Source organism: Triticum aestivum, chromosome 5D, assembly GCF_018294505.1.
Source record: "Triticum aestivum cultivar Chinese Spring chromosome 5D, IWGSC CS RefSeq v2.1, whole genome shotgun sequence".
In the NCBI taxonomy this organism is placed as follows: Eukaryota; Viridiplantae; Streptophyta; class Magnoliopsida; order Poales; family Poaceae; genus Triticum; species Triticum aestivum.
In genome coordinates, this window is record NC_057808.1 from 38,911,410 (window position 1) to 38,983,498 (window position 72,089).

Sequence of the window (72,089 nt, forward strand, 5' to 3'; positions counted from 1 at the left end):
TTGATGAATTGATAAATCTCATCAACATCTGAAACACCTTATTATTAATTTGTGAATTTGATGTGTTTTTCTTTGAATTTCATTATGGCTCAAATCTGAAGAGGGAAACAACAAGGATAACTCCTTTTTAGTACAAGCCAATTGATTCAAGGACGAAGAATTATCAATCTGTTCAACCAGTATGGTGGTCGCATCAATAAATTCATCTCATCGCGGTAATGTTACATTATATCCCTAACAAATATAATAATGGAACTTTAGCTATTTTTACCACTAGATATATTGCCACATGGCTTGACGTCTGAGTGGCATTTTAGCTATTTTTACCGCCAGATATATTGGCATACGTTTGAGTGATACTATATTGAACTTGACATATGAGGATTTTCGGCCCCCCTCATGCTCAAATCCTGGCTCCGCCCCTGTTGGTGGAGGGGTAGTATAAACTTTACCATTGTGTTTGGGAACCGCCTATAATGTGTGTAGCATGGAAGATATCACCATCTCTTGGTTGTTATGTTGACACTGAAAGTATGCCGCTCAAAATGTTATTTATCTCTGCTTTAAAATCGAGCTCTGGCACCTCTACAAATCCCTGCTTCCCTCTATGAAGGGCCTGCCTATTTACTTTTATGTCGAGTCATCACCCTCTTATTAAAAAGCACCAGCTGGAGAGCACCACTGTCATTTGCATTCATTACTATTAATTTATATTGGGTATGACTATGGCTGGATCTCTTTTACCATGAATTACAATGTTTAGTTAGTCCTTGATCTTTAAAGGTGCTCTGCATTTATGTTTTGCAGTCTCAGAAAGGGCTAGCGAGATACCATCTTGTTATATCATATCATGATTGTTTTGAGAAAGTGTTGTCATCCGATATTTATTATTATTGCTCGCTAGTTGATTATGCTATTGATATGAGTAAACATGAGACCTAAGAGTTATTGTGAATGTGGTTAGTCATAATCTTTGCTGAAAAATTGAATGCTGGCTTTACATATTTACAACAACAAGAGCAAACAGAGTTTGTAAAAGTTTTTCTTTATCACTTTCAGTTTATCAACTGAATTGCTTGAGGACAAGCAAAGGTTTAAGCTTGGGGGAGTTGATACGTCTCCGTCGTATCTACTTTTCCAAACACTTTTGCCCTTATTTTGGACTCTAACTTGCATGATTTGAATGGAACTAACCCGGACTTACGCTGTTTTCAGCAGAATTGCCATGGTGTTATTTATGTGCAGAAACAAAAGTTCTCGGAATGACCTGAAACTCCACGGAACTTATTTTTGGAAAATATTAAAAATACTGGAAGAAGAATCCACGTCAGGGGGGCCTCCACCTGTCCACGAGGGTGGGGGGCGCGCCTGCCCCCCTGGGCGCGCCCCCCTGCCTCGTTGGCCCCCTCACGCTCCACCGGCCTCAACTCCATCTCCATATATTCGTGTTCGGGGAGAAAAAAATCAGAGAGAAGGATTCATCGTGTTTTATGATACGGAGCCGCCGCCAAGCCCTAAAACCTCTCGGGAGGGCTGATCTGGAGTCCGTTCGGGGCTCCGGAGAGGGGAATCCGTCGCCGTCGTCATCATCAACCATCCTCCATCACCAATTTCATGATGCTCACCGCTGTGCGTGAGTAATTCCATTGTAGGCTTGCTGGACGGTGATGGGTTGGATCAGATTTATCATGTAATCGAGTTAGTTTTGTTAGGGTTTGATCCCTAGTATCCACTATGTTCTGAGATTGATGTTTCTATGACTTTGCTATGCTTAATGCTTGTCACTAGGGCCCGAGTGCCATGATTTCAGATCTGAACCTATTATGTTTTCATGAATATATGTGAGTTCTTGATCCTATCTTGCAAGTCTATAGTCACCTACTATGTGTTATGATCCGGCAACCCCGAAGTGACAATAATCGGGACCACTCCCGGTGATGACCATAGTTTGAGGAGTTCATGTATTCACTATGTGTTAATGCTTTGGTCCGGCACTCTATTAAAAGGAGGCCTTAATATCCCTTAGTTTCCGCTAGGACCCAGCTCCCACGGGAGGGTAGGACAAAAGATGTCATGCAAGTTCTTTTCCATAAGCACGTATGACTATATTTGGAATACATGCCTACATTACATTGATGAATTGTAGCTAGTTCTACCCTATGTTATGACTGTTACATGATGAACCGCATCCGGCATAATTCTCCATCACCGATCCAATGCCTACGAGCTTTTCACATATTGTTCTTTGCTTATTTACTTTTCCGTTGCTACTGTTACAATCACTACAAAACCCAAAAATATTACTTTTGCTACCGTTACCATTACTTCCATATTACTTTGCTACTAAATACTTTGCTGCAGATACTAAGTTATCCAGGTGTGGTTGAATTGACAACTCAACTGCTAATACTTGAGAATATTCTTTGGCTCCCCTTGTGTCGAATCAATAAATTTCGGTTGAATACTCTACCCTTGAAAACTGTTGCGATCCCCTATACTTGTGGGTTATCTCCAATCATAACGCAACACACAATAGGCTCAGCGCACACTGTTTCAGAAGCGACGGAGATGAACCGTGTGCGATAATGAACGAGCAAAATTGTAAGGGAAGCCAAATTTTCTTTGTCTTCTATTGTTGAGTTTTTAAATACCACCGCACTGTTCGACTGCCCGGCCCCTCCGTCCTAGAGCTCTCTCCAAGCGTTGTTCATGGCAGCGCGACGCACAGTAATTGGTAAGGAAGGGATGGCATCCCGCCGCGCCACGTTCCTCGCCGCTCGCGGCTGCACACATGGAAAGGAAGCGATGGCATCTCGCCGCACCGAGTTCATCGTCGCCGGCGGCCACACAGTTGCGTGGCCAGACTTTGAGGCTGCCATGGCCGAATGGGCGGTGGATCTAGAGGCGGCCAAAGCCGCACAGAAGGAGCAGAAAAGGCAAAAAGCTGTTAAGAGAAGAGAGTCCCACCTCCGCAAGAAAGAAGAGGCCGCACGCCGTGGTGAGGAGATCTTGGCAGAGATCGAAGCACAGTGGGCTGCCGCCTACAAGGCTGGCAAGGAGAACACAAGTGTCTAGCTAGCATGCCCCGATGGCAGCATGTGAGAATTAGTTTAAGTTCGTAGTATTAGAGCAAATTACCAGTAGTACTTTAAGTTTGTAGTATTAACGTACAATGTCGGTAAGAGCATCCTTTGAGGGCTTTGAGCGTTGATTGGCATGTGTGCCCGTGTGAGTTTTTTTGCGTTAATCATTAGAAGATCATAAAACACATTGTTTATATGCTGTACCCGTGTGCGTTTTTTGTGTTAATGATCCATAAGTCAGTTACCTGTGCGATGTTTCCTAATAAACCAAGTGTACCGTTAACCGAAAAAATCAACTACACGTGTACATTTTTTTGGAGGCGGGATCAGCCATTTTTCTGTTTTCTCGGACACGAGTATTTTACGAGCTTCGTCTGTGTTGTGTGTTTCCCCCACCCAAGTTTCAAGTTTCGCAGCGAAATTTTCATTAGCCGCGCGATTTCAGAATTTATTCCTCCAACCACATCCCCACCCATCAAATTTCCTTAGTATCTCCCCCCCCCGCGCCTCCCCCTACCAGCAGCTCAAACCGTCGCCGCTGCAACCACAGCTTCAACCACATCTACGCTCTGCTCGAATCCAGTCAGGTAACCCACCAATCTCTATCATGGCCCCGTCCTGATTGCTTAAATGGCGCCTGCAAAACATCCTTATGCCTCCAAATCCCCACCGCCAGGAGCTGATGGCGGTCCATGGCGTGATGGCAGCTGTGCATGTTGACCCGGAGGAACACCTCGCCTCCGCCGTCGCCGACATGGTGTAGGCTCTGGCCCAGATGAAGTGCCCCAGCGACTACCCCCAGGACTTAACAGGTATGATTTGACCAGCAAAATCTTACCAATACCACTTGCAATGGCTATGTTTTGTACGATTGATGTATTAAGCATGTTCGTGCCTTGTTTATTTCAGTACTGCACGTTGTGTGATGTTCAAGTATTAACTATCCAGCTCAATTTCACCAATACCAGCAACAAACTTACAATACATGACTCAGGATATCACTAGAGATGTTGCCCCTTTGCTATTTTTGGTGGATGCTACCCTGTTGTACTTAACATGCCTGTCCATGTACTTACACAGGGTCATAACGACCGATGCTGTTGTTTGCCGTCGAGGTTAGCTGCATCCCATGTATTACAGCATTTCACATCATTTGTGCAATTGCAGTTTAATTTCTACCATTTACTGGTTGCCTGTAGGTACACATCTCAGTGCACTGATCCACGCTTCGACCCGGAGGAACAGCTCGCCTCTGCCGCCGCTGACTTTGGGCGGGCTCTAGCCAAGATGACGTTCCCCAGCAACTACCTCTCAGGACTTACCAAGTATGTACTGACCAGTTCAATCTTACCAATACCAGCTGCAATTAATGGCTATGTTCTGTATGGTCGATGTATTAAGCATGTTCTAGTAAACATGCCTAACATGTTTAGCTACTTTCCCTACCATTTTATAGACAACTGGGCCATTCTCTGCTCTGGCAGCACCTGCCTTGTGATGTTTAACTCTGCCAATTGCATTTTTATCAGTATCTGTTTCAATGGCTATTAAGCCTATTGCAATTAACAGTTGAATCCATTTTTAAACAGTTGTATTTCAATGGCTACAAACTTACAAAACATGTATGACTTAGGATGTTGTTAAGCCTGTTGCAATTAACAGTTTTATCCATTTTTTAATCTATCCCTTTGCTACCATGCTACTCTACGCAATGAAGATATACTAGAGATGCTGCCCATTTGCTATTTTTGGTGGATGCTAACCCTGTTGTACTTAATATGCCTGTCCATGTACTTACGCAGGGTCATAACGGCCGATGCTGCTGTTTGCCGTCGAAGTTAGGTGCATCCCATGTCTTACAATATTTCACATCATTTGTGCAATTGCAGTTTAACTTCTACAATTTACTGGTTGCCTGTAGGTACACATGTCGGTGGCATTGATCCATGCTTCGACCCAGAGGAACAGCTCGCCTCCACCGCCGCTGACTTTGGGCAGGCTCTGGCCAAGATGAAGTGCCCCAGCAACTATCTCTCGGGACTTACCAAGTATGTACTCACCAGTTCAATCTTACCAATACAAGTTGCAATTAATAGCTATGTTTTGTACGGTCGATGTATTAAGCATGTTGTAGTAAACATGCCTAACATGTTTTAGCTATTTTTCCTACCTTTTTATAGACAACTTGGCCATTATCTGCTCTGTCAGCACCTACCTTGTGATGTTTGACTCTGCCAATTGCATTTTTATTGGTACCGGTTTCAATGGCCTTTAAGCCTGTTGCAATTAACAGTTGTATCCATTTTTAAACAGTTGTATTCCAATGGCTACAAACTTACAAAACATGAATTAGGATGCTGTTAAGCCTGTTGCAATTAATAGTTGTATCCATTTTTTAATCCGTCCCTTTGCTACCGTGCTACTCTTTCGCAATGAAGATATAACTACATATGCTGCCATTTTATTACCATTTGCTATTTTTGGTGGATGTTAACCCTGTTGTAGTTAACGTTGGCTTTCCATGTACTTACACAGGGCTACAATGGGCGATGTTGTTGTTTGCCGTCGAGGTTAGCTGCATCCCATGTCTTATACACCATATATTCCTAAACATAAGTATTTTTTAGAGATTCCAATATAGACTACATAAGGAGCAAAATGAGTGAATATAGATTCTAATCTAAACTATATCTATAATTTTATATACATCCGTATGTAGTTCATATTGAAATCTCTAAAAATACTTGTACTTACGAACGTAGGTAGTTGTATTTTACATCATTTGTGCAATCTCAGTTTAGCTTCTAACATTTACTAGTTGCTTGTAGGTACGTATATGAGCAGTACTGATCCACGCTTCGATCCCTTTTGCGTATGGGGCAATGAGATATTCATGAACAAGCGTCAAGTAAGGAAACTAAGAAAGATTGTTAGGCGAAAGAAACGGGTGATGGGAATTAAGCTCTTCATTTACACTTTGTCCAAGACAAACAGTGAACTTTAGGATGGTAAGTAACGTGTTGCCTTTTTTCCCTGCCCACAACAAGTTACTCTATTAGACCTCAGTATCTGATATTTTTCTCTTTTTGTGATTTCTGAAGCTATTTACTGATGATTACCTTGCAAACTACATGACCAGACTGGAGGCAACTAAGGTTAAAGTATATAATTCATGCTACCATGATAATTCTCTAGAAGTGTTCCTGAAGGCGGTGAAGGATGGGCGGGCGATCGTCACAAGGGTTGGACAAAAGTTGTTCGTGCCTATGGCATGCAGGAAGGCACATTACGGGCATTCCGCTTCTTCAACACCATCGGCAGTCAAAATGATTTACACTTGTCTCTTCACCTTTACCACCTGTAAATATTGTGGTTCATCATAGTTAATTGCTGTCTAATCCTGTAATTATTGAACATATTGTACTGACAATTTTATTTATGGATCCGTTGTTGAACCCTTGTGCTGAGAATTTGAATTGCATGTTTCATATTTCAAAATTTCCAATTCGAATAATAAATTACAGGCAAAAATAAATATATACAGGAGCGAATAAAATAATGTGCACACGGTTAGAAAGAAAACAGCGGGTGCGATGAAAAAAAGAGGACAGATGGTTCTTTGACGTGAAACGTTTGCGATGCCCAACGGACGCACACACGGTTTCATCTCTTATGTGTGTGCGATTCATGGTAATACGGCAAACGTTTCGAACCAGTCTGTGTGTGTGATAGGAATACCAATTGCAGACAGTTATGAAAATGGACACGTTGGCGTTAGTAGAGGCACCGCACACATTTTACATTCTTGAACCATGTGCGATAATGTACCTATCACAAACATATCAACAGATTAAATGTTAATGTCCACCTGTTTCACATGACTATAGCGGCGTAATCATTTGGGATGTCTCTCCGATCAGAAATGTGACGTCGAGATGTAACATGTAGGACTGGGGCAACTTCTCATACGTTTATTCTATGGTGATCGTCAGTAGCCACTCGCCTATCCCCGACTGTTTCTGCGTCGTGTGGGAAGGACCCCCCTATCGCCCACACTCACTTGGCGACAGTTCCAAATGTCGTCGTGGAAAGGGGTTTAAAACCGTTTGTATAGCACCTTACGGTACCAGTGGAATGTCATGAGATATGAGAAAATCCCTGTGCTTCTTGAACCATCGATTTGTTATACCTTTTTCTCCATGTGTTAGTGCCTAAATAGAGATGAATATTGAAAACAGTTAATTTCTAAAAAAGATTATGTTGAAAGAGCGATAGTTGAATGATTAATTATAGTACATTATATATGGGCTTTCAATGTGCGTGAAATCATCACCTTTATATACAAATTCTCTAGACATCGAAAGCATTGCAGCAAGGCAACAATGATGTTGAGATCAAAACACCACATACCGATATATAAGGTCTTGACAGAATCCACCACCACAGATAGGATGGACAAGCTCTTCATTGAGCATAGAACATAATATTAGCACTGAAAGTGTACTCCAAGATGATACTTAACTAATGCGCACAAACGAAAAATGCAAATTACAAAAGTGTACATGAATAAGATACAGTACCTCAATAGGTGTGGAGGCAAACACCATCTCGAACCATTTAAACGGATCATGAATTGCACCCAAGTTCTCCAGTTTAGGCGCAGAGACCACAATTATTTGTGAAGGTTTATAACAACAATCAAGGAGCGACCTTTGAAGTGAAGGGGCATCTTCGATGATGAGCTCCTATCCTTCAAAACGAATTCCAATGCTTACAAGGTGAGGTGACTTTATTTTGAGACAAGGGATATGGATTCCATTCCAAAAAACACGCACCAAACGCTTCAGGGCAGGGCAACTGGAGCGGATGATGCTGTGAGTAAGGCCTCCGACAGATGAACCAACACAAGGGCAAGTTTTTTCAGCAGTGGCAGTCGAAGCATTTGTACCAGATTGTCTGTTAGATGGCACCAGGTCAAGGTGGCGGTGTGGAGAGAGAAGGAAAACAATGAGATGGGCATCGGTGGTGAGGGCACGGATGCAGCTATTGGTGGTAACCTATCGCAGTAGTAATGGTAGAACTCAAGCTGCCGGAGTTTATCGAATTGATGGGATGTCAGCCAGGCGGCCACCGTGCAGGGTATATCCAGCAGGTAGCATGCCGGGATGCAGATGCATTGAACGGAGCCCTGGTGGGAGGAGATGATGGCTCCGGGGAGTTCAGAATCATCATCAACATATAGCTTCGAGATTAAGAGGCACGGCGCGTCACAGAGTGCGCCACCGAGATGCGAGGACTTGTGTGCGGCAACCATCCTTGGTAGGGAGAAGGGAGATGATCTCCCCAAGGATGCTGTCCGGGAGATCTCTGATGCGGTCTGCCGGATATTCGACTGGTTCCTCGGGTCCAGGGGTGTGGCCACTTCTGGCCACACAGCCAGGTCGAAGATCTACATCCGGCGGCAGCGCTGGACGGAGCCTCACCTGTGTACATTCGAATCTGAAAAAAAAATGGCAGAAAGATACATGTAGGAGATTCAAAATCAATTCTCAATATCTGGAAGAAAAAAGGCACAAACATATATGTAGGACATTCAAAATCAATTCTCAAGATTTGGCCACAAATTATTAGCACGCAAGCTAACCCTAGTCAGATTATTAGCAAAAAATCATTTGTACAGAACAAACAATTAATCACTAACTCTATATGGATAACATTCAAACAATCAATACACTACATGCATCTAAGGATCTTAATTACACTGATTTCATGGACTGAGAGAACATAACAATAGGAATGTTATTCCAAAAAGTAATAGAGGGGGGAGTAACCACAGAAAATACATCATATGTTTGCCACACAAATGGGTATATAGATGACTAACCAGTTTTTCATCGGAGTCGCGGTCGTTGCCGGAGTTGCTGTTAACCTCCGGATCCGGCTAGAGGGGCACGACGGCATCGACGAAGTCAAGGTCGTGCTGCCGCCCGCGCGAGACCTCGCCGGCGGCGACGACAACCTCTCTGCCCAGCTTCACGAGTTGCGCGGGTGCTTCACCAGCCCCGGCATCGCCACTCCCTCTGATAGTGTGCTTCTTCCGCATCCTCATACACTCCAGAGTCCAGACGTTGATGACCACTGTGGACCAGGGGTGCGGCCGCCTAGTACGGCCAGCGGCTCGGGTGCGCAATTAATACCGACCAGTGGGAGCGAGGCAGGCGACAGTCAAAGGTTGTCTCGCCTCCCAGTGAGCCTGCATGACGGACTTCTGCCATTCCTACCGTCATTTCACACAGCTACTCGCACGCCTCCCCTCAATATGCACACCTGCACGCACGCCTCCCAGTTTGCATGCGTGACGGACTGCTCGCATGAGTCCCGTCAACTCACGCCTGCTCGCACGGCACACGGGACTTGTGGCAGCACGTATATTTTTTGGTTTATTGATGATTCATTTTGTCACTTTACTACTTAACTGAAGCATGGCACGGTCTAACGCACACAGTCCAAACAAATAATCCGTATGAGATATTGGTTGTCGGTTTTTAATAATCTCCCATTTGTAAGATGATTATGTCAAAACGGGTCTCAAATTTGAAAAAAAAATACAATATCACAGTCTACTGGTGTCCATATATGACACCACGATAAGTTTCATGAATTTCAACTAAGTTTTGGATTTACTGAATTTTAAAAATCTGTATTCTCAATGTTTTGAAATCTCTTGCACGTGGAAACATTCACCCAGGGACACATATGATTTTGCAATCCATTTTGGTGCACATGTATCTCAAATATGATTCTTGCGCATTAAATACCTAGGAAATCAATCAATGTACAAAAAGGTCGAATGATGTCTGTTTTTTTAATTTTAACACGACACTCCGCCTTTGGTCACATGTTCACTGCAGAAAAAGTTTTACATGCCTCGGAGTGGCTGTGGTGGTGCGGGATGTGTGTGTGTCTGTGTGTGGGGGGGTGGGGGAGGGTCCGGCAGTACACTACAAGTCGTGAACCTCCGTGTGGGATTATTGATCATTTTGTGAGTCATATATATATGCCACATCAAAGTCGTGAATTGGTTAGTTGAAGCATTACACAACCCTTTCATACATACATGTTTGGGGCACATGGATGCATTGGTGGTCCTCTCATACACTCTCCCTCGTGCGGTTATCAGCAACGTGCCCATTCGTTAGCCCGCAAAGGTTTCCAGTTTCCACCGACAACGAGAGGCATTTGACCAAAAGGTGGATTTCTCTTGGCATGTGTGTGTGGATCATGGTGAGATTCCATATCAAAGTTCGAGCACGTGCGTACACACCCTCCCACCGGCTTGAAGTGAGGGGGCTACGCATCGTGGTGTAGTGCGTTTCCGGTTTGCAAAGCATGTGCCACGTCAAAGTTGTTCATTGGGTATTCAAACATCACATAACGCACAGGCACATGCACGCGGTGGTTTTGTCCTATGACACTCACTCGCGTGTGCCTCTCTATGTGGGCCCATGAAGTCACCGTCGACCAGTTGAACGTATACAACGAGAGAGAGGTTAATTTGACCAACAAGGATGGTTCATTTTTGGTTTTTGCTACGTATATGCACGGTAGGAGTATGTACATGTCAAAGAGGGGACAACATGAATACTCTATATATATGCGTGTCATAACCTCGCTCCATGTGGGGACTTTTCTGTTCCCGAGGCAGGTGCTACATCAAAGTTGAACATTATATTGGTATTCAAACATCACGCAATACCATGCAGGCGGTGGTTTCCCTATAGGAACACACTCGCGTGTGGCGCTTCCATCCGTGGGCATGCGAGGTTGTCCTCCATCACTTTGACCCAACAAGAGAGAGGTTAATTTGACCATCAAGGAATGATTCTTTTTTGGTTTGTGCTATACAGTAGAAGTACATATATACCACGCGTCAACTGGGGGCGTACATATAGCACATACCACGCATCATGAACCTCGCCCTCTCTGTGGGGACTTCTTGGTTTCCTATATATGGTGCCACGTCAAAGTTATGCATTGAATATTCAAACATCACACAAACACCTCTTTGGGCCACATGCAGACGATGGTACGTAGTCCTACATAGGATGACCACTCACGTGCGAAGTACGCTTCGCTTCTGTGCTGGGCCCGTGAGTTCGCCGTCCATCACTTTGACCCAGCGAGAGAGAGGTACGTTTAATGAACAAGGAGGATTATTTCTTTTAGGGCTGTGTTACTAGGTGTATAGTACGTGTCGAAGGGGGTGACCTCTCCATATATATGTTCTGGCACACGTGCAATCGTGATGGTTGTTGTCCTATATATGGCAGTCACTCATGCGATGCTTCTATCTATCGGCCCGCTTGGTCCATTACTTTCACCGACAGCGCGAGAGAGGTTAACTAATTTGACTTAGGAGGGGATTAATTTTTTGTTTGTCTCATGATATAGATCATGATGTGAGATTACATATATATATATAATAGCGCATGTGTACGCATGAATCCATCCCGCTGGATTGAAGGGGGCCGAGCACACGATATGTCATGAAGGACCTCTTGCTCTGTGTGGGGACCTCTGTGATTTTCAACGCATGCACCACATCAATGGTGTGCATTGGGTCGGGTATTCAACACATATGCATGCATCACTGATGACCCACAAGTATAGGTGATCTATCGTAGTCCTTTCGATAAGTAATAGTGTCGAACCCAATGAGGAGCTTTTATGACAGCTAATAGTGTCGAACCCAATAGGCAGTGGGTCATCAAGAACATTTTCTAACCTAGACCAGTTGTCTGCAACTAGGTTCTCAACTCCCTTTCTATCAATAATATGCAAATCAAATTCTTGTAACAAGAGAACCGACCTAATAAGTCTAGGTTTAGCATCTTTCTTTTCCATAAGATATTTAATAGCAGCAGGATCGGCGTGAACAGTTACTTTGGAATCAACAATATAAGGTCTGAACTTATCACAAGCAAAAACAACTGCTAAAAATTCCTTTTCAGTAGTAGCATAATTTCTCTGGGCACTGTCTAGAGTTTTACTAGCATAATGAATAACATTTAATTTCTTATCAACTCTTTGCCCTAGAACAGCACCAACAGCATAATCACTAGCATCACACATAATTTCAAAGGGTAAATTCCAATCAGGTGGCTGAACAATAGGTGCGGAAATCAAGGCATTCTTAAGTATTTCAAATGCTTCTACACAATCTTCATCAAAAGCAAAAGGAACATCTTTTTGCAAGAGATTAGTGAGAGGCCTAGAAATTTTATAGAAGTCTTTAATAAACCAACTATAGAAACCAGCATGACCAAGTAAACTTCTTATACCTTTGATATCTTTAGGACACGGTATCTTTTCAATAGCATTTACTTTAGCTTTATCAACTTCAATACCTCCTTCAAAAAATTTATGCCCCAAGACAATACCTTCATTAACCATAAAGTGGCACTTCTCCCAATTCAAGACAAGATTAGTTTCTTCACATTTGTGCAAAACTCGATCAAGTATGCTTAAGCAATCATCAAAAGAAGTTCCGTAAACAGAGAAATCATCCATGAAAACCTCAACAATCTTTTCACAAAAATCAGAGAATATAGTAGTCATACATCTTTGAAAGGTAGTAGGTGCATCACATAAACCAAAAGTCATACGTCTATAAGCAAAGGTACTGAAAGGGCAAGTAAAAGTGGTCTTCTCCTGATCATCTTTTGACATAGGTATTTGAGAGAAACCAGAATAACCATCTAGAAAGCAAACATGTGTATGTTTGGATAGTCTTTCTAGCATTTGATCAATAAGAGATAGAGGGTAATGATCTTTCCTAGTAGCTTTATTCAATTTACAAAAATCAATTACCATTCTATAACATGTAATAATTCTTTGTGCAATCAATTCATTCCTATCATTAGGAACAACAGTAATACCTCCCTTATTAGGGACACAATGAACAGAGCTTACCCATTTACTATCGGCAAATGGATAAATTATACCTGCCTTCAGAAGCTTTAGTATTTCATTTCTTACCACTTCTTTCATCTTAGGATTTAACCTTTGTAGGTGATCAACAACTGGTTTAGCATCAGGCACCAATTTAATTTTGTGCATACATAGAGTAGGACTAATGCCCTTAGGATCATCAAGAGTATATCCAATAGCGGCACGGTTCTTCTTCAGAGTTTTCAATAGTTTCTTTTCTTCATGCTCTGAAAGGTTAGCACTAATAATAACAGGATATATTTTCTTTTCATCGAGATAAGCATATTTCAAAGTATCAGGTAATCGTTTAAGCTCAAACACGGGATCACCCTTGGGTGGAGGAGGATCCCAAAGGATTTCAATAGGCAAGTTGTGTTTCAAAATAGGCCCTTTATTAAAGAATATTTCATCTATTTCCCTTGTCTCGTTCATAAACATATCATTTACATGGTCAAATATTGTTCTAAAGGATCAACAGGAGGTACAACAATAGAAGCAAGAACAATTATTTCATCCTTACTAGCCAATTCTTTATCATGGGGTTGTCTACGTAAATTAGAGAAATTAAAATCATGAGACATATCCCCTAAACCAACAGTAACAATATCTTTCTCGCAGTCTATCTTAGCATTAATGGTATTCAAGAAAGGTCTACCAAATATAATGGGACAAAAATTATCTTGTGGGGAAGCAAGAGAAGAAAATAAGTAGGATATTTTATCTTCCCACATAAGACTTCAACATCTCTAACAATCTCAATTGGTGATATAGTATCTCTATTGGCAAGCTTAATAGTAACATCAATATCTTCTATCTCAGTAGGTGCAATATCATTCATAATTTCTTTATATAAGGAATAAGGAATTGCACTCATACTAGCACCCACATCACATAATCCATGATAACAATGATCTCCTATTTTAACGAAAACAACAGGCATGCCAACAACAGGTCTATGTTTATCATTCATATCAGGTTTAGCAATCCTAGCAGCTTCATCACAGAAGTAAATAACATGCCCATCAATATTATGAACCAAGAGATCTTTAACCATAGCAATACTAGGTTCAACTATAATTTGCTCAGGGGGTGTAGGTGTTCTAGTATAACTCTTACAAACCACAGTTGAAGCTTTAGCATGATCCTTATTCTAACAGGAAAAGGTGGTTTCTCCATATAAGCAGTAGGAACAATAGGATCAATATTATAAGTAATAGTTTCTTCTTCAACTTTAATAGGTTCTACTACTTTCACTTCAATGGGAGGATGATATTTAAACCACTTCTCCTTAGGGAGATCAACATGAGTAGCAAAAGATTCATAGAAAGAAGCTACTATCTCAGAGTCAAGTCCATATTTAGTGCTAAAATTACGAAAAGCATCGGTCTCCATAAAAGATTTAACACAATCAAACTTAAGGTTTATACCTAACTCCTTACCTTTGTCGAGTTCCCAATCTTCAGAGTTGCATTTAATTCTTTCCAATAAATCCCATCTGAATTCAATATCCTTCTTCATAAAACAACCAGTACAAGAAGAATCGAGCATAGATCGATAATTATGAGAAAGCCGAGTGTAAAAAATTTGAATAATAATTTCTCTTTAGAGCTCATGATTGGGGCATGAATATAACATTGACTTAAGCCTCCCCCAAGCTTCAGCGAGACTTTCTCCTTCACGAGGCCAAAAATTATATATATAATTCTGATCATGATGAACCAGATGCATAGGATAAAACTTCTGATGAAATTCCAATTTCAATTGGTTGTAGTTCCATGATCCAATATCATCACATAGACTATACCATGTCAATACCTTTCCCTTCAAAGATAAAGGGAATACCTTCTTGTTGACAACATCCTCGGGCATACCTGCAAGCTTAAATAATCCACAAACTTCATCCATTGATTAGGTGCATATCGGGATGTAATGTTCCATCTCCTGCATAAGGATTAGCTATTAGTTTCTCTATCATACCCGAAGGAATTTCATAATAAATATTTTCAGTAGGTGCAGTAGGTTGAGAAGCAACTCTTTGCTCTTCCGGTCGAGGTGAAGATACCCCGAACAAGCCCCTCAAAGGATTATTTTCCATAGTAACAAGTGATAGTAAATTTCAGCACACTATATATATCTTTCCTTACCAAAGGCTCTTCACTCCCCGACAACGGCGCCAGAAAAGATTCTTGATGACCCACAAGTATAGGGGATCTATCGTAGTCCTTTTGATAAGTAACAGTGTCGAACCCAACGAGGAGCAGAAGGAAATGACAAGCGGTTCTCAGCAAGGTATTCTCTGCACGCACTGAAATTATCGGTGACAGATAGTTGTGTGATAAGATAATTCGTAACGGGTAACAAGTAACAAAAGTAAACAAGGTGCAGCAAGGTGGAACAATCCTTTTTGTAGCAAAGGACAAGCCTGGACGAACTCTTTTATAATGCAACGCGCTCCCGAGGACACATAGGAATTGTAGTCAAGTTAGTTTTCATCATGCTCATATGATTCACATTCGTTACTTTGATAATTTGATATGTGGGTGGACCGGTGCTTGGGTGCTGCCCTTCCTTGGACAAGCCTCCCACTTATGACTAACCCCTCTCGCAAGCATCCTCAAGTATGAAAGAAGAATTAAGGTAAACCTAACCATAGCATGAAACATATGGATCCAAATCAACCCCTTAAGAAGCAACACATAAACTAGGGTTTAAGCTTCTGACACTCTAGCAACCCATCTTCTACTTATTACTTCCCAATGCCTTCCCCTAGGCCCAAATAATGGTCAAGTGTCATGTAGTCGACGTTCACATAACACCGCTAGAGGAAAGACAACATACATCTCATCAAAATATCGAACGGATACCAAATTCACATGATTACTTATAACAAGACTTCTCCCATGTCCTCAGGAACAAACGTAACTACTCACAAAGCATATTCATGATCAAGATCAGAGGAGTATTAATTATCATTAAGGATCTAAAAATATAATCTTCCACCGGATAAACTAACTAGCATCAACTACAAGGAGTAATCAACACTACTAGCAACCCACAGGTACCAATCTGAGGTTTTGAGACCAAGATCGAATACAAGAGATGAACTAGGGTTTGAGAGGAGATGGTGCTGGTGAACATGTTGATGGAGATTGACCCCCTCTCGATGAGAGGATCGTTGGTGATGACGATGGCTTTGATTTCCCCCTTCCGAAGGATGTTTCCCCGGCAGAACAGCTCTGCCGGAGCCCTAGATTGATTCTGCCCATGTTCCGCCTCGAGACGGCGGCGCTTCGTCCCGAAAGTTTCACTACAAAAAATATACTTCTGTGATGATACGTGTTTGTCACAGTAGGTCACGTTTTCTGTCATGCATGTACATCCATGATGATTTTATGACAGAATCAAGATAGTCATACCTGTGCTGTCGTAGAAGTGTTCCATGACATTACCAAAATTATCATCACGGAAGTGTCCACTTCCATGACGATAAATCGCGCGTCCTAGAATTGCTTTCATCAAGTATAAACGACACGTGGCATCCACCATAACGGGTCGCCGTTAAGCTATCGGGTTCCGGTTTGGATCCGATAACCCGTTAACAGCCCAGACCAATGGAGATTTTCCACGTGTAAAATCATCATTGGCTGCAGAAACACGTGTCAGCTCACCGTTGGGACAGATGTCATCCACTCATTGGACCAAAGGCGCCTATGATACATCTACATGTGGCATGACCCAACAGAGGCCCATTCTTGTGAAAAGGCCGGCCCATTTGACTTGGTCAAAAGGTAGCGGGTCAGCCCACGGAAAGCTTGTTAATGGCTTGTTCGCATATAGCCCATTTACAGCCCGCTAACTCAGGGCCCGTTACGACCTATCCGAATTAGGCCCGGTAGCATCATCTGGGCCTTCCAATATGATTCCAGCCCGTTGTAACTTCCGGCCCATGTATGGCCCATGATGTCTTTCGGCCCATATGAGGCCCTTTGTAACTCTTGGCCCACTAACGACCCGTGGTGAAACTGGCCCGTAATGAACAGTGTATCGCTTTATACCCATTAATGCCCCATTATTCCATTGGGCTGTTTCCAGCCCACGTTATCTTTCGGCCTCCTCAAGGCCCATTTATTCTTGGGTTCATTTCCAGCATTCGATTACTTACGGCCCGTTACTGGCCTTTGCTGCTTGTGGGCCAAATTCAGCCCGTGGTTACTGTCGGCCCGTTTGTGGCCCGTTAATCTATTGGGCCATTTTCATAACTTCATCAAATACGGTCGATAAACAATGGCCCGTTATGGTCAGCCCATGATGAACGGATGATTCCAACTCTAGCCCGTTTACAGCCCATAATGCGGTCCGTTATTGGCCCATGTTTGGCCAATCGATCATACGGCCCGTACAAGGCCCATTGATGCTATGCCCCGTGGAAGGCCCATTGTTTCGACGGCCCATAGAAGGCCCATTGTTTCTACAGCCCATAGGAGTCCCATGGTTATTGTCGCGGATTTGTCATGGCAGATGTCCTTAGTGTCAGGACTTAGTCGTGAGGCCAACGCATCTATGCGGTAGCTTGAGAGGGGTTGAGCGGAATCGAGATACGTGAGGCGGTTTAACATATAAGACAAGCGTTTAGACAGCTTCGGGCCCCGGGTAACATCATCCGCTAATAGCCCTACATGCTGTTTGTGGCTAGGTCTCATTATGCTCATGAGGGAGTCGCCGCATAAACCGGCTCTCCTCTAGTTGTGTCTAGCCTTCAAGATTATTCTCCCCCCTCTTGGGGTGCCCTGCCCCTCCTTATATAAGTTGGATGGGCGGGTTACATGTGGAGTCCTAGTAGGACTAGGACTATACTATTACAAGTGGAGTCCTGGTCTTGCTTCTTTTGTAAGGGAATATTCCTTATCATTTCCTCTTAAGCCAGCCCACCGGACACACACCTTAAGCCGGTCTTCTCATAAGCCGCCTTATGGGCCACCGGGTCTTGTCGCTCCTCAGTCCCGCATGTCGGGTCACCAATGAGTTACCAGGCCCGGCCGGGTCATCAGTGCGTGAAGAGACCCGGGTAGGTCGTCACTTAGTGAGTCGCCAAGTCAAGGCGGGTCACTAGTGAGTCGCCAAGTCCGGCCGGGTCATACTTCCGGCCGGGTCGTACCGCGGGGTATATCCCCGACATTAGCCCCTAGTTTAATTTGGATTTATCCATGTTAAACTGATCCTGATCATCCTTAAGTCCTTGTCATTTCCTCCTTCATACGTGTCCATGATCTCATAACAAATCTCCTTTAGTAGATATGTTCAAACTTTGCCAATGTAAAAAATCCGGGCACTTCTTCTGAAAAGTCCGGGTCAATAGACCAGTTTCATATTCACTTTGTTGACATTGGCTTCTTGCAAAAAAATATTGTGAAGAATAATTCATTTGATTCAGCTCCCAATGCTTAAAAAAATATTGGTCTTGAAATACTCATCTGATTTTCAGCCGGCTTGAAGATGTAGAACTTGCCGGTTTGTAAATATTGATGGCACGGGGTCATATCAAGCTTGAAAATGTACCTACTTATATGCATGTCACTTGTAGCCCCAAATCTTAAAAAGGGAGCGTAGTAACAGCTTAAGACTTACTTCAATATAAATATCGCAGCTTTGAAGAAATCCGGGTTTGTTCATCTCAGTCACTAGTCAAACTGAATACTCCACATATGTGGTCCCCAAGTGCCGGTTTTCATGCTTGCGGCAACCTGGGACTTGTAACTGCCTTACGCTCATAAAAACTTCAACCAGTATATCCCCCAAGTGTCGGGCAATTATGCAATAATGAGCAGGGACTTTGTAGATATGATCATGTAGACTTGAGCACTAATGTGTAGCCCCCAAGGGCCGGCTCAGTAAGATAATACTGAGCTGGGACTTTATATATACTTCATTGAAAATAACAACATATGATGTAGCCTCCATCGTAAGGTTTGAACCCACGACAACAAGGTTAAGAGCCTTGTGCTCTACCAACTTAGGAATGGACCCTTCAGTATAATGGATTAAGGCTTGTGTACTTTGAATTTTTGACAGGAGCAATTGGTAGCCCCCAAGGGTCGGCTCATTACGATGTGATGAGTCGGGTCTTCAATAAGACGAGCAAAAAATGACTTTGCATTAGCCCCCAAGTGCCATGGTACATGCTGGCAATGACCTGGGACTTGCATATTCGTTGTTATCTCAACTTGAATAATGTAGCCTCCAAGTGCCGGGTCATAAGCCTGCAGCAACTCGGCAAAATTCCTTTCATTATAGAATAAATCATATCATTGATAAGATAATAGCGATTGCGCTGAAGCGACTTTGAAAACCTTGATCATAATACTGGTTATTGATAACCATATTAAAAATCCAGCCATGTTGGCTATTCAAGATTTCAATAATATAATCTGGTATGAAAACCTCAATCACTCGATATCATCATGACCATCCAGCCAAGTGTGGCTATTAAAGATTTGAATACCTTATCGGTTGACAAGTAAATCCGGAGTTCAATACCCGGCGGCTCTTGGCCAATGGCGACTTAATGCACATCCATTGTACTCCGGGATTTTTGTAACTCGGCGGCTTATAGCCTTTGTGAAAATCAATAATTGATAACCCCTTTGAAACATCAATTTATTTTGATGATGGGCTTGAACTTAATCATTTATGTAAGTCATAGCTCTGCAAATCCTACATAGAGTTTAAATAACAAATGCCCTGGTGACTTAACGTCAAAAGCCAGGGCGGGTAACAACCCAAACATAATATAGTCTTATGCAATTATGGAAAAGACTAACATTAAGGCCATTCAAGCATAAACATACTGGTAACTTAAAGTTAAAAGCAAGGGCGGGTTATCAAACCTCGCATATTCATATAACCAGGAAAACATACCTGTAGGATTGATTTATATTACAGGCTTACATTGCCATACCCAGTGAAGGTAACAATCCAATGATTTATAAGCGCATGATTCTAATGGCGCAATCCAAAATATACTGGCGACTTAACGTCCAAAACCAGGGTGGGATCAAACCTCACATATTCATCCAACAATTTAAAAATATACCTGGAAGATTGGCTCAAATTGCCGACTTACAGTGCCACATCCAGTGAGGGTAATAATCCAATGATTTATAAGTGCATAATCCCAATTGCGCAATCCAAATGATACTGGCGACTTAAAGTCCATAACCATGGCGGTTTATCAAACCAAAATATTCATATCATCATTGAAGGACATATCTATAGATTAATACCATGATGATGCCTTGACAATTATAATCAGGGGCCAGTATCAACCGGGAATCATGAAATATCATCATTTTGATTGCTCAAGGCAAAATATCCTGGCGACTCAATAGTCTGCTATCAGGGCGGGTTATAAAACCCAAAGATGCTCAATGATGAGCCATATAATCAAGGCTACATGGCCTGTGAAATCAGTTCATACTGGCGGCTTACAATGCCATATGTAGTAAGGGTAACATCCCAAATACTTAGAGTGAAAAAATCCAAGCACATAATCAAAGCACACTGGCGACTTATCGTCCAAAGCTAGGCCGGGTTATCAAAACTCCGGATATACTCAAATATGAGTCGTGTGGACTAAGGCTACATGGCCTGAATCAATGTTTAAACCATATATCAATATGGCATATAAAGATATGAACCCAAAAAAGTTCAAAAACAAATAGCAAAAAAATCAAGGCTTTCATAGGCGGCCAAGCCTCAATATCAACTGTTTTTCATGGGCTGAACAGCCACTAAGTTAATCATTCATTGAAACCTGTAAGCCGGGCCTCACATGACCAACCGCCGTTTTAACTTTGATAAGTTTAGGGTCTTAATAAGATTGACTGTCAAGAGTTCGGCGGGTCATTCCAGGATTACCTGGGCGGAGTGGGAGACGTACAAGGTAGGATCAACTGGAATTTAGGTGTGTACACCTGGCGTTTCAAGCTAATCAGAAGGGTTATCAAAGCTATGTTCAATGAACAGGGAGCCCCCAAGTGATATATATTGAGCCGTCAAGGCAGGGTACCTATGTTTGAGCTGTGTTCTGCAACAGACTCTCTTTGGTCCCTTTAACCCGGGCAACAAGCCCCCAAGTGGGTTATAGCAACGGCGTTCAAGACGGATCAATAGGGTAGTCACAGCTATGCTCAACGAGCAGGAAGCCCACAAGTATTTTGTAATCAGGGCGTACAAGCCAGATCAAGAGGGTAGTCATAGCTATGCTCAGTGAGGAGGAAGCCCCCAAGTGACCATAATATGATAAGCCCATAAGGCAGGATACCCACGTTTGAACCGCGCGTCATGGCAGCAAGTTCTCTTTGGCAACCTTTAATTTTTTCGGAGAACTCGAACTTGCCAGAGATGAATTCTTCTTGAACCAGGTGTTGAGCCGGATATTGAAAGCTCACAATATTGTGGGAGAGAGATTTCTCTTGAGCTGGATTTTAAACCGGAATCCTTCTTTTTAAGCCGGAAATGCTCTGACGGCCTTTAAATTTTCATCAATATGGCAGTATCCTCCAGGACCGAGGTTATCTTTCCCTCCAATGACTCGAGATTCGTGAATTTGCTGAAACTGGCAAAATTTGCAAAGTCATGTCATTGTAGCCCCCGAGTCTCAAGACGACTCGAGGAGTTGACTTGAGATTCTTCATACTTGGCCGTGATATAAACCGGCATATAGTTGAACAGCGGAATGCAGAAATTTATATAAACCGGAGGTTTGAAGCGAATTGACAATCTTCGCAACACTCATTGCACACTTCCAGTATGAGTTATTCAATAAACCTCTGTGATATGGCGGTCACTTTTGCAGTAGACAATTTGTCCTGCACCCAAAAAACCTCACAAGACAGAGTAACTACCCTTTCAAAGAAAGCAATATGTAATATAAAAATATACTGGATGGATTTCTCCTGATATGTTAGGCCAGTAATTAACTACCGCGGAGTTGATGATCACCACAGTGAAGCTGAAATCAATCACAACCGAGAAGGCTGTAGGAGCAGACAGATGAGCCGGCCACGGCGTTGTAATCCAGCGCGGTCCGGCGAGGCAATTGCAGGCGCGGTAAATCGCGTGGACGGGTGAATCAACCATGTCATGCTGATGTAAATTGGGCCGTAAAAACGGTTGTTTGCACATATGTTCATCGAGCGTCATGGCACAGTCAGATGCTAGCGCATGATAATAGTGGCATGAGCTATACATCCATGACACGATCATCGTTCTCGCAAAGAACAATTGTCATGCATTCCGTCCGTAGATCCCATCCAGTAATTTCAACAGCGAATTAATCGCTCGCCCATGGCCATGGCAGAAATGGTGCGCCACAACAGCGAAAACGGCTCGAGGTGAAACCGCGGATGATGAAGTAGAGGCGGCTTGCAACGGACACGCGGCGACTCAGAACAAAGCCGGTCGTTGAACAACTCTACGGCGGCTTGTGGATGCAGGGCCGTGGTCACAACGATGAGAAAAAACGCACCGGCGGCTTGGAACGGTACGGCGGCTCCACAGAGAGGTGAAGCGGCGGGTCGACGGCCAGGGCTAACTGGGCGGGTCGAGGCATAGCTACAGCTACAACAGAGGCCGAGACAGCGGAGGTGTCCCGGTGGGTGAGTCGCAGCGACAGATGCGACTCATCGATGGAGGCTGTGGTGACTTGGTGGTAGAACTCCAGGCAAAGGCGGGTCAGTGTGGCAGTTGGCGAAGCGTGCTGACACAACCTATAGGCGAGGCACTAGCAGAGGCCAGCTCAAGGACGGAGTGGCCGCTTGCCAACGGACGCCGGCTCAGGAGAAAGCAGGCCAGTGATGTGCAGTCGTGGTAGCAGAGTCCGGGTCGTAGTTGACTTGGCTTACCAACTCTCGTCCGATCAAGTATCCAAATCGGTATAGTAGCTATCCTCTTCCTTTTCTTCCTTTTGATTTCCACGTTGAGTGGATGTACTCGGCTTGTCCTTTTCCCTCTTTGATTTGACTTGCCCTCGAGGACGTGCATGTGTACACTGCTTTGGCTGTACTAGTATGCATGCTTGGGACTTGGGCTTAGTCATGCCCCTGTTAAGAGACTTGCATTGACTTGCTTCACTCCTCTCCTTATACTGCTGTTTGGACGATATGTAGGCATAGTTTTCCAATTAATCTACATGCTTCGGCTTTGGTACTTGGTTTATCATAAGTCGCCGGATTTGTTTTTTAATCTGCGGAAGAAATTCCTATTGCCTCCATGACAGAAAACGATCCGACGGAACACGTGTGACTGCTGCTGCTTAACTCCTATGTCCGTAACAGAGACCCGCTGAACTGATGAATTTCCAAACCGGCTCCTCCTCATCCGAAAACTTGCGAACTTCTCGAAACCTTAGATGAGATCCCTTCAAGAACTCAACACCACCGTGCGCAAGCCCCATAGTGGGCGCCAACTATCGCGGATTTGTCACGGCAGATGTCTTTAGTGTCAAGACTTAGTCGTGAGGCCAACGCATCTACGCGGTAGCTTGAGAGGGGTTGAGTGGAATCGAGATACGCGAGGCGGGTTAACACTTAAGACAAGGGTTTAGACAGCTTCGGGCCCCGGGAAGCATCATCCGGTAATAGCCCTACATGTTGTTTGTGGCAAGGTCTCATTATGCTCATAAGGGAGTCGCCGCATAAATCGGCTCTCCTCTAGTTGTGTCTAGCCTTCAAGATTATTCTCCCCCCTTGGGGTGCCCTGCCCCTCCTTATATAAGTTGGAGGGGCGGGTTACATGTGGACTCCTAGTAGGACTAGGACTATTCTATTACAAGTGGAGTCCTAGTATTGCTTCCTTTGTAAGGGAATATTCCTTACCCTTTCCTCTTAAGCCGGCCCACAGGACACGCATCTTAAGCCAATCTTCTCATAAGCCGCCTTATGGGCCACCGGGTCTTGTCGCTCTACTGTCCCGCCTGTTGGGTCACCAATGAGTCACCAGGACCGTCCGGGTCATCAGTGAGTGAAGAGATCCGGGAAGGTCGTCACTTAGTGAGTCGCCAAGTCAGGGCCGGTCACTAGTTAGTCGCCAAGTTCGGCCGGGTCATACCGCGGGGTATATCCCCGACAGTTATTGTGGCGCAGTTTTAAAAAATAGGTTATTGCAGCCAATAGCAAACCGTGGAAAAAGAATTGCACTGACTACAAGCAAACAAATAAACAAGACAACAAGGAAATAAATAAGCAATCAAATTACGCTAGGTTGTCACGGCTATTACACATATTACATCCACTGGGCATCAAAGTTCGCCACCAGTGCAAATATAGGGAACAAAGGAGCATATCACATACACTGATTGTCAAAGTTGGCGACCAGTGCAAATATCCTGGGTACCTATAATGCTGGCAAGATGCTTAGCAAGCTTATTAACTTTCTCTTGTTTGACGCTTAAATCCTCCAGCACTTGATGTTGCACCAGAAAGTATACATCTGAATTCCGCAGGGACTTCCTTAGTCCTTCGGCTTCCTGTCGTAGAACATCTGATCGATGTCTTTCAACTTGAAGTTGAGACTCAAGAAGCCGAACTGATTCAGGTAGCGAGTTCGAAGAGCTGGTGCCAGCAGTAGTGGCCAGTAACTCGAACACTACATCAAGACATGACTTTGCGGTTGTCCCAGTGTCTTCAATATAGTTTTTATCAGCTTTCTTGGAGACCAACAGGGATGTCTCACTATCTTGAAACTTATCTACATTACTTCCTTTACCATTGCATAACGGGGTACTCTTCTCCAATATTTTAACTGCATTCTAAAAGAGAAACAAACAGACACATCACAGGTTTACCATGTTGTATATGAAACTCATTTCGGTAAACCAGTTCGGTAGTAAAGTGGACAGGATAACATCATGAAACAAATATATATCTATGTAGTATGGTCACTGTATGGTCTATATCATTCTGGTTTATGTTGCCAAATCAAGATAGAGACGGTTCAAATCATATCTATTCAAGACAAAGCAGCATAGACAGAATATAAGTGTGGGAAACTACACAACAATAACAACACTTGTAATGTGCATGGCATGAGAACATAACTGTTTATTCAATTGAAACTGGAATCCACATAGAGCAAGTTACAATAGCAAACACGTTAAAGAAACAAGTTTAAAACATACCTGTTGCGCCATTGGAGTTTCAATTGCATCCTTCAAATTTGAAATTAGTTGGCATGAGTAAATACAGTGATGCAAGAGCAAAGGAGTATGAACCGTAGCTATGCAACCTGGCATGAGAACAATTCTTCTGCTTTAACTGTTGACTTGGGGTTCGAAGTGGTGGTCCTTGTGCTTTGGGCACTGCAGTTGCCTTACACACTACTCGTGTTTTGGTGCTCTGTGGTGGAGACGATGTTGTGTCAACTGTAACTGGGTTACTATCTGCTGGGGTTGGGGTTAGAAGGGGTGTAGATAGTTCTCTGTCCAGCTAGGTAGGGGTTCAATCTGCGTGAGTCTAGGTTATATGTGGTGGGGATGGCTCTTGGAAAGTACAACCGTGGTTCTATCTGCATCGATAGGTAGCACTATCTTTTCTGAAGACCGTGTTTTTACTCGCACAGATACTGCCATCACCCCCTCCAATTCAAATGGCTGATAAACAAGAAAAGTAATTGAATGTACAGACATTATAAGATAGACATGTGCAATGGATAGTAGGGAAGAAAACAGGGCATGAAATAATTCACATTTATGTTGTCTAACCAAACAGAATAGCATGACATAATTTCACATACATTATGGCTAATTAAACACGATAGCATGACAGAATTTGACATGTAAGATGGCTAACTAAACAGGATGGAATGACATACTTCAAAATATGATGACTATGTAAACAGGATGACATGATATAACTATACGATGTGTCTATTAAGGTGGTTGTCATGCCATAATTAACAAACATGCCATCGATGGAAACATGATGGCATGATATAATTCACGGATAGAATGACATAATTCAAAATATGATGACTATGTAAACTGGATGAGATGATATAACTATATTATGACTTTAGAAAATCGGTTGGCATGCCATAATTCAGATACATGTTGTCTTTGTAAACATCATGGCATGATATAATTCAAATATATGATTTATATACTAAACAAGTGAGCAGAGGGCAATCGCATATATGATGTTTCAACTAAGGAGATGGCATTCAATATTGTGTATATGATGTAAAAACTAAGCATTGCGAGACAACATATGCATGATATGAGTAATATAACCCTGCCAAGATTGAGCATACACCTCAGGGGGATAATAGGAATGGTCATCTGCCTCTGAATCCTCCTCTGAGGAGCTGTTTGTAACCAGCAAGATATCTGCTTCAGCAGGTAGCATTGTCTGCTCTAAAGACCTTGTTTTCACTCCAGATTTCTCCATCACCAATTCAAATGGCTGATGCATAGGAAGAGCAGTTGAATATACAAACACTGTCGACAAATCCAACGAGTAATACAAAAAAAGGATGGCATGATATAATTCACATATATGACGCTAGGCTAAACAGCATGGCACTGCATAATTCACATACATAATGCCTTGCAACAAGATAGCATTGTGTAATTCACATATATAATGTCTTGCAACAAAATGGGATTGCAAAATTCACATACATGGTAATTAGACACTAAACAGGTGGCATTCACACAAAGCATGTCTAAACTAAGCAAATTACATGCCAATGCTAGACACCATATGCACGATACGAGCACTATAACCATGCCAAGTTGGAGCATGCACCTCGGGGGGGGGAATAGGACTGGTCGTCTGTCTCTGAATCCTCCTCTGAGGAGCTATCCGTAACCAGCAAGACATGCGCTTCATCAGATGGCATTGTCTGCTCTGAAGACCTTGTCTCCACTCCAGATTTTTCCATGATCGTGTCAAATGGCTGATGCACAGGAAGAGTAATTGAATGTCCTAAAATTGTTGACAAATTTAATACGTAATAAAAAAATTATGGCATGATATAATTCACATATAAGATGACTGGCTAACCAGGGTGGCATTGCAAAATTCACACATATGATGCCTGGCTAAACAAGATGGCATTGCATGATTCACATATACGATAAAGAAACTAAACAGATGGCATTCGCACAAAGCATGTCTAAACCAAGAAGATGACATATTTGATGTATAAAGTAAGCAATACAAGGAACCATATGCATGATATTAGCAACATCAGCATGGCAAGTTAGAGCGAAGACCTCATGGGGTAAATAGGAGTGGTCTTGTCCTTCTGAATCCCCCTCAGAACAGTTATCTTTCTCTTCATTACAATCCGAAATGGGTGGAGGGGGGATGCCTTTGCGCCCACCACGGAGCGACGTCTGCAAGAAATTTTATTGCCATGCAAGGCTCGTCTCCTTTGCTCTACATGTTTAGTTCCATTATGTACAATAACTAACATGCATAGGAATAAAACATAGTGAGATTATGTAAGGAGTGCATGCACAAATCCAGAGTGATGTTAGCAAACTTTAGATAGACCCAAACCAATGATAGAAGGCAGATAATAGTTTTAGTTAAAAAATACAGATAATGGCTCCTTTAATGTTTGTGTCGGTGTTCTGGGAACAGGTGTCCCCAGACTTGCCTGCATGCGGCCCACGGCGTGGCTAATCTAGCAGGCCGTACGGACCATCTTCATCAACAAGGCATCCAAGACCCTCGCGAGGGTCCAAGCCTCGCGAGGCGGACGATGCAAGACCTCCTCGGGAGGGGCCTAGCCAGGCAGGCTCACGAGGAGCGGAGATATCAAGGCGGGGCAAAACCTCACAAGGCTCTCGTGACGTGAGCCATGACGATCGACACCAGGCGGGCGCCAGCGCGCGCAGCGTCCTTGTTTCCTCTTTGGTGCTAAGGAGGACAGCGCATGCGAGGAGTACCGAGGCATCAGGCAAAGGTTGCTATATTGGTGCAGCGAGACCAAGACCAGGAGTACGGCAAGGCGGAGGTCTTCGTGGAGCCCAAGACGGCGTCACCGCCAGAGCTTTTCGCAGGCGAAGACCACTTTTGTCAGGATAGCTTGTACTAGCTGTCCCCCTTCAAATTTGCCCGTCGTTGTTGGCTCCCTTCCCGCTCGATATTTGGGAAGAGGACCAGGGCCTATATAAGTAGAGCTAACCACCACAGTAGAGGGGAGTTCTGATCCACCAGCTCACCGAGCACAAGAACACCTCAACCTCAGGAGGCTGTTCTTCCATTGTACTGTTCTTCATCAGCCCAAGAGGCAATCCACCACCACCACACTGGAGTAGGGTATTCCACCACAATGGTGGCCCGAACCAGTATAAACCCCATGTCTCTTTGTGTTGCGAGTTCGTTGAGTTCGTCTGCGAGATCTTAGCGAGCTAGGGCGTAGATCGGTAGGAGGGAAAGACTTTGCGCGCACCCCAGTGTTCGAACCTTATGTTTGCCGGAACCCCACATCCGATATTTGGCGCGCCAGGTAGGGGTGCGCCGGAGCTCCTCTCCACCAACCTGCGCCCCGCGCCGCCGCACTTCGCTCCCATGGCTGGTGCCCCGCCATCCACCTCTACAACCGACGTCGGCGGCGGGGCATCTGGGTACCGAGCCCTGGCCCCCGCCCTGCACCGAGTGCGGTGGCCGACCAAGTTCAAGCCAGAGATGCTGCCGCGTTACGACGGCGCAGCAGGCCCGACGCTGTTCCTGCTGGCGTACGAGGAGGCTGTCCTCAAAGCCGGAGGCAACGACAAGATCATGGCCAACTGGTTCCCCATGGCCCTTGCCGGCGAGCTGCGCACCTGGCTGCTCAACCTCCCGGGATCCACAGTGGCTTCCTAGGGGGAACTCCGTGACCTCTTCACGGATCGCTACGCGGTCCCAGCGCATCCTGCGGTCGTGGCCCTGCTGGGCGGCTCTCAAGCACCGCCTTCAGATCGCCACGTCAAACCGTTCCTCCGTCAGATCGAGGCCGCCTCCAAGCGCCCGGGGGCTCCGCCAGGTTGGGCTGCCCCAGAGGCCGACCTCACCTTCGGCTCAGAAGACCACCCCGACTCCACCGCCGGCTCCGGCATGCTCCCAATGCTCTGCACGCCCACCATCTGCAACGTGGCCGTCACCAAGACCCTCATCGACAGCGGTGTCGGCCTCAACTTGCTCTCCATAGAAGCCTTCAGCCTTCTTCACGTGCCGCTCAAGCGACTCAACCTCAGCAAGCCCTTTTCGGGAGTGGGTGGTGGAGTTGCCCACTCTCTAGGACAACTACCGCACTGAGCTGGTGGACTTCGACATCGCCCGCATCGGTCTCCCATACAACGCCATCCTCGGGTCCCTGCTCTCGCTCAGTTCATGGCGGCGACCCATCCGGCCTACAACCTCATGAAGATGCCAGGAAGCAAGGGTGCCCTCACCATCAAGGGGGACACTAAGGAGGCCATGATGGCGCTCAGGCACGCCTTCAAGACCGCAGCAGCAGCACAGCCCGCCGGCGCCGGTACCCACGAGGCCAAGGAGGCTGCGCCTACCAAGAAGAAGCAGCTGTTCACCCAAGACAAGGCGGAAACCAAGCAGGTGCCGGTCAACGAGGACGGGTCTTCAGGGGCCACCTTCACCAAAGGAGCCGGCCTTGACCCGGGACAAGAAGAAGCCTTGGTGAGGTTCTTGCGCGCGAACAAGGAGATATTTGCGTGGGAGCCCAATCAGATGGTAGGAGTCCCGAGAGAGGTGATCCAGCATCATCTAAGGGTATGCCCCAACATACGCCCCGTGAAGCAGCGAGCCAGACGGCAGTCCACTGAGAAGCAGGCCTTCATCGTCCAAGAGACACGCAAGCTGGAGGCGGCAGGCGCCATCTGGGAAGTTCGATATCCGGAATGGCTGGCAAACCCTGTCATAGTGCCAAAGAAAGGCGGGAAGGAGCGGATGTGCATCGACTTCACCAACCTTAACAAAGCCTACCCCCAAGATCCGTTCCTGCTCCCGCGCATGGACCAGATTGTCGACTCCACCGCCAAGTGCGACTTGTTGTGCTTCCTGGACGCGTTCTCAGGGTATCATCAGATCAAGATGGCGGTGGAAGATGTGGAGAAGACAGCTTTCCTAACACCATGTGGGGTGTACTGCTACACCTGCATGCCCTTCGGGCTGCGCAACGCAGGCGCCACCTCCCAGCGGTTGATGCACCTCGCCTTGGGGCGATTGCTCGGGAGGAACACAGAGGCCTACGTCGATGACATAGTGGTAAAGTCTCGCGAGGCGAGGACATTGATTCAAGATTTGGAGGAAACCTTCGAGAGCCTACGCCGGGTGAACTTGAGGCTTAACCCGGAGAAGTGCGTGTTCGGTGTTCCCTCCGGCAAGCTGTTGGGATTCCTCGTGTCCCACAGAGGGATCGAGGCGAACCCGGAGAAGATCAAGGCCATCGAGGACATGAGCCCGCCACAGACCCTCAAAGAGATGCAAAAGCTAGCGGGGCGGGTGACCGCATTAGGGCGTTTCATCTCCAAGCTGGGAGAGCGCGCCTTACCCTTCTTCAAGCTCATGAAGAAGAAAGGCCCGTTCGAGTGGACCCCGGAGGTCGATCAGGCCTTCCAAGAACTCAAGAAATACCTTACCAACCCCCGGTGATGGTGTCACCACGGCCTCTCGAGCCTCTGGTACTCTACTTGCCGTCACCCCGTACTCCGCCAGCGCGGCGCTGGTGGCGGTCAGGGAGGAACGCCAAGCCAAGGGCGCGTCGCGCCAAGCCGGAGCTGAAGTGGCGCAGGGTCAGGAAGACGCATCAAAGGCATTAGCTGGGGAAGACAAAGCTCGGCAGGACAACGTCGCAGAAGCTCCTGAGGACAGCCAGGTCTCAGGAAACCCTCCACCTCAGGAGATGCACCAATCTTCGCAGGACCCCAGCCTCGATAGTGCGCCAGCCCTCGTCGAACACCCGGTGTACTTCGTCAGCACCGTACTGAGAGACGCGAGGGCACGCTACCCCATGCCTCAAAAGCTCCTGCTCGCACTTTTGGTGGCCTCACACAAGCTGTGACAATACTTCCAGGGGCACCCGATCAAGGTCGTCTCAGCCTACCCATTGGAGAGGGTACTCAGGAGCCCAAATTCAGCTGGAAGGGTCGCTGAGTGGAATATCGAGCTGTAAGCATTCCAGTTGGAGTTTAGAACTACCAGGGTCATCAAGGGGTCTGCGCTCGCTGACTTTGTGGCAGAATGGACGGATGCCCCGACACTTGAGGAAGGGGAAGACCGGTCCACCTCCCCAGGGAGCGAGGCTCCGGACGGCGGGGTCATGTATTTCGATGGCGCTTTCACGCACCAGGGCGCGGGAGCTGGAGCAGTGCTCATCTCGCCCACCCAGGACAAGCTCTACTACGCCGTGCAACTCTGCTTTCAGCACGGCGAGAAGGTCTCCAACAATATCGCAGAATACGAAGGCCTCATAGCTGGCCTGAAGGCTGCGGCAGCTCTAGGGGTGAAGCTCCTTACTGTCAGAGGCGACTCGCTACTCCTCGTCAACTTCTCCAACAAGGTGTACGAGCCGAAGGACGAGCACATGGAGGCCAACCTCGCGGAGGTACGCAAGATGGAAAAGCAGTTCTCAGGTCTCGAGCTGTAGCACGTGTACCGGGGCACCAACAAAGAAGCCGACGACATCGCCAGGAGAGCATCCAAGCGGCAACCGCAAGAGCCTGGTGTCTTTGAGGAGCGGCTCTTCAAGCCATCAGCTACGCCATCTCTTTCAAGCACTACTCAGCCTCGGGAGGAGCTCCCACATCCCCCGGCCACGGGAGCCCCGGACTGTGGCCCGGCCTCAGGAGCTCGGCTGCTCTTGGCGCTCGAGCCGCATGAGGAATGCTGGACCAAGGAATTCAAGGAGTACCTGACACACGGGGCGCTATCGGAGAAGGAAGAGGAAGCGGAGCGCATGGCCCGGCAAGCCACGGCATACTGCATCCAAGACGGCGAGTTATACAGGAAACGGGCGAACGATGTCACGCTGCGCTGCATCTCCAGCGATCAAGGAAGGGGGCTGCTGATTGGCATACACGGCGGGGACTGCGGGCACCACTCGTTGTCACGGACCCTCGTCAGCAAGGTGTTCCGCAGTGGATTCTACTGGCCTACAGCACTCAACGACGCAGCCGACCTGGTGAAGTTTTGCAAAGCTTGCCAATTCCACGCCAAGCAAATCCATCAGCCTGCTCAGGGCCTCCAAACCATCCCTCTCACATGGCCGTTCGCGGTCTGGGGGCTGGACATCTTAGGACCGTTCCCACGGGCGCCAGGGGGCTATCGCTGTCTCTACGTCGGCATCGACAAGTTCACCAAGTGGGCGGAAGTGGAAGCCGTCCGTACCATCCCGGCCGGCTCTACCGTCAAGTTCATCAAGGGCCTCATTAGCCGCTTCGGGGTCCCCAACCGCATCATCACAGATAATGGCTCGCAGTTCACTAGTAACCTCTTCAAAACCTACTGTGCTAACCTTGGAACGCAGATCTGCTATGCTTCGGTGGCCCACCCCAGGAGCAATGGTCGGGCTGAGCGCGCCAACGCAGAGGTCCTAAGGGGCCTCAAGACCAGGACCTTCAAGAAGAAGCTGGAGGCCGGCGGCAGGGGCTGGCACGACGAGCTCCAGTCTGTGCTGTGGTCTATCCGCACCACCGCTACCAAGCCAACGGGCGAGACTCCATTCTTCCTTGTCTACGGAGCCGAAGCAGTCCTTCCTCACGAGGTCAAGAATCGCTCTGCACGGGTCCTAGCGTTTGACGAAACGCAGCAGGATGCCACACGGGGGTGGATCTCGTGCTGGGGGAGCAACGTCGTCGCGAAGCTGCATTAAGGGCGGCAAGGTACCAGCAAGCGCTGCGGCGATACCACTGCCGCAACATTCGCTCAAGGACGCTCGAGACGGGTGACCTGGTCCTGAGGCGGGTCCTCTCCAGGGAAGGGTTGCATAAGCTTTCACCCATGTGGGAGGGCCCGTTCAGGGTCGTCCACATCTCCAGACCTGGCGTCGTGCGCCTGGAGACACAAGAAGGGACACCTATCCAAAACGCCTGGAACATCCAGCACCTCCAGAAGTTCTACCCATGAAGCAAGGCCCAGAGCCTATGAACCAAGGCCCAGAGCCTGTGAAGAAAGGCCCAGAGCATGTGAAGAAGGCCCGGTGCCTGTGAAGAATCGACGCCCGTGACACTCTCACGTAATAATGAGTTGGGGTTGTACACGCCCCGGAGTCTCAGGAGCGGCAGCCTCAGGCCCTGGGGCTCCCGCCCACGCCTAGTGGCAGCACTTAGCTCCACGCTGGTGAGAAGACTTGAAGACTAGATTAGGTGCCGGACGCGGCTTTTCATTTGCTTTCCGTAGTTGGCTCGCTTTTCCTCAATCGAAGTTGCTCTTGGTGTTCATTGCTGATTTGATTCCCTACCGCCTTACTGCATTTTTCGGCTCTGGTTTGCTCGTGTTCTCTCTCTCGCATACCTCGCGCGGGGGCTAGGCAGGTGCCCTCTCGAGCATTTTTCTTCTCTCTGCCTTCTCGTGAGCCACCCTCGTTCGAGCCTGAAAGCTGGCGCATCTCTCCTAATCCGTTCCCCTCGGGTACTGCGATACAAGGCGCCAAGTCGAGGCTTGGATGGACGGCAAATCCTCTAGCGCACCCCTAACAAATTTTTGCAGTTTCCGAGCAAGCACAGACCACCAGGTTAAGATGGACGCGAGGAAACAAACGCCTCGTGAGGAAGAGGACGTACTGCACGCACCAGGTTAAGTTATCTTTGTGCAAAAATAACAACACGGCATGAGATAACACGCACAGTGCGATAGCTAAGGAACCACAGTTCGATACACGCCCCTCTGGGCCCATACTGGTTTAATATTTTGATGCAGGAAAAAGAGCTAAACAAAGCGGCGTTGCCGCAATCCGCGGAGGCAGGCCCTTAGCGGCGCCCTGAGCCTAGCCGGACCTTTCCTCGTGCTTCACGGAGGCGCGGCGATGACCCGCTGCCTCCTTCGAAACGGGTGCAGTGGCTAGTCGTAACCACCACTGCTGGAGCCATCGCTGGAGGAAGAGCCGCCGTAGCTGGAAGAGACACGGTCGCCACCGAGGGCAGGCTCACCCTCATCCTCGTCACGACCGTCACCAAGGCCGAGCACCTCCTCACCGTCGTTAGTCTCGGGGCAGCACCCGGCGCGGCGACCATCTTCCCCAAACACCCTCACATAGAGGGTCGGCCCACCATCATACCTGAAGTGGAGCGTGCACCGCCTGCCCAGACCGCGCGCGCGGGCAAACATCCGCCAGCCGCGGGCCAGGGCTATGTTGGCCGCGGCGGAAGTCTCGACCGCCACCCAAGAGGCTTTCCTGCAGCAACCATCCGCCTACAACTAGAGCTCGCCTGGACCAGGCTCGGCAGTTCGTCGACGAAGAAGCACAGAAGCTGGAGCCAGTTGACGGTCGGGTTCTCCGACCAGACGACGAACTCCGGCGACACTTCTGCTGAATGGAAGCGCGGACGGGGAGGCCGCGCTACCATTGCATACCTCCCCTCGTCAGCTGGACCGCCATGGCTGGGACGATCCCCTCCGTGTGGCGCGGCGCCACCACGATGGTGGGCCACGGCGGGGGTCGCGGCATGCTTGCGCGGACGGCCGCGACCGCGCTTGGGCACCGGGGGGCCGGGTCCCTCGCGAGGAGCCTTTCCCTTCTCGGCAGCAGAGAACTTCCTTCGTGGCGCCATCGGTGGCGCTGCAAGCAGTGGAGCAAGGAGGAAGAAGCAAGCAAGCGAGGAAGAGATGGGAGACGGGGGCTCTGCCCCCTCCTCCCCATTTATAGCGGAAGAAGGGCAACCGGCGTCTCCCACGATCGCGGGTAATGATGGTTTTCCTTGCATGTCGCAGGGACTTGTCAAGTCGTGCAGTTGCTGAAGCAGCGTGGGGAAGCGGAGACGCCCACGTCCAATCAACCGCCACGCTTCAACCGAGGCCGCAGCCTTTTGGGGCCCGCGGAGCTCCGAACTTGATCCTTGGCTTCGCCGTGAAGCCAAGCCCGAGCGCACGTTGGGCCCGGGGGCTACTGTCGGCGTTCTGGGAACGGGGGTCCCCAGACTTGCCTGCATGCGGCCCACGGCGTGGCTAAGCTAGCAGGCCGTACGGCCCATCTTCATCAACAAGGCATCCAAGACCCTCGCGAGGATCCAAGCCTCGCGAGGCGGACGATGCAAGACCTCCGCGGGAGTGGCCTAGCCAGGCAAGCTCACGAGGAGCGGAGATATCAAGGCGGGGCAAAACCTCATGAGGCTCTCGTGACGTGAGCCATGACGATCGACACCAGGCGGGCGCCAGCGCGTGCAGCGTCCTTGTTTCCTCTTTGGTGCTAAGGAGGCCAGCGCAGGCGAGGAGTACTGAGGCATCAGGCAAAGGTTGCTATATTGGTGCAACGAGACCAAGACCAGGAGGACGGTAAGGCGGAGGTCATCGTGGAGCCCAAGACGGCGTCACCGCCAGAGCTTTTCGCAGGCGAAGACCACTTTTGTCAGGATAGCTTCTACTAGCTATCCCCCTTCAAATTTGCCCGCCGTTGTTGGCTCCCTTCCCGCTCGATATTTGGGAAGAGGACCAGGGCCTATATAAGTAGAGCTAACCACCACAGTAGAGGGGAGTTCTGATCCACCAGCTCACCGAGCACAAGAACACCTCAACCTCAGGAGGCTGTTCTTCCCTTGTACTGTTCTTCATCAGCCCAAGAGGCAATCCACCACCACCACACTGGAGTAGGGTATTGCACCAGAACGGTGGCCCGAACCAGTATAAACCTCGTGTATCTTTGTGTTGCGGGTTCGTTGAGTTCGTCCGCGAGATCTTAGCGAGCTAGGGCGTAGATCGGTAGGAGGGAAAGACTTCCCGCGCACCCCAGTGTTCGAAACTTAAGGGTTTGCCGGAACCCCAAATCCGACAGTTTGTTTCCACCCAACATGAAACTCATAGTAGACACCCGAGATTAACTAGATAGTAGAAAGAGAGTAGTGATTGCTGCTCGAATATGTACCCCACAACCATTTAAACACTCAAGTTTGAGCATTAGTTTGGACCTAACTCGGAGTCTAATAGGTGAACAGGACGATAAAGTAGCATGTCATCATATTAAGCGATGCATAACGTAAGCAGACACGAAAGAGTGCGACCTCTCTTGCAGACCCGTGTAGTCCTCAAGGTCATCTGCTCAGTTGATGATGGTAATGTAGCTGTCGTGGCTGCCGGTGGCCGGGAAGAAGATCTAAGGCGGCGAAAGACAGTCTGGAGGGCGAATCCCTGCTATGGTGAACCCTTTCATCGTTGGAGCAGCTGAGCTGGGGTGAAACACAGCGCAGCAGGAGCGGGACAAACCACGCAAGGTTTTTCTTTGACACATATCTGTAACAGAAGTAATTGTGTAAGGGCTTGTTTGAATTTGAGGATTCTAACAATGCAGAGATAGGAAATACACGTGAATAGGATAGGAATGCACGTACAAAACAGATAATTTAAAAACATTGGATTTCTGCCAATCTGGATGTTTGGTTCACAAAAATTGGAAGATCACAGGATGCAAAGAAGCATGGTGAGATTAAGTGAAACCACAAGAAAATGATACAATTTTCACAAATGAAATATATGTTATACATTGCAAAAATAATATAATTTGAAAGTACGTTCAGATACGAACCAAATGATACAATTTTTGGTGACATGCATTCACATTTTGCTTGTCAAATACATTACGTGGTCAAACTTTGACCCAAAATACGCAAAACAAAAAAAATACTTCCAAGACCAGCGCCGCTCCTTCCTATTAAACCACTACCGCTCCTCTCTAGTTCCAATCTAAATCTGGCGCCGCTCCTCTCCTCTTCCATTTCAAAACCACCGCCCCTCCGCTCTTGTTCCAAACCAAAACCAGCGCCGCTCCTCTCCCGTTCTAATCCAAAACCAGCGCTGCTTATCGGTGTACAAAAAGAGGGGTGCACTTTTGTACCCCTTTACCTATGCACGGGCAGTCGGAGCCGCGCCCACGGTCACACCAAGCAGAACAGGGGAGGTGAGCCAAGGTAAGACCGAAGCCCAAGATAATCAGAGCAACGCCAAGGCCAAGGCAACAAAGAGCAGAGGGACGAAGCAGGTTCCCCCGGCAAGTCCCTTGCCGGGGCAGCCTCAGCAACCCCGGCAAGACCCTTGTCGGGGCAGCTCGCCCCACACCAACAGAGCGAGCCACCCTTGAGCCCACGGTCTCCAACATCACGTTAGGCCAAGGCTCGGGAGGCACCTCCATGCTGGCATGCAGATCTTTGTGAAGACAAGGAACACTCAAGATCAGATGAGGATTAGAAGACGATGATCCTCGGCAAGATCCTTGCCGAGGAAGGCCACCAGATCCCCGGCAAGACCCCTTGCCCGGCCACCCGGCAAGGCCCTCACCAAGGACGCCAGCGGGGCCACCGCCAGGCCCGCGCCAACCAAGCTTCCACCGGCGTTCACATGCAGCTGCCAGCTCAACCAGCTGGGCGGGCACCTGCGTGGAAACATGCTGCTCCCAGGCCAACTCATCGAGCGCCTGCGTGGCGGCATGCAGATCTTCGTGAAGGCTCCACCACCGCGCCACCTCAGCTGCCTGCCTGCCTACATGGCACCGCATGCCTCACTGGCCAGGGCGCGTGTCAAAGCGAGGAGGAGCAGCGACGGACGGGACGGGCCTCGCCCCCGTCCCCAGTAAAGCAAGGGGACACCTAAGCTATGCATTAAATGCATCTTGTCCTGTAATACGAGCTATAAGCTCATAGCACTGTGCGCCTTTCCACCTCCTGTGTGCCACTGTTGCAACCCCTTTCAGCTATAAAAGGAGGCCCATGGCATACTGGAGAAGGATTCGGCTCTTTCGAACCACGCACTCACCACAGCTAGTTCGAGAGCTCAAGAACCCTCTGAAATACACCCACCAAAGCAGGACTAGGGTTTTACGCATCCTCGCGGCCCGAACCTGGGTAAACGATCCTTGTGCTGGTTACTAATCCGCTCTTCTCGCAACCCCGCGCCCCGGCAACCGTAGTAGGGATTCTTGTGATCCCATAGGTATCGTTTCCCCGACATCTTTAGCGCGCCAGGTACGGGGCGCAATTGTGAGAATCTGGTCTAGTAGTTAGCCTAGCAGTTCTTCGTCGCCATGGCTCCTAAGAAGAAGACGGCCACGGCGATCGGCTCGTTGGGATCCAAACGGGCCATGCCGGTGCAGACGAGCTGTGGACCGGTCGCGGACTGGACCCGGGCCGCGGTCCGCGAGCACCAGCATCGCCCTGGCAGTCAGAGCCTGGCGAGCAGCGTCATTCGCGCACCAGACGACCAGCCGCACATTGCTAGATCCAAAGCCGGAGCTGGGCCCCCCGCAGGCGGCACTGGGCCCTCCAGGTGTGTCGTTGTGCGGCCTCCGGGCGGCGCCGCGAGCTCCAAGACGCCCACACCGACAACCACTGCGCGCTCTTCCCATGGTGTGTGCGCCGAGCAGCGTCACGACGCAGGTGACCCCGGGCACCATCGTGGGAAGAGCCCTGTGCGTCATCCGCAAAAGTGCTGGCCAAAGTGCTGGCAAAAATGGCGCGTAGCCACTGGGTCGTAACAGAGCTCCTTCTAACGTAGTTTGAAGTCAAAGCGCGCCGCGATCCATGCAGCTGTCGCTGCCGCCCACACCAGCAGAAGCTTTGGCGCGTGCGCAGCTGCTCCTCGACATCCCTCCTGATGCAGAGAAGCTCGGCGAGTGGAGGGCCACCATCCGGAGCCTCGTCGCCATCGCCAACAAGGACGATCCGCGGCCGCCGGGGCCCTCGGGTCGGCACTCCACCGAGCCACCACATGCTGGCGCTGGGAGGACCGGGGGAGCTGCGGCCACGATGCACTCTCCTCCTCCTCGCTAGACGCCACGGGCGTTGGCCCGTCGTGACGACGCTTGTGATAATATCTCCATAGCGTCGTCCGACCCGCGGACCCTCCGCGACCAGCGCCAGGTTCTTCAGGAACGAGCTCACGAAGACGCTCGGACCACCGTCGAGCGCCGGCGCGAAATGGCGCCGCCAGTCGGACAAGCGGGCGGGGCCCGCTATGGACCACCCAGCACCGGGGGGCTCCGACGGCCTACCTTATGAGGTGGGCTGCCCGGCCTTCACCAGTGAGCTGCGGCAGTTCAAGTGGCCGTCCCACCGCACGTTTAAGCCCGACGTCGGCGAGAAGTACACTGGGAAGACCCATCCGTCCGAGTTCCTCGGCATCTACACCATCGCGATGCAGGCTGCTGGAGCTCGCGACGACAAGGTGCTTGCCAACTATTTCCCGCTGGCACTGAAGCCCAATGTTATGTCTTGGTTGATGCACTTGCCGGTGGATTCCATTTCTTCTTGGTCGGATCTGTGCCATGAGATCGTAGGCGCCTTCACAGGAGGCCACCAAGCTCATGGCCAGGCCAGTGATCTGCATATCATTCCCCAGAAGGAAGGGGAAACACTGCGCAAGTACATCTAGAGATTCAGCCGGGTGCAGTACAATATCCCCGACGTTCATCCCGCCGCTGTGATCAGCGCGTTCCACCAGAACGTGCGCAACCGCAAGATGCGCGAAGAGCTGGCGATGACCAAGGTTAAGGATGTGGCCGAGCTCTACGTTCTGGCCGATAGGTGCGCCCGGGCTGAAGAGGGAAGGAAATACCCCGGCGAAGACGCTGGCGTGGAAACCGACTCTATCGACGAAGACGCCGCCACCCTGACGAAGAAGAGCCAGCGTCGCAACAGGAAATGCAAAGGCAAGGCCGTGCTTGCCGTTGAAGGATCTGACGATACCGGTGCCGGCAAGAAGGTCAAGGCAGACGCCCCCGGCAAGGAGATTGCCGGGTGCGCCGCCTGCCGGGCCTTGGCGGCTATCGACAAGCCAGGAAGCTCCGGCAAGCAATACTACAAGATCCACCACACCAAGGGCCACGACCTCCAGAACTGCCGACAAGTCGAGCTGCTTGCTGAGAAGCAAAAGGCTGAGTACGAGAGGCGGGACAAGAAGAAGGACCAGGATGATGTTGAGGGATCCGGCAAGAAGCATGGCGGCCAAGGAGGCCGCCCCGGCAAGGACAACCAGCAAGAGAGGCCCGCACGGGGCCGTGACAAGAAAGAAGAAGACGATGATCACGACGAGGACGACGAGTCTGGTGAGCAAGGGTTCCAGAAGGCTACGGAGGCCATGTGCGTCGATGGCGGCGCCTCGCTGCATACTTTTCACCGCCAGGTCAAGCAGTGGGCGCGTGAGATTACAGCAGCGGAGCCGTCGTTCGACGCTCAGAAGCCGCTGAAGTGGTCCAGCACGCCCCTCATCTTTGACGCCGAGGACCACCCTGACCGCACAACCGCGGTCGGGTGTTTGCCATTGTTGATCTCACCAACGATACGCAAACTCAGGGTGAACAAGATGTTGGTTGACGGCGGGGCCGGCCTGAACCTGATCTCGCATGTCATGATCAAAAGATTGCAAATCCCTGATGGAGACCTCAAGGAAACGGGCACGTTTCAAGGGTCAATCCGGGGAAGAGCAGCCGAAGGGGATGGTCACACTGCCCGTGACGTTTGGAGGGGAGTTGAACTACAGAACGGAGAGGATCGTCTTTGACGTGGCCGAGATCCCCTTGCCCTACAACGGGATCCTCGGCCGCCCGGCACTAGCCAAGTTCATGGCAGCATCACACTACGCCTACAACATGCTAAAGATGCCCGGGCCATTGACCATCATCTCCGTCCCCTCCGACAAGAAGGACGCGCTGATCTGCGCCGACCAGCTCTACCGGGAGGCAGTTAGCTACCACCAAGGCACCTGCTCCTGCCGCTGAAGGCCCGGGAGGGAGAAGAAGCCCGGCAAGACCTCTCGCACCCACTCCGGCAAGCGCACCTCCTCGGAGTGTTGTGCTGCCGTCGAGGACGTGCCAGAGAGCTCTACCGACAAGAGCAAGAAATCCAGAGCCGAGCCACCGCAGACCAAGAAGGTGTCCGCCAGGGGAGGATGGCACGGGAGGGGCCTTCACCATAGGCTCCACCCCGACAGCAAATAGGAAGGCGCGCTCGTCACCTTCCTGCGGGCGAATGTCGACGTGTTTGCATGGCAAGCATCCGACATCCCCGGTGTTCCCAGGGAGGTGATTGAGCACCACCTAGCTGTCTGCCCTCATGCGCGGCCTGTCAAGCAGAAGGTCAGAAAGCAGGCTCTGGAGAGGCAGGAGTTCATCACAGAGGAGATCAGGAAGTTGGAAGCGGCAGGTTTGGTGAGAGGAGTGCTCCACCCGACGTGGTTGGCCAATCCGGTAGTGGTGCGCAAGGCGAATGGGAAGTGGAGGCTGTGTATTGACTACACAGATATCAATAAGGCTTGTCCTAAGGACCCCTTCCCGTTGCCGCGCATCGACCAGATTGTTGACTCCACGGCCGGGTGTGATGTGTTGTCATTCCTCGACGCCTACTCGGGCTACCACCAAATCTTCATGACAAGAGAGGATGAAGAAAAGACAGCATTCATCACCCCATGTGGTACGTATTGCTTTTTACGGATGCCTTTCGGGTTATAGAGTGCTGGCTCGACGTTTGCAAGAGCAGTCCAAATTGGTTTTGAACCTCAGCTCCATAGAAATATGAAGGCATACATGGATGACATAGTGGTCAAAACCAAGGACGGGCCAACTCTTGTGCAAGATCTGGAAGAAACATTTGCCAACCTGCGCAAGATCAACCTCAAGCTGAACCCTGAGAAGTGTGTCTTTGGCGTACCGTCCGGCAAGCTTCTCGGGTTCTTTGTGTCGCAGCGCGGGATAGAGGCAAACCCAGACAAAATCAAGGCTATTGAGCAGATTGAGGCGCCCAGGCGGATCAAGGATGTGCGTCGGCTCACCGGCTGCGTCGCCGCCATGAGCCGATTCATCTCCAAGTCCGCCGAGCGTGCCCTTCCTTTCTTCAAAATCCTAAAGAAGGCAGGCCCAATGGAGTGGACCCCAGAAGCCGAGGCAGCATTGCAGGATCTGAAGAAATACCTTTCCTCCACGCCAATACTGGTTGCGCCTAAACCACAAGAGCCGTTGCTGCTATATCTGGCGGCGACGAATCAAGTGGTCAGTGTCTCACTGGTGGCACAGAGGGAGGTCGACGAGGAGGCACTGACGGCGGCAAAACCAGCGGATGACAAGCCAAATATTCCCCCGGCAGGGCCTGGTGCCAGGCAAGGCGCGACCCCCGGCAGAGTCTGATGCCACCAAGGCAGTGCCCGCGCAGTCGAGTGAGGTGGTGCAGAAGAAGAAATGATGCAGCACCCGGTTTACTTTGTCAGCTCCCTCTTGCAGGGGGCTAGGTCGAGGTATTCCGGTGTGCAAAAATTGCTCTTCGGCCTCCTTATGGCCTCGAGGAAGCTGCGTCATTACTTCCAAGCCCACGAGATCACTGTCGTCAGCCGCCTCCCATTGCAACGGATACTGCATAACCCAGATGCAACCGGAAGGATTGTGGAATGGGCCTTGGAGCTATCAAGTTTCGGTTTGAAGTTTGAAAGTACCTCGACAATCCAGAGCAGAGTCTTGGCGGAGTTCATTGCAGAATGGACCTCGACGCCTGACGAAGAAATCCAGGAGACCACTCTCCCCGGCAAGGAAGCAGACCGCGACTGGATCATGTACTTTGATGGGGCTTTCTCGCTGCAAGGCGCCGGTGCCGGTGTGCTGCTCGTTGCGCCCACCGGAGAGCACCTCAAGCAGGTCAACAAGGATTACCAGAGCCCATTGATGGAGGCCTACGTAGATGAGGTGAGGAAGCTGGAGGAGCGCTTTGAGGGTATTCAAGCGGAGCACGTCCCCCGAATGGAGAACGACATCGCCGATTACCTGTCAAAGCGTGCTGCATTCAAGCTACCTGTGGAACCAGGTACCTTTTTGCTCCGGTTAACTCAACCATCCGTCGAGCCATCAGCGGGGCAGAACAAGCGGAGGAAGTCAGGTCCCAGCAAGTACTTTCCTACCGAGCCCCCTGGGGCCGCCGGCAAGGGTGCTGCCATGGACGCTGAACCTGCCCAAGAGCAACTGGCTCCGGCAGGGCGTCAAGCCCTGGCCGTAGAGACAGCCGCTCCCATGGCGGAAGAAATGCCTTTGGTCCTTGCCATCGAGCCCCAGGCTCCAGCATGGGCGCAGCATACCGTCCATTTCCTCCAAACAGGGAGCTTCCTGAGGAGCAGGAAGAACCAGAAAAAGTAGCTCGTCGGTCCGTCCTGTACCAGTTCGTCGATGACGTCCTGTACAGGAGAAGACCAAACGGTGTGAAATTGAAGTGCAGCCCCCGGGAGGAAGGACTGGAGCTGTTGGCGGAGATACACGGAGGCATATGTGGCTCCCACATAGGGTCGAGGGCCCTTGCCGGAAGGCGTTCCGGCAAGGTTTCTTCTGGCCCACCGCTCTCCAGGATGCAATAGCACTAGTAACCAAGTATGAAGCGTGTCAGTTCCATTCAAAGAAGCTTCATCAACCAGCTCAAGCCCTTCAAACAATCCCTCTCTCCTGGCCATTCTCGGTCTGGGGGCTCGATATACTGGGCCCTTTCCCCCGCGTTGTCGGGGGCTTTGAGTACTTGTACGTTGCAATCGACAAGTTCACAAAGTGGCCGGAGGTGGAAGCAGTGAGAAAGGTGACTGCTCAGTCAGTTGTCAAGTTTTTCGAAGGACTGGTCTGCCGTTTTGGTGTGCCAAACAGAGTCATCACCGACAACGGCACGCAGTTCACAAGCCACACTTTCATGCAATACATTCAAGACCTCGGCAGCAAGGTCTGTTTTGCTTCCGTGGCACACCCACGGAGCAATGGCCAAGCGGAGAGGGCAAATGCTGAAGTGTTGTGAGGCCTAAGGACAAAGACTTTTGACAAGCTGCACAAGAGTGGAAGGCGCTGGATTGATGAATTGCCGGCGGTTCTTTGGTCGATCAGGACGACGCCAAATCGAGCCACCAGCCAGACACCTTTTGCCCTAGTATACGGGGCAGAAGCAGTTCTCCCCACGGAACTCATATACGGGTCACCTCGAGTGCTCGCTCATGATGATCTTGAGCAAGAGCAGTTGCGCCAGGATGACACACGCTCCTTGAGGAAGATCGTCTTCGGGCGGCTATGAGAGCAGCATGCTACTAGCAAGCCTTACGCCGCTACACTAGCTGCAAGGTTCATGCCCGAAGTTTTGAGGAAGGCGACTTTGTTCTTCGGCGCATTCAGTCGGCCAAGAATTCCAACAAGTTGACGCCAAAGTGGGAAGGCCCTTATCGGGTAATACGAGTCACCAGGCCCGGCGCAGTCCACCTGGAGACCGAAGATGTTGTCCCAGTGAGCAACTCCTAGAACATCGAGCATCTTCGCAAGTTTTACCCATAAGGCGCGGCTTGCCGGGCCTCCCGGCAAGCCACCTTTTGTACAAGCTTTGCCGGCAAGGCATGTAACCCTTTGTACAAAGCCAGGCGCAGACCCTGAGCATAAATGGATGAAGCGCTGGAGCCCTAAGTTATAGTATGCATGGTAGGTCGAGTCTCTTCCTTGGTTAGGGTTGATAGTGCTTAGAGGCGGCTAACCCCTAGCCTAAAGGTCGAGTGTGCGTCTATCTGCTTCTTTTCTGTCCTCCTTTGGTTCGCAGGGCACATGAGCACTTCTGCTGACCTACTTGGAAGAAAGGAAACGGACCGGCGTCCCAACCCCGGCGAACCAGAGCTGCCGGGGGCTGCAAGCGCAAGGATCCAACCGCGGCAAGACAAGGTTGCCGGGGGCTGCAGATCCAGATAAGTCTTTCATCCTCTATCATGCATTTTGGAACGGAACTGGGATATGTGAAACCTCGTTTTATTTCTAGGCCACCGTGCTCCCCTTTTCTATACCCAAGGATTATCTCCTGGGCTTGGATTTGGTTGTAGTCGCGGTGGCAAGGAAGTAGAACGAGGAGCCTAAGCCCGCTTCATCCCTGCCTCCGCCAAGGGCGCGAGAATGGTCGAGCGAAGTAGGGGGCGGCAAGGCCTGTTGCCGGGTGAAAACATTTATCTTAAATTGTAACAAGGATTCGCTCCTTGTCGCGGGGTCTACCCACGAGCGAAAAACCCGGCAAACATCCCTTTTTCATTAAAAGCATCCCACACAGGTACAGTCAGTACGGAATGAAAAACATGAACAAAGGGGATTACAAGCTTTAACTTTAACAAGGCCCGAAGGCTTACAGATAAAAAAAAAAGATAAGATGCCCGTCATCCCTTTCTTGTCCCTCTCCTCAGGAGGCAGGTCAAGGAGGCGAGAGGGCAAAAGGGGCGCCTAGGCGAGCTATGAGAAGCAGAAAGCACCAAGAGAACACCTCGATGGCCGCCCACGGGTGGGCCGGTGATGACGGTGCCGGGAAAGGAGCTGGAAGACGAGGCGGCAGGACCGGCAGTACGCGACGAAGACATCGGTGCCCGCATACTCCGAGTTGACGGCCATGCCACCCGCCCTCTTCCTCTTCCGCAGCCTCCCGTCGCCAGCCACCCAAGGAGACGGCCCCGAGAAGTTCAAGGAGCTGGCCCCACCCCCGGCGAAACTCTGTCGGAGGAGCGGCCAGGTGCAAATGCTGCTGCTGCCGCACCCGCCCAGGCACGGGGCGTCCGACGCCTAGTCGGACTCGTCCCCGTCATCTGCCCTGCTGTCCTCCTCATCACTTTCGCTCGAGGAAGAGCTTCCATCGTCGGAATCTCCGTCGGAGGAGCTCTGCACGCAGCACTTCAGGCAAGTCCGGAAGTCTCCGAAGACCTTGATGGAGAGCAGGTCGTCCTCCATTAATTTGAAGTAGAGGATGAGCCCCGCCGTCAGGCTGTGGATGCGAGCGAACGTCTTCCACCCACGACAGAGGTACATGACCCGAGGAGCCCGGAAGTCGACGTCGACCTGCGTGCCCCCATTCCCACAACCCCTCATGTGCAATCTGAGGGATTGGGGCGGGTCACGCTCCATCTCTCGAGCAAACGGGCTGGGAAGACGAAGACGGCAACGCGGAGGCCGGCGCAGCCTGATGAAGAACTCGCGGGGCTGATCTCCAACATGGCCTTCCATCGGAAAAGGCATCATTGGCGGGGGCGAAGCCGGCGCGCCGCCCGGCCTCCTCTTCCCCGAGCACTACGACCTCTGCCCCGGCCTCGCCCATGGCCTCGCCCCCTCCCCCTTCCCCTCATGGCGGGTTCCACCACCGCGGGCTTAGGAGGAGGAGGGACGCGCTATCGCGCGGCGACCCTCGCCGCCACCGTCGAGGGACCATGATTCCCTTTCTCCATGGCGAGTGAAAGGAAGAAGCAGAAGAGAGAGGAGATAGATGATAGAAGAGTGCGGGACGCCATCCCCCCTTCCCTCTCTTAATAAAGGGGCGGGGTCGGGGCTCGTCCGCCCCGCGCGGCCAATCCAGCGACCAGAGGTGCAGGGAAACAGGAACGACCCGCTGCCCCAACCAGCGACGGCCCGGTTTCCCGCCTCCACCGCTTGCCACCCCAGGCGCATGAAGGACATGTGGCGGACGTGCAGAACCGAGGGGACGGGTGAAGCGACCTCTCCCCACCCCGTGATCGTGGGGAGTGGACGCCTTGAAGACCGCGACTCGGCCCCGTTCAGTAAATGAGCCGCGCCTCCACGCCTCCCTCTTTTTACGGGGAAGGCGCGAGCCGCCTCTTTACTGTGATGTGAAGCATGCGTGTGGAAACCGCCAAACGCATGCCGCCCACGTCACGCGCACCCCTCCACGCTGCGCCGCGCACGCGGGTCGTGGGAAATGCAGTGCGCGAAAAGTTTAAGCGCGGTAAAAACCGCCCTGCCTACCCGCGCGCCGTTTTGGGCCTGGCCCAACAACGTGTCGCGCTTATGTGTGGCCCAGGCCCGGGGGCTCCTGTCGGTGTACAAAAAGAGGGGCGCACTTTTGTACCCCTTTACCTGTGCACGGGCAGTCGGAGCCGCGCCCATGGTCACACCAAGCAGAACAGGGGAGGTGAGCCAAGGTAAGACTGAAGCCCAAGATAATCAGAGCAACGCCAAGGCCAAGGCCACAAAGAGCAGAGGGACGAAGTAGGTTCCCCCGGCAAGACCCTTGCCGAGGCAGCCTCAGCAGCCCCGGCAAGACCCTTGCCGGGGCAGCTCGCCCCACACCAACAGAGCGAGCCACCCTTGACCCCACTATCTCCAACATCACGTTAGGCCAGGGCTCGGGAGGCACCTCCATGGTGGCATGCAGATCTTTGTGAAGACAAGGAACACTCAACATCATATGAGGATTAGAAGACGACGATCCTCGGCAAGATCCTTGCCGAGGAAGGCAACCAGACCCCCGGCAAGGCCGTCACCAAGGACGCCAGCGGGGCCACCGCCGGGCCCGCACCAACCAAGCTTCCACCGCCATTCACATGGAGCTGCCAGCTCAACCAGCTGGGCGGGCACCTGCGTGTGAACATGCAGCTCCCAGGCCAACTCATCGAGCGCCTCCGTGGCGGCATGCAGATCTTCGTGAAGGCTCCACCACCGCACCACCTCAGCTGCCTGCCTGCCTACATGGCACCGCATGCCTCACTGGCCAGGGCGCGAGTCAAAGCAAGGAGGAGCGGCGACGGACGGGACGGGCCTCGCCCCCGTCCCCAGTAAGGCAAGGGGACACCTATGCTACGCATTAAATGTGTCTTGTCCTGTAGTAGGAGCGATAAGCTCATAGCACTGTGCGCATTTCCACCTCCTGTGTGCCACTGTGGCAACCCCTTTTGGCTATAAAAGGAGGCCCATGGCATACTGGAGAAGGATTCGGCTCTTTCGAACCACGCACTCACCACATCTAGTTCGAGAGCTCAAGAACTCTCTGAAATACACCCACCAAAGCAGGACTAGGGTTTTACGCATCCTCGCGGCCCGAACCTGGGTAAACGATCCTTGTGCTAGTTACTAATCCTGCTCTTCTCGCAACCCCGCGCCCCGGCAACCATAGTAGGGATTCTTGTGATCCCATAGGTGTCGTTTCCCCGACACTGCTCCTCTCCTCTTCCATTCAAAAACCACCGCCGGCGAGTGAAGGTGCTGTGGAGAAGTATATCGATGGAGGAGTACAACCGATACGTGAGGATCGCAGATGGCGTCCCTGTGAAGCTAGCTAGGATGATCGACATACAGTCTTGGTTTTACAACAAGGACCAACTAGCGGCGACGGCGACATCCATGGCCAAATATCAGCAACGGAGCGAAAAGGCGGTGATACTCCCGAAGGGAGTCGCGCGGGAGTACATAGAGTTGCTCCTCTGGGCCATGGAGTAAACAGATTCACTGAATCCGATTGTGAGGCAGCGGTGGTGGAAGTATCGACCCAAGATGGAGCATCCACCGGACATAAGGATCGAGCATCTACAGGGTGTCGTTTGTGAGGGTGTCGGTGTCAAAACCGGCGGCTCTCGGGTAGGGGTCCCGAACTGTGCGTCTAGGATCGATGGTAACAGGAGACAGGGGACAGGATGTTTACCCAGGTTCGGGCCCTCTCTATGGAGGTAATACCCTACTTCCTGCTTGATTGATCTTGATGAATATGAGTGTTACAAGAGTTGATCTACCACGAGATCGTAATGGCTAAACCCTAGAAGTCTAGCCTATGATTATATGGTAATGAATCTCCCCCTATCTGGACTATGCTCTCCGGTTTATAAAGACACCGGAGAGATCTAGGGTTACATGGGGTCATTTACATAGGAGGAAATCTTCATAATCGGTCGCCTATCTTGCCTTCCACGCCAAGTAGAGTCTAATCCGGACACGGGTATAGTCTTTGGCCTTCATGTCATCACAGCCCGTCAATCCAGCCCAACGAACAATAGGCCGGACGCCCGAGGACCCCTTAGTCCAGGACTCCCTCAGTAGCCCCTGAACCTGGCTTCAATGACGAGGAGTCCGGCGTGCAGATTGTCTTCGGCATTGCAAGGCGGGTTCCCCTTCTTCCGAACTCCAGGATAGTATTCGGATGCGATGATTGTATCCGGACCTATAACGCATTCCACACACAACCGCAGAGAGAATATAATATTTGCACGAGTCTAATCTGCTGACAGGTTTTTATGATGCCATGTCTGTCCGGTTATAATCTTGAACCATTTTTCATCTGCCACCCCACGTTTCGAGATGCGGTTGCTATTTGGCACGTCCTGTCGAAGCATACATCGTGTCCTCTTATTGCGGAATCCTCATCAATGCAGGCGTGGGTAACCCAACCATGCCCTTTGCACAGCCATTGGGAACAGGCGAGTCTAAGGCGAGTGGGAAGGCACTTGACATTCGCGGCTTCTATAAAGGGGGTAAGGATTCCCTTCTTTCACCCACGCCCTTTCTCTTCCTCAGCCCTTCCGTCCTTGAGCTCCAGCGCCCAAACTTTAGCTTTTCCCTCGTTCGAGAAAGTACTTCGAGGATGTCCGAATCCGGAGCTGGAGGTAAGTGGATGGCCTCTTCTGTCCAGAAGAAGGATATCAAGGAGCTCCGGGAGGCCGGATATCTGGCCAAAGAGATCGCTCATCGACTCCCGGCCAAGGGACAGATCGTCCCCACTCCCGAGCCCCACGAGAGGGTTGTGTTTCTTACACATTTCGTTCGCAGGCTTGGGTTCCCTCTTCACCCATTCGTCCGCAGGTTGATGTTTTACTATGGGCTGGATTTTCATGACCTAGCCCCCAACTTCATCCTCAACATGCAGACTAAGGCATAGCCTAATGGTGGGAAGGGTTTGATGCCTTCCCACCCACCCAGGTTCAAGGCATGGTACTTGCAATTTGGGTTTGTTGCATCAATTATACTGTAGGGGGTTTCCTTATAGTCTTTCTGTCAAAAAAAACTTCATCCTCAACATTTTGGCGTTTATCGTCGTTTGTGAGACTTTTCTCCGCATCCCGCCTCACTTCGGCCTGTGGCTGAAGACCTTCAATGTGAGGCCGAAAGTAGTGCGCGGTCAACAAGCAGAGTGGGAAGGCGCTATGGTGGGCAAGATGCCCAACGTCACTTGGCCCGAAGGTTCGTTTGCGGAGACGGTGAAGGGGTGGCAATCGGGGTGGTTCTACATCACCGAGCCGTGCGGCGCTGACTGGTTGGCGGCCCCCGAATTCTGATCCGGAATCCCGATGCGGCTCACCTCCTGGCAAGAGAGGGGCCTAACCTGGGGTCCCTCGGACGAGCTGACTGGGCTCCTGACGTGCATCCAGAACATGATAGAAAGGAAAATCAAGCTCGTCAACATGGTCCAGGTCATGCTTGTTCGTCGGGTCCTTCCGTGCCAACGCCGAACTTGTAATTTGTGGGAGTTCGATCCGGCCAAGCACCAGACGCTACTGGAGCTCTTTGGCACGATGCACGAAGAAATCTGGAAGGTGCTCTTCAAGGCCAGCGAGACACCACCGCCTACGACCGAAGACCGCAGGCTTAGCTTTAACACGGTCAGTTCCTTTAATGTTTTCAAGGAGTATCACCTACTAGCATATTTTGAGAGGAAATTTAAGCTTCCTTCCCCTATTTTCAGGCCTGGATTAAGTTCGCCGAGGAGATTAACTGTCCGGCTCCGCCGCCCAAGGACCAAGAATTTCCATTATTGGAGAAGATGTTGTTCCCTGCACCTTATGAGGTGCCGGAGAAGACGGCTAAGAAGGCGGCCCAAGGGGCCAAGAAGGGCCTTCGCCGGAGAAGCACTCCGGACGAGACGTCCGGACGCGAGACTTCCTCTTCGTCCGCTGACGACGGCGATGAAGAGAAAGAAGAAAACGACTACCCACCTAAAGCGGGGAGGAAGAAGAGAGCGGCCCCCACAAGCCCAGAGGCGAAAGCGCCTAAGAGGATTAAAGGCTCCCTCGCGGATAACTCCGCGTGTGATGTTGACAGCAGTCCGGAACGACCTCGCCGGACCAAGCCTCGGGCCGCTTCGTAAGTACTAGAATTCGCAAACGTCTGGCTTTTCTAGTTTGTAATATTGACATATTGTAAACTTTGTCCTTGTAGTCCGGCGTGATGGGTGCGATGGCTCTCTGCGATCCTCGACAGATGATTCACTAGACACGAAGGAGATGGCTAGCATGTCTCCGCCACCTGCTCATTCCATCTCACCCAAGGGTGATGACGAGGTGGTGTCCAAAAAGACTTTCCCATGCCGGGGGGAGGTTCCGGAGATCATCGGGGTGACACCCCAGGATGACTCCTCGGATGCCGGACACATGGGGGAAAAAGCCCCCATGGGGACTGGTGATGGGGCCCGAGTTCCCTTTGGCCCTCAGCCGGATACCATTCCGGAAATCTATACGGCTCCGGAGTCCAGCGAACAGCATTCCCCACCAGGAGGGGGTGTGCCTGTTCCACCGGTGACCTCTGTCCAACCAGAGGCACCGGATAATCTGCTGGAGACGCTACGAGGCGCCTCTATTGTGGATGAACATCGTGTCCTTATGGACACGGTAATGGAGAAGGTTCAGTCCGTTAAGAGCGGACTGACCGAAGCCTGCACTAGCCTTCTAATGGGCTTTGAGGTAAGTAATGTGATTATAGGAAAAATCTCACAGTATAGACAGTAGCCCCTGATACTCTGTTTGGTGTTCGAGAAGAAAAGCCGACAGAGGATCAAAAAATCGCATGAGTCTAATATGAGTTGTCTATGTGAATAAGCATGTATCGCTGCAGGCTGCCACTGCTCATGCTGCGGAGGTCTCCGGACTGAAGCAGAAATTGGAGCGGGCCGAGGAGGAGCTCGGCCGCGTGAAGAAGCACTTGGAGGATAGCCGAGATATGCAATAACCTGTGGGTACATTTCGAAAAGAAATGAATAGTCCGACTGGGCTAAAGTGTCATAAACTTTATTAGGGGCCACGACCGAGGTGGCAACCCTGAAGAAGGCGCTAGCCGAGGCCGAGAACAAAGCAGCCAAAGAGCGCGTCTCGCGCGAGAAGCACGAGGCCCGGGTTGGCGAGGCGCAGCAACAGCTCCAGGGCGCGATAGAGAGATTTGAGGCCCTAGAGCGTGATTGTAAGGCGCAAGAGTCCGAATTGGTGAAGCCTCGCCAGAGCGCTCAGGATGCGCGAGCAGAAGCCCAGAGCGCCCTCCAGGAAATCGAGATGGCCAAGAAGATTGTGGCGGGTAAGTTCTTCACCATGCAGAGCAAGCGTGTAGAAGCAACGTCCCTTGTACTTATCCTGAATTTTTGTTTTCCAGGGGCATTTACAGGTCTGCCGCACAGTGTGTCGTATGCGGCCGAGCATTATAGAGCCGAGGAAGGGATGTCTACGGAGAAGCTGTTCTGGTCCCAATATCTGGGATCCGAACATCCGGTGGCCTTCAGCGACCAGCTAAGGCAGTTGGTCGAGCTCCACAGGTTGGGAGAGTTGGCCATGAAGGACTTTATAGTCCGGCTGTGGCCTGCCGATCCTATTCCTAGCAGCTACTTCGGACTTGTGCAGCGGCTTGTGAGTGCCTATCCGCGGCTCGAAGCCGTGAAGCAGTCGGTCTGTATTGAAGGCGCGCGTATGGCCTTTGCCCGCGTCAAGACACATTGGGCGAAGCTGGATGCCAAAAAGCTGATGACCGAGGGACCGCTTGGGGGCAAGGAGCATCGTTGACCCGAGCATTATTTTGATGGTGTCCTAGAGGGGTCCCGCCTTGCGGCGGAGCAATGTTTGAAGGATATTATATTCCCATAAGAACATGTGTATTATCTTGCCCTGTGATATGGAACAAAGATGTTATGTAGTGTAATATTTATGATTTAAATTTGACCTCCTGTGCGGCCGTTTATTAAATCTGAGGGATGACCAGTCGTCGGCTTCTGCCCCCACGTAGATAGTACGGGGGTGTTCGGGATAAATCTAAACACTCTTTACTCCACATTCTTGCCCTTAAAGGAGGTGTTTAGCACAACGAACAAGTCAATCAGACTATGCGGCCTTTACCGCCCTCACTTAGCCATAGGAGTTTGACAATTGATAAAGTTGGTGAAGCCCCTGGTATTCGGAAGGCCGAATTAGGGGTACTATACACGCCTAATCGGAGAAACCGATTCTTCGCAAGAAGCGGGAAAAATCTCTAACGATTTGGAACCTGTCGAACAGCTGACCGGCTCTCGCCGCACCATGACACTAAGTTTTCGGCTTTCTCTACTGAGGTGCTCGTCCAGAAGAACCGGGACACAATCGCAGTAGTTCTCCCTTTACTACCCTAGCCGATATAGTGGAACGTAAGGTAGTAAGCACAGGAGCTGGGCAACCCAACTATTGACCAAAGACAAGATTCGGAGCCGATGCATATAATGCTATAAGTTCGGGGTGCCCAACTATACTGTAAAAGTGTTTGGACTTTTATTGCCGTGATGCGGGGTGTAATGAAGCCCCTGGCGTATTAGTACGTACCATGGTGTACGTGTGCAATGAGTAATAGATACTGAGGGGGGAAACGGAAAAAATGAAGTAATGGGCTGACGCCACCATTTATTCACCGTTGTGATGTAATCAGTATGTCAAGGCGTACTTTGTACAAGTAATGCGATAAGCAAGTAAGGCTGTTGAAAATGCCGTTACCAAGCGCGAGCTGCATGCGGGTATGTAAAACAAGTATGGTAATCGTTTATCAGAAACCACCTGGGGGTTCCCTTGTACGCCAGAGCTCCGTGCCTCCTTGGTGTGTTCTGCAAGCAGGTCGTCCGTATAGCCCTTGAAAAGTGAAGAAGACATGTACAAAGAAAAAGTAGAAGCATGCGAATCCCAGGGTCTATCAAGCCGTACTGTGGATTGCGAGCGAGTTGTGCCTCCGTCAGTACCCATGAGTGCGTAGCTTATATGCGCGCGGTACTAATACCATTGCCTCGTCTGGGCTGGGACGGAGGCCGAATTTGCTAGTTTGGCCCTTGAAGAGCCGAGCTATCCTGTTGCAGTGTAGTCCGGACCCTCTTAATGATATCCAGGGGCTCGGCAACCAGATTATGGTGTTGCTTGAGAAGGCCACTTTGTACTTCCGCTGCTAGGGCGGCGGTGCGCTCCTCTGTACGGAGGGAGTATTCTGTGTTTCCATTTACTGTAATGACGCCACGTGGACCGGGCATTTTGAGCTTGAGATAAGCATAATGCGGCACCGCGTTAAATATACCGAATGCGGTTCGTCCGAGCAACGCGTGATAGCCGCTGCAAAATGGGACGATATCGAAGATTAGTTCTTCGCTTCGGAAGTTATCCGGGGAACCGAATACTACCTCCAGCGTTATTGAGCCCGTACAACGGGCCTCTACGCCTGGTATGACTCCTTTAAAGGTAGTCTTCGTGGGCTTGACTCATGAGGGGTCAATGCTCATTCTACGTACTGTGTCCTGATAGAGCAGGTTGAGGCTGCTACCGCCGTCCATTAGGACTCGAGTCAAGTGAAATCTGTCAATGATTGGGTCGAGGTCTAGTGCGGCTGAACCACCATGGCGGATACTGGTTGGCTGATCTCAACGGTCGAAGGTGATCGGGAATGATGACCACGGATTGAATTTTGGGGCGACTGGCTCTACCACGTAGACTTCCCTAAGTGCTCGCTTATGCTCCCTTTTGGGGATGTGCGTAGCATATATCATGTTCACCGTTTTGACTTGAGGGGGAAATTTCTTCTGCTGTCTGGTGTTCGGCTGCCAGGGCTCTTTGTCATCGTCCTTGCTCTGTGATTCCCCTTCCTTATTTCCACTGTTTATCTTGCTAGCTTGTTTGAGTACCCGGCAATCTCTGTTAGTGTGGCTGGCCGGTTTGTCTGGGGTGCCGTGTATCTGGCAAGAATGATCGAGTATGCGGTCCAAGCTGGATGGTCCTCTGCTGCTCCTTTTATAGGGCTTCTTTCCTTGGCCAGACTTGGAGCCACTGAATCCGGCGTGAACTATAGTGTCATCGGTGTTACCGTCATTGCTTTGGCGTTTGTGTCTGTTGCGCCGGAGCTTGCCGGTGCTGCTTTTGGCCTCGGAGGGGCCTGTTTTGTTGGTTGTGCCTGTACTGCGAGCCAGCCAACTATCTTCTCCTGCGCAGAAGCGGGTCATAAGTGCCGTGAGGGCAGCCATGGACCTGGGCTTTTCTTGGCCGAGGTGGCGTGCTAGCCATTCGTCACGGATGCTGTGTTTGAAGGCTGCTAAGGCCTCAGCATCCGGACAATCAACGATCTGGTTCTTTTTGGTTAGGAACCTAGTTCAGAATTTTCTGGCTGACTCTCTGGGTTGTTGAACTATGTGGCTTAAGTCATCGGCGTCTGGTGGCCAGACATACGTTCCCTGGAAGTTTTCCATAAAGGCTTCCTCCAAGTCCTCCCAGCTACCGATAGAATTTTCAGGCAGGCTGTTAAGCCAGTGCCGAGCTGGCCCTTTGAGCTTTAGTGGGACGTATTTAATGGCGTCGAGGTCATCTCCTCGGGACATATGGATATGGAGAATGAAATCTTCGATCCATACTGTTGGATCGGTTGTGCCGTCGTATGATTCAATGTTGACAGGCTTGAACCCCTCTGGGAATTCGTGATCCAGTACTTGATCTGTGAAGTGGAGAGGGTGTGCGGCGCCTCTATATCGGGTGGCGTCGTGGCGTAGCTCTGATGGAGTCCGTCGGCGGTATTCGGCCCGGGCGTGGTTAGATTTATCACGTCCGAAGAGGTAGCCGTCTTCGTGCCTTGAGGCACGTCCTCGCGATCCGTAGATCGGTCTTTTGTGTCCTGCTCTACTGTCCAGGGTTTGCCGAAGGTCGTACGTGTGACCCCGAACTCTTTCGTCTTTATTTTTGCGGGGTGGTGGGGCAGCCTGCTGTTCGGCCTGAGTTGCCGCTTTATCCCGACCGCGGGGTGGCCGGTCGGCCGCCCTGTCTCGACCACGCGGTGGTCATTCCACATTATGCGACGGAGATGTATGCTCCGGTGCTTCCTCGTCGAATTGAGGTAGCAGTCTGCGTTTCGGGTAGCCCTTTGTTGGGCGCCTGAGGCCATATTCTTCGGCTGTCAGGACATCAGTCCACCTGTCGATGAGCAGATCTTGTTCAGCTTGAAGCTGCTGCTATTTCTTTTTCAGGCTCCTTGCAGTGGATATGAGCTGAAGCTTAAAGCGCTCCTGCTCTAGAGGATCCTCGGGCACGATTAAGTCTTCGTTGCAGAGGCTTGTCTCCTCTTCAGAGGGTGGACGGTAGCTGTCGTCCTCCGAGTCATCTTCTATGGCCTGTTCGTCAGGGTTGTCTTGCACGTTGTCATGTTCCTCCTTTTCGGATGTACCTCCGACAGGGTCTTCATTGTTTTCGGCGTCGCCTGGAGTACTATTCTCTCCGGTGCTGCTACTGCCGTCCTTTGAGTGACGAGGCTTAGAACGGCGCTTGGGGCGTTGACGCTTGGACTGCATCTCAGAGGTTTTATTCGCATCTGGCTCTTTGTTGTCATCGCCAGATCCTTAGGGTGTATCAACCATGTACACGTCGTACGAAGAGGTAGCCGTCCAACATCCGGTGAATGGCGGGTCTTGGCCTTGCTCCATATCGGCATCGTCGTCCATACTGTCGATGCCTTCGGAGCCAAAGTCAAGCACGTCGGTTAAGTCATCGACAGTGGCTATGAAGTGGGTGGCGGGTGGGAAGCAAAATTCCTCGTCATCCGTCTCTAGCTCAACCCGAACATAGTTTGGTTGTGAGTCCTCCTCCAAGGATAAGTTCTTTAAAGAATTTAGTATGTCACCAAAAGGTGAGTGCTGGAATAAGTCTGCGGCGCCGAATTCGAAAATTGACAACCGATCTAGCTCGGTGTCCGCAGGCGCACTTGATCCGGAACATGTAGCCGGAGACGAGTCCGGAGTTCCATTGGCGCAAGCATTGCAGGATGTCGAGTCCGTGTGCGGCTCCAACGCCGGGGACTTTATGGCCTCAGAGGGGATGGTCTGCTTCGGTACTGAGGCCATTGCAGCAACAGGATCCATCTCCTGGGTGTGCTCCGATGAAGGATTTAAGTCATGTTCATCAGAGAGAAGGGGAGCGATCGTCGCAGTCTCGAATCCATTGAAGATCAAGTCTCCACGGATATCCGCGATGTAGTTCAAGCTTCCAAATCTGACCTGATGGCCAGGGGCGTAGCTATCGACCTGCTCCAGATGGCCAAGCGAGTTGGCCCGCGGTACGAAGCCGCCGAATACGAAGATCTGTCCGAGGAGGAAGGTTTCTCCCTGGACCACGTCATTACTGACGATTGAAGGGGCCATCAAACCTTTCGTCGACGGCACAGTGGAACTCTCAATGAAAGAACCAATGTCGATGTCAAAACCGGCGGATCTCGGGTAGGGGGTCCTGAACTGTGCGTCTAGGATCGATGGTAACAGGAGACAGGGGACACGATGTTTACCCAGGTTCGGGCCCTCTCTATGGAGGTAATACCCTACTTCCTGCTTGAATGATCTTGATGAATATGAGTGTTACAAGAGTTGATCTACCAGGAGATCGTAATGGCTAAACCCTAGAAGTCTAGCCTATGAGTATATGGTAATGAATATCCCCCTATCCGGACTATGCTCTCTGGTTTATATAGACATCGGAGAGATCTAGGGTTACATGGGGTTGGTTACATAGGAGGAAATCTTCATAATCGGTCGCCTAGCTTGCCTTCCACTTCAAGGAGAGTCCAATCCGTACACGGGTATAGTCTTCGGCCTCCATGTCTTCACAGCCTGTCAGTCCGGCCCAACGAATAACAGTCCGGACGCCCGAGGACCCCTTAGTCCAGGACTCCCTTAGAGGGTGCCATTCCAGAGCGAGCCAGTGGACTCTTCGTCGACCAAACCCAACTGCAAGAGGAGAAAAGCAGTTACCCCGACGACGCTTCCCCGCCATCCTCTCCCTCGCCGTTCACGTCGTCTCACGGGGCAGCTGTCTGCCGCCAAGGAATAGGAGAGGACTGCCCGCCCCACAACCCCATAGTCGGGCAGGCTGTGAATTGTCAGGACGAGCTTAGGGTTGTGAGTATTTGCAGGTTGTGAATTGTTTTTTGTGTTGTGTATTTTGAGAGTACTTTCATATATGAATGTCTATTGAATTTCAGATTTGCAGTATTGAGCATATGAAGTATTTTATAAATTCTAGAGATCTATTTTTAGCACTTAGAAAATGTAGTTTCATATAAAAGTGGAAACAATGTGATTCTCAGAGAAGAAACTGCAAGTTTCAGTTTCAGATAAGAAACTGCAAGTTTCAGAGGAAGAACGTTTATATTAACACGCCCTTTTCAAACAGGGATAACATCATGTTGGAAGTTTTATTCATGGTCGAAAATGGAACTACCAACCAGTTAACATCATGCTGATCAACATTCATGCATAGCACATCTTCATATGATGCATAGTCAAAAAGATATGCTATTTTCAAAATGCCCACACAATGTCGAGTGTGCGAAAAACAGAGAAAACGAGGGACAAAGTTTTGGCAAGTGTTGGATGTGGTGTGCGTAGATGACAATGGGGACCCACATGTCAATAATGGCAGAGGCAAAAAAATTGGAGATATTTTCACTGCATTAGGTGGAATCGAACCCGGGCGGAACAGCGGTCGGTAGTGTCACTTGGCCACTGGGCTAGTTCAGTAGTTCGGTAGAAATAAGGCACAACATCTACCATTACTGTAGAATGCTTTGCCCGGCTCCGGTGGTTTGTTCTCGTCCTCCGCCTTTGTGCGCTCGCCGTGGCGCTGCTGTCTGCCATTGTGAACATGCTGAACAAACAAGAGGAATCTGGAGAGGACTGTACGTGGAGAGGCGCACAGTCGGGACCCACTAGGTCTATGGCCGTACACAAGCAAGTGCCTCATTGAAAAAAATACTTCCTCCTAATGTTATACCGATGTTGGAGCCCACGGGTTTGTCAACATAGTTACATTTTTTTAGGTGCTTCAACATAGTTACTTTTTTTGGCAGGAAGCCGGGGAGCTGGCAGGTATCATTTATTATCAGTGGGCCAGCAAGTATCAGCTGGGTTGTGGGCTGCCCCATCTAGGCTTTCTTTTTTAACATGCGCAGCCCACGACATGCCGGTTTGTATTTTCTTGAGGGCCGTCATGTATCGATCGGACTATGGACCTCCCATATTTTTACTGAAACATCCGCAGCCCAACTTATGTATTTTTTTGAAGAAAATGCGGAGATCTGTTCTATTCTTCTATATAAGAATAGGAACGCCAGGTCCAACTTATGATTCTCTTCTAACTATATTATACATATTTATATTATTTTATATGTTATTGTCATTGTCATCATATATTTAACAGATACTTACAGATATAAGAAAACAATATCTCACGTCTTATTAATTAACTTATAAATATAATTTTTTAACAATAAAATCCTAAAAAATTTTACATTAAGGCACTGAAAATCCTTGTGATTGTGAATGAAAGCTAGGTAAGATTTAAGGACTAATGTAATAATAAAGCACTTATTATTTAAATATATTTATAACAAAATGCGCAGCCCCTGTTTATTTTTTGATAACATTGCTTCGCCCAACCCAACATTATAATTAGAACCAGCCCAGCAAAATCATGTATTTCGAGAAAGTGAAAATGGGCTGTAATTTTTTAGGAAAAAATAACTGGGCTGCATGGATGCTACATTATTTGTTCAGCCAGCCCAGCAAATTTGTGTATTTCGAGAAAGTGAAAATGGGATGTAGTTTTAAAAAAAATGGGCCGCATGGACGCTACATTATTTGTTCACCCAACCCAACAAATGGACTGTAATTCTAGAAAAAAGATCAAATGGACTGTAAATTCTGAAGAAAAAAATGGGTTGAATATGTGCCACATTTTTGGAGGCTGGAATGTGGGACAATAGGTCGAAGCCAACGCAAGTCGTTGTCAACTTAGTCAACAAATGATTCTGACATCGATAGCCGTTGGATTTACATCCAACGACCGACATCCATCTTCAATCTCTCTTCTTCTTGCTCCAGCGCTGCCGGGACCACCTGCTCCTGCCTCCTGCTGCTAGTAGCTCTGCTTAGCACGCTTCGCTATGAAGCGCTTCCCCACCGCCGGCCAGGCCATCCCTCCACCCCTCCACACTTCCTGTTCTTCTCCAACGACTGCCGAACCATGCTGCACCAGAACCAGTTAACCCTCGTACACCTCTCCGTCTGTGACTCCACTCCCGCGTCTTCCCATCTCCGGCTCGTTGCTGTCCGGAGCCTCCCCATCGTCCACCACCTTGGATGCGCTCGGTGCGGTGTGGTCAACACACAAAAAAAAAATACTCCCCTTGCTAGCTGGGACCCACCATAGTGGGAGGTTGACTTGTGGGCCTACTAAGTTGACGCGGATGGAGGGCTTTGTCAACTTAGACAATATGAACGATTCTAGCTCCAGTGACCGTACGATGTCCATCCAATGGCTGTAGTGCTTCTTCAACCTCTGGTCTTCCTGCTCCAGCCGCCCAAACCAGCACTAGTTGTGCCGCCTGCTCCTGCCTCCCGTGACCGGTTGTGTTGCCGCGGAGGCCTCACCACCTGCTACTACTGCCACCGCTGGCCAGGCCATCCCTCTACTCACCCACACCCCCTGTGATTCTGCGGCGATGGCAGCTTCACACCACAGCCAAACCAGTCAACCCTCGTACTCCTCTGCGCGAGGGCATCCACTGCTGCGTCTTCCCCGGCTCCGCGTCGTCCCCTTCCTAGGACTCGTCGTCGTCCACCGCCTTGGTGCTCTCGACGCGGCGTGGTCAACGTGGTCAAGGAACGACTTTCATCGGAAGAGTACTGTATGTGGAGAGGCTGACAGCTGGGTCCACGGCCGCAGCAAGGAAGTGCAACCTTATCACGTGCAAAATAATGATTCCTCCACATGACAGCAGGGACCTACCGGATGGGCTACCGTATTTCGCGAAAAATACGCTTTACCCCTGACTGCTGGGACCCACCAGCTACATCTTCGCATGCAAGGAAGTGCATCCATATTACGGGCAAAAGAATGATTCTCCCCCTGACAGCTGGGACGCACCAGCTATATCTTCGCATGCAAGAAAGTGCCTCCTTATCCTCCCTGACAGTCGAGACCCACCTGGTCGAAGCGTACATATTGTTGTCATTCTGATCACGAACGTGTACGTACATACTGGTCGATCGGTCTGTCTGCAGGCTCCAGCGATGAACCGTGGCCGAGTAAGCAAGGGCGCATGTCGTAGTAGAGGCGCAGACGTAGCATGTACACGTACGTGCTGCCAGGGTGCAAGAAAGTAAATATGGCACGTGCGTACATACAGGCGGGGTCTCGAACGCGTACTCGCGCATACATACGGCCAGGGTTCGTGTAAATGCTTGGGTCAGAACGGAGAAACTGCGTCATCGTGTTCATCGGGATGCAACGGAATGTGTCGTGTTCATCGGGAGCCAACCGGCTTGGACAGAACAGCCAAAACGAGGCCTGGAGTATCGCAGAACAGAGGAAACGGCCTTGTGTTCGACCGCCTACGGTCAAAATGGGATCCTGTTCACCGGGATGGGTGTGGCGTACCGCAAAACGGAGGAAACGGACTTCTCTTTGACCTCCTACGGTCAAAACGGGGTCCTGTTGATCGGGAGGGGTGTGTCGTACCGCAAAACGGACTTCTCTTTGACCTCCTACGGTCGAAACGGTGGTTCTGTTCATTGGGAGGGGTGTGGCGTACCGCAAAATGGGACTCCACGGGATACTATTCATCCACCATCTACTGCCTCGCTCCAGCCTCCACGGGCTACTGTTCATCCACCGTCGACCTCCTCGAGCCTCCACCTGTGACTGTTCATCCACGGCGTCTCCCTCCTGCCTCCACCAGCTATTGTTCAACCACGGGCTCCTGCTCATCCAGCCTCCACCGCTTCTCCACCGGCTACTGTTCAACCAACCCTCTCCACGGGGTCCTGTTCAACCACCCCTCCATGGGCTACTATTCATCCAGCCCTCCACCGACTACTGTTCAACCAGCCCTCCACGGGGTCCTGTTCATCCAGCCCTCCACGGGGTCTTGTTCATCCATCCCCCAACCGGCTCGATCCGGGTCCTGTTCATCCAGCGGCAACGGCCTCTACTACCACGGGGTACTGTTCATCCAACCCCCACCGAGAACTATTCATCCAACCCCCAACAACGCTCACTGTTCACCAAGAGGCAGCAGGTTCGATCGGCTTTAGTTAGCAGCAGTAGCGAAGGAATCGCTCGATCGGGTTCAGTTAACGGCCAGATCGATCGATCACTCGGGTTCAGTAACGCGTAGCCTGCAGTGCAATCGCTCGGGTTCAATAGGCGAACGCCTCGCTTGGGTTCAGTTAGAGCCTAGCGCCTCGCACACACGCACGTACATGTACGAGAGAAAGGCGCATTGCTCGGCCCCGACCACCCGCCATAACCGGGAACTCCCCGATATTTTCCTCACCCTCGCTTCTACCATGGTTTTTTCCGTCATGGACCGCCCAAAGATTGTCATGCAGCTGTGTCTTTGGCCCGCCCAGGACGAAAAGCCAATTTTCTGTAATGATTTTCTGTCACAGAAGTAGGAGCCCACCACATCTGTGATGATACCGGGTTTTGTCACAATTATCGTCATAGAAGTGTCATAAGCATGACAGAAAAAAAATCGTTCAGCCCAAAATGTCACGGATGTGTCTTTTTTTTGTAGTGCTTCCTTCTAATTTTTTCCAGGTCAAAACACACCATATAGTAGAAGTTGGGCGTCGGAGGCCTATCAGGGGACCCACAAGGACGAGGGGCACCCAGGGGGTAGGGCATGCCCTCCACCCTTGTGGCTGGCTGGTGGGCCCCTCTGGTATTTTCTTCGCCCAATATTTTTTATATATTCCAAAAATATTCTCCGTGAAGTTTCAGGACTTTTGGAGTTGTGCAGAATAGGTATCTAATATTTGCTCCTTTTCTAGTCTAGAATCCCAATTGTTGGCATTCTCCCTCTTCATGTAAACCTTACAAAATAACAGAGAAAAGGCATAAGTATTGTGATATAATGTGCAATAACATCCCATAATGCAATAAATATCAATATAAAAGCACGATGCAAAATGGACGTATCAATCACAAACCTTCACAAATACGTTCGGGACACACGCATGCAATGGTTGTCTTTGGACACACTCTCACTCGCTTGGTTATGGGCAGCGAGCCTATATATATTCATGGGCCCGCGTGGGCATCCATCATTTCGACCAACGACGAGAAAGGTTACCAGGGTGGGTTCTGAAGGAAATATGCCCTAGAGGCAATAATAAAGTTGTTATTTATATTTCCTTATATCATGATAAATGTTTATTATTCATGCTAGAATTGTATTAACCGGAAACTTAGTACATGTGTGAATACATAGACAAATAGAGTGTCACTAGTATGCCTCTACTTGACTAGCTCGTTAATCAAACATGGTTAAGTTTCCTAACCAAATACATGAGTTGTCATTTGATTAATGGGATCACGTCATTAAAGAATGATGTGATTGACAAGACCCATCCGTTAGCTTAGCACGATGATCATTTAGTTTGTTGCTATTGCTTTCTTCATGACTTATACATGTTCCTATGACTATGAGATTATGCAACTCCCCGAATACCGGAGGAACACTTAGTGTGCTATCAAACGTCACAACGTAACTGGGTGATTATAAAGATACTCTACAGGTGTCTCCGATGGTGTTTGTTGAGTTGGCATAGATCAAGATTAGGATTTGTCACTCCGATTGTCAGAGAGGTATCTCTGGGCCCTCTCGGTAATGCACATCACTATAAGCCTTGCAAGGAGTGTGACTAATGAGTTAGTTGTGGGATGATGCATTACGAAATAAGTAAAGAGACTTGTCGGTGACGAGATTGAACTAGGTATTGAGATACCGACGATCGAATCTCAGGCAAGTAACATACCGATGACAAAGGGAACAACGTATGTTGTTATGCGGTTTGACCGATAAAGATCTTCGTAGAATATGTGGGAGCCAATATGAGCATCCAGGTTCCGCTATTGGTTATTGAGCGGAGATGAGTCTCGGTCATGTCTACATAGTTCTCGAACCCGTAGGTTCCGCACGCTTAACGTTCGATGACGATCGGTATTATGAGTTTATGTGTTTTGATGTAACGAAGGTTGTTCGGAGTCCCGGATGTGATCACGGACATGATGAGGAGTCTCGAAATGGTTGATACATGAAGATTGATATATTGGAAGGCTATGTTTGGACACCGGAAAGGTTTCGGATGAGTTCGGGCATTTTCCGGTGTACCGGGTGGTTACCGGAACCCCTCGGGGAGTTAATGGGCCTTAATGGGCCATGGTGGAAGAGAGGAGGAGGAGGCCAAGTGGTAGGCGCGCGTCCCCCAAGCCCAATCCGAATTGGGGGGGGGGCTTTCCTTCTCTCCCTCTCCCTCTTCCTTCTTCTCCTACTCCAACTAGGGAAGGGGGGAAACCTACTCCTACTAGGAGTAGGAATCCCCCCCATGGGCGCTCCCCATGAGGCCGGCCCTGACCCTCATCCACTCCTTTATATACGGGGAGGGGGGCACCCCATAGACACACAAGTTGATTGTTTAGCCGTGTGTGGTGCCCCCCTCCATAGATTTCCACCTCGTTCATATCGCTGTAGTGCTTAGGCGAAGCCCTACGTCGGTAACTTCATCATAACTGTCATCACGCCGTCGTGCTAACGAAACTCTCCCTCGGCCTAAGCTACATCAAGAGTTCGAGGGACGTCACCGAGCTGAATGTGTGCAGATCGCGGAGGTGTCGTGCGTTCGGTACTTGATCAGTTGGATCGCAAAGACGTTCGACTACATCAACCGCATTACTTAACGCTTCCGCTTTCGGTCTACGAGGGTACATGGACACACTCTCCCGCTCGTTGCTATGCATCACATAGATAGATCTTGCGTGATCGTATGTGAAAAATTTGAAATACTGCGTTCCCCAACAGTGGCATCCGAGCCAGGTCTACGCGTATATGTTATATGCACGAGTAGAACACAAAGAGTTGTGGGCGATAATAGTCATACTGCTTACCAGCATGTCATACTTTGATTCAGCGGGATTGTTGGATGAAGCGACCCAGACCGATATTACATGACCGCATTCATGAGACTGGTTCTACCGCCGTGCTTCACACACAGGTGGCTAGTGGGTGTCTCTTTCTCCAACTTTAGTTGAATCGAGTGTGACTATGCCCGGTCCTTGTTGAAGGTTAAAACAACACACTTGACGAAAAATCATTGTGGTTTTTGATGTGTAGGTAAGAACGGTTGTTGCTAAACCCGTAGCAGCCACGTAAAATTTGCAAGAACAAGTAGAGGACGGCTAACTTGTTTTTGCAGGGTATGTTGTGATGTGATATGGTCAAGACGTGATGATATATAGATTGTTGTATGAGATGATCATGTTTTGTAAAAGTTATCGGCAACTGGCAGTAGCCTTATGGTTGTCGCTTTATTGTATGAAATGCAATCGCCATGTAATTGCTTTACTTTATCACTAAGCGGTAGCGATAGTCATAGAAGTAATAGTTGGCGAGACGATAGCGATGCTTCGATGGAGATCAAGGTGTCAAGCCGGTGACGATGGTGATCATGACGGTGCTTTGGAGATGGAGATCAAAGGCACAAGATGATGATGGCCATATCATATCACTTATATTGATTGCATGTGATGTTTATCCTTTATGCATCTTATTTTGCTTAGTTCGGCGATAGCATTATAACATGATGTCTCACTAAATTTCAAGGTATAAGTGTTCTCCCTGAGTATGCACCGTTGCGACATTTCATCGTGCTGAGGCACCACGTGATGATCGGGTGTGATAAGCTCTACGTTCACATACAACGGGTGCAAGCCAATTTTGCACATGCAAAATACTCGGGTTAAACTTGATGAGCCTAGCATATGCAGATATGGCCTCGGAACACTGAGACCGAAACGTCGAGCATGAATCATATAGTAGATATGATCAACATAGTGATGTTCACCATTGAAAATTACTCCATCTCACGTGATGATCGGACATGGTTTAGTTGATTTGGATCACGTGATCACTTACATGATTAGAGGGATGTCTATCTAAGTGGGAGTTCTTAAGTAATATGATTAATTGAACTTTAATTTATCATGAACTTAGTACCTGATAGTATTTTGCATGTCTGTGTTGTTGTAGATCAATGTGCTATTGTTCCTTTGAATTTTAATGCGTTCCTAGAGAAAGCTAAGTTGAAAGATGATGGTAGCAACTACACGGACTGGGCCCGTAACTTGAGGATTATCCTCATTGCTGCATAGAAGAATTACGTCCTGAAAGCACTGCTAGGTGCAAGACCCGCTGCAGGAGCAACGCCGGACATTGTGAACGCCTGGCAGAGCAAAGCTGATGACTACTCGATAGTTCAGTGTGCCATGCTTTACGGCTTAGAACCGGGACTTCAACGAGGTTTTGAACATCATGGAGCATATGAGATGTTCCAGAAGTTGAAGTTAATATTTCAAGAAAATGCCCGGACTGAGAGATACGAAGTCTCCAATAAGTTCTGCATTTGTAAAATGGAGGAGAATAGTTCCGTCAGTGAACATATACTCAAAATGTCTGGGTATCATAATCACTTGACTCAGCTGGGAGTTAATCTTCCGGTAGATAGTGTCTTTGAAAAAGTTCTTCAATCACTGCCACCAAGCTATAAAAGCTTCATGATGAACTATAATATGCAAGGGATGGATAAGACAATTCCCGAGCTCTTTGCGATGCTAAAAGATGCGGAGGTAGAAATCAAGAAGGAGCATCAAGTGTTGATGGTCAACAAGACCATCAGTTTCAAGAAAACTGGTAATGGAAAGAAGGGGGACTTCAAGAAGAACAGCAAGAAAGTTGTTGCTCAAGTGAAGAAGCCCAAGTGTGGACCTAAGCCTGAGACTGAGTGCTTCTACTACAAAGGGACTGGTCACTGGAAGCGGAACTGCCCCAAGTATTTGGCAGATAAGAAGGATGGAAAAGTGAACAAAGGTATATGTGATATACATGTTATTGATGTGTACCTTACTAATACTCGCAGTAGTACCTGAGTATTTGATACTGGTTCTGTTGCTAATATTTGCAACTCGAAACAGGACTACGGATTAAGTGAAGATTGGCTAAGGACGAGGTGATGATGCACGTGGGAAATGGTTCCAAAGTCGATGTGATCGCCGTCGCCACGCTACCTCTACATCTACCTTCAGGATTAGTTTTAGACCTGAATAATTGTTATTTGGTGCCAGCGTTAAGCATGAACATTATATCTGGATCTTGTTTGATGCGAGACGGTTATTCATTTAAATCTGAGAATAATGGTTGTTCTATTTATATGAGTAATATCTTTTATGGTCATGCACCCTTGAAGAGTGGTCTATTTTTGTTGAATATCGATAGTAGTGATACACATATTCATAATATTGAAGCCAAAAGATGCAGAGTTGATAATGATAGTGCAACTTATTTGTGGCACTGCCATTTGGGTCATATTGGTGTAAAGCGCATGAAGAAACTCCATACTGATGGACTTTTGGAATCACTTGGTACTGGCGAACCATGCCTCATGGGCAAGATGACTAAAACTCCGTTCTCCGGAACAATGGAGCGAGCAACAGATGTATTGGAAATAATACATACTGATGTATGCGGCCCAATGAATATTGAGGCTCGCGGCGGGTATCATTATTTTCTGAACTTCACAGATGATTTAAGCAGATATGGGTATATCTACTTGATGAAACATAAGCTAAAACATTTGAAAAGTTCAAAGAATTTTAGAGTGAAGTGGAAAATCATCGTAACAAGAAAATAAAGTTTCTGCGATCTGATCGTGGCGGACAATGTTTGAGTTACGAGTTTTGTCTTCATTTGAAACAATGCGGAATAGTTTCGCAACTCACGCCACCCGTTACACCACATCGTAATGGTATGTCTGAACGTCGTAACCGCATTTTATTAGATATGGTGTGATCTATGATGTCTCTTACTGATTTACCGCTATCGTTTTTGGGTTATGCTTTAGAGACGGCTGCATTCACGTTAAATAGGGCACCATCTAAATCCGTTGAGACGACACCTTATGAACTGTGGTTTGGCAAGAAACCCAAGTTGTCGTTTCTTAAAGTTTGGGGCTGCGATGCTTATGTGAAAATGCTTCAACCTGATAAGCTCGAACCCAAATCGGAGAAATGTGTCTTCATAAGATACCCAAAAGAGACTGTTGGGTACACCTTCTATCATAGATCTGAAGGCAAGATATTCGTTGCTAAGAATGGATCCTTTCTAGAGGAGGAGTTTCTCTCGAAAGAAGTGAGTGGGAGGAAAATAGAACTTGATGAGGTAACTGTACCTGCTCCCTTATTGGAAAGTAGTTCATCACAGAAATCAGTTCCTGTGACTCCTACACAAATTAGTGAGGAAGCTAATGATGATGATCATGTAACTTCAGATCAAGTTACTATCGAACCTCGTAGGTCAACAAGAGTAAGATCCGCACCAAAGTGGTACGGTAATCCTGTTCTGGAGGTCATGTTACTTGACATGACGAACCTATGAACTATGAGGAAGCGATGATTAGCCCAGATTCCGCGAAATGGCTTGAGGCCGTGAAATCTGAGATGGGATCCATGTATGAGAACAAAGTATATACTTTGATTGACTTGCCCGATGATCGGCGAGCCATTGAAGATTAAATGGATCTTCAAGAGGAAGACGGACGCTGATAGTAGTGTTACTATCTACAAAGCTCGAATTGTCGCAAAAAGGTTTTCGACAAGTTCAAGGTGTTGACTACGATGAGATTTTCTCACTCGTATCGATGCTTAAAGTCTGTCCGAATCATGTTAACAATTGCCACGTTTTATGAAATCTGGCAAATGGATATGAAAACTACATTCCTTAATGGATTTATTAAAGAAGTATTGTATATGATGCAACCAGAAAGTTTTCTTGATCCTAAAGGTGATAACAGAGTGTGCAAGCTCCAGCGATCCATCTATGGACCGGTGCAAGCATCTCGGAGTTGGAATATACGCTTGATGAGTTGATCAAAGCATATAGTTTTATACAGACTTGCGGTGAAGCCTGTATTTACAAGAAAGTGAGTGGGAGCACTACAGCCTTTCTGATAAGTATATGTGAATGACATATTTTTGATCGGAAATGATGTAGTATTTTCTGGAAAAGCATAAAGGAGTGTTTGAAAGGAGTTTTTCAAAGAAAGACCTCGGTGAAGCTGCTTACATATTGGGCATCAAGATCTATAGAGATAGATCAAGACGCTTGATAAGTTTTTTCAATGAATACATACCTTGACAAGATTTTGAAGTAGTTCAAAATGGAAAAGTCAAAGAAGGAGTTCTTGCCTGTGTTGCAAGGTGTGAAGTTGAGTAAGACTCAAAACCCGACCACGGCAGAAGATAGAGAGAGAATGAAAGTCATTCCCTATGCCTCAGCCATCGGTTCTATAAAGTATGCCATGTTGTGTACCAGACCTATTGTATACCCTACCCTGAGTTTGGCAAGAGAGTACAATAGTGATCTAGGAGTAGATCACTGGACATTGGTCAAAATTATTCCTAGAGGGCTCAGGAAATATTTCTCGGTTATGGAGGTGATAAAGAGTTCGTCGTAAAGAGTTACGTCGATGCAAGCTTTGACACCGATCTGGATGACTCCGAGTCTCGATCTGGAAACATATTGAAAGTGGGAGGAATTAGCTAGAGTAGCTCCATGCAGAGCATTGTAGACATAGAAAATTTGCAAAATACATACGGCTCTGAATGTGAGAGCCCATTGACTAAGCTTATCTCACAAGCAAATCATGATCACACCTTAGTACTCTTTGGGTGTTAATCACATAGCTATGTGAACTAGATTATTGACTCTAGTAAAACCTTTTGGGTATTAGTCACATAGCGATGTGAACTAATCACATGGTGATGTGAACTATTGGTGTTAAATCACATGGCGATGTGAACTAGATTATTGACTCTAGTGCAACTGGGAGACTGAAGAAAATATGCCCTAGAGGCAATAATAAAGTTGTTATTTATATTTCCTTATATCATGATAAATGTTTATTATTCATGCTAGAATTGTATTAACCGGAAACTTAGTACATGTGTGAATACATAGAAAAATAAAGTGTCACTAGTATGCCTCTACTTGACTAGCCCATTAATCAAAGATGGTTAAGTTTCCTAACCATAGACATGAGTTGTCATTTGATTAACGGGATCACATCATTAGAGAATGATGTGATTGACAAGACCCATCCGTTAGCTTAGCACCATGATCATTTAGTTTGTTTCTATTGCTTTCTTCATGACTTGTACATGTTCCTATGACTATGAGATTATGCAACTCCCAAATACCGGAGGAACACTTAGTGTGCTATCAAACGTCACAATGTAACTGGGTGATTATAAAGATGCTCTACAGGTGTCTCCGATGGTGTTTGTTGAGTTGGCATAGATCAAGATTAGAATTTTTCACTCCAATTGTCAGAGAGGTATCTCTGGGCCCTCTCGGTAATGCACATCACTATAGGCCTTAAAAGAAATGTGACTAATGAGTTAGTTGCGGGATGATGCATTATGGAACGACTAAAGAGACTTGCCGGTAACGAGATTGAACTAGGTATTGAGATACCGACGATCGAATCTCGGGCAAGTAACATACCGATGACAAAGGGAACAACGTATGTTGTTATGCGGTTTGACCGATAAAGATCTTCGTAGAATATGTGGGAGCCAATATGAGCATCCAGGTTCCGCTATTGGTTATTGAGCGGAGATGAGTCTCGGTCATGTCTACATAGTTCTCGAACCCGTAGGGTCCGCACGCTTAACGTTCGATGATGATCGGTATTATGAGTTTATGTGTTTTGATGTACCGAAGGTTGTTCGGAGTCCCGGATGTGATCACGGACATGACGAGGAGTCTTGAGATGGTCGAGACATGAAGATTGATATATTGGAAGGCTATGTTTGGACACCGGAAAGGTTTCGGATGAGTTCGGGCATTTTCCGGTGTACCGGGGGGTTACTGGAACCCCTCGGGGAGTTAATGGGCCTTAATGGGCCATGGTGGAAGAGAGGAGGAGGAGGCCAAGTGGTAGGCGCGCGTCCCCCAAGCCCAATCCGAATTGGGGGGGGGGGATTTCCTTCTCTCCCTCTCCCTCTTCCTTCTTCTCCTACTCCAACTAGGGAAGGGGGAAACCTACTCCTACTAGGAGTAGGAATTCCCCCCTTGGGCGCGCCCCATGAGGCCGGCCCTTCCCCTCCTCCACTCCTTTATATACGGGGAGGGGGCAGCCCATAGACACACAAGTTGATTGTTTAGCCGCGTGCGGTGCCCCTGTCGGATTTCGGGTTCCGGCAAACCCTTGAGGTTCGAACACTGGGGTGCGCACGAAGATCTTTCCTCCCTCTAGCTCGCTTTCGCAACGATCGCAAGGCCTAGCTCGACGAACCCAAAGAACGAGAGACACAAGGTTTTATATTGGTTCAGGCCACCGATGTGGTGTAATACCCTAATCCAGTGTGGTGTGGTGGATTGCCTCTTGGGCTGAGGATGAACAGTTACAAGGGAAGAACAGCCTCCTGAGGAGAGGTGCTCTTGTGCTTGGTGAGCTTGTGTGGAGGCTTTGGATGGAATGGCCCCGATCCCAGATTATTCCCCTGCTATGGTGGTGGCTAGACCTATTTATAGGGGCCTTGGTCCTCTTCCCAAATATTGAGCGGGAAGGGATGCCACAATGGCCAAATTCGAAGGGAGAACACTAGTACAAGTTATCCTGACTAAAGGTGGTCTTCGCTTGCCAAAGGCTCTGGCGGTGACACCGTCTTGGGCTCCAAGGTGACCTCCGTCCTGCCGTCCTGCTGGTCTTGGTCTCGTTGCACCGATATGGAAACC